Below are 72,089 nucleotides of genomic sequence, written 5' to 3' on the forward strand. Positions count from 1 at the left end.
GTGACAGAAATGTATTACAGAACCCTGTGTGGAGTAACTACAATATTGGAATGGTGCTGTTGCTCACTAGGTAGGGCCTGGAACCCTATAGTATCCTGGTTGTGTGCACAGATCTCCATGTAAATGAGGTGGGGTTACTGAATAGCACAAAGGGGTATCCGTGTCTGCATATCCCTTCCATGTATACACAGAACTGTGTTGGTGTCCACAGGACAGGTAGCTGACATCAGGAGGGTGTGTGTCTGAGGACTTGTAAACTCATTGAAGTTCAGCTGCACCTGTTTGTGTGGTGTGTAGCTGTGCTCAGCAGGGGAGTGTGTACATTGGCTGCTAAGCTTTATTTACCTTTGGGCACGTGTTTATGTCTGTTTGCTTGGTGTGCCACTGTGCTGAGTGTCCTTTCAGGGGGGTTTGTACAGTGAGTGCTAAGTATTGTTTACCTTCAAGGCACTTGTTTCAACATGTTTGTGTGGTGTGCCACATTGCTGAGTGTATCTAAAAAGCAACTATGTAGTAATTAGTTGTGACACTTGTTCAACTTGAACTAGGGCCAGTTAGCGATGTTAATGATATATTAGGCAGGTGGAATGCATCTTAGGTAACCAATCACACAGTCAACACCTACAGTAGAGCTCTATAAAGTATGCAAACACACAACAGTATGATTTTTCACCCATACTCTGCACCATTAGAGTACTGCAGTGGTGGTGCTGTGGTAGCATTGCCGCCTCACAGTAAGACATTGCCCTGTTCGATTCTCAGCTAGAGTGTCTTCTGTGTGGAGACATGCGTGAATGGGCGTACCTTCGTTGAAGGTTGTGCATCAGGACCGGCAACTCGGCATGTAAAAATCTACTGCCAATCATTAGCAGACCGGAGTTTTGCTGTGGCGACCCCTAACTGGGAAAAGCAGAAAGACACAACAACAACAACTCTGCACCATTAGAGTACAGACCTGGGAATTTTAACTGAAAAAAAATTCTAGGGACTGGTGCAGGTCTGCTACATCTGTATGTGCTAGATGCCAAAATCAATGCTGCTGCTGGTGCTGCTGACAATAGGCCTAGGCAGAGAAGGAGAAGATTGTTCAGGTCCAGGGTAACCTCCCAGGAGCTACATGATCTGCCGCCCTCACCCCAGACCCAGAGCCAACAGAGGGGAACCCATCCCAGTGGAAACAAAGGTATGTGTAGCCCTTAGGATAATAGCCATAGGTACCTTCCAAAGACCAAACTGGGGACATGATGGGGGTTTCACAAGCATCAGCATACAGGGTACGCTACCAGTTCCTGGATGCCTTGCTACCACATGCCAGAGAGCACAATTTTTTCCCCTCACCCCTGAGGTGAGGGCCAGCTATATGCAACACTTCTACCATGTAGCACACTACCCTGAGGTACTGGGCACCATAGATTGCACTCATGTACACATGAAGGCACCACCCATTGAGGAGGGTAGAATCTACTTGAACCACAAAGGGTACCACTCCATCAATTGCCAGGACATGTGCAATGCCCAAGACATTATCATGAATCTGTGTTCTGGCAGCCCTGACAGTTATCCTGACTAATATCTGACACACATCACAGCTGTGCCAGATGTTTGCTAGTGAGGACATCCCATACGGCCATTTACTGGGGGATGCTGGCTGTGCTCTGGAACCGTGGATGATGACACCCACCAGAAATGCACACACACCCTCCGAAGAAAGCAATAACGAGGTACATGCACAAACTAGGAACATCATAGATCATGTGTTTGGGCTGCTGAAATCATGGTTCTCGTGTCTCAATATATCTGGTAGAGCCCTGCAGTACTCTCCAGCCACATGTGCACATATGTTCACAGTTATGTGCTTCCTACTCAATATGATCCTGCAGAAACAGCTGCAGCAGGATCAGCAAAGGGAAGGGATACACAGCCCCCCCACCAGTGGCTAGGTCCCCACAGCCACACTCACAAGAGCACTTGGAGGAGGAGCCCCCTGATGATGTCCCTGTAGGCAGATGTAGGCATACCTGGTATACCCTGGCATTGGCTGAGAGACAATGCATAGCACATTCATTGACAACCTAAGGGCATAGGGTCTGACAACTTACTCCTTTTCACATGCCTATATTAGAATAGCTGATGCCAGACAAGCCTCACAACCTGTACCTATCCACGTATTGGTTGTGTACTGCTTGCATCACACAGAGTCAGCCTTGAACTATGTGTCTCGCAACTGCTGCATTTGCAAGGTAAGTCTCTAAGCTACACACCAATTGTAAGGATTACTATAATTTAATATATGTATGGATCTGCTGCTGTTATGCAAAGAACTATATTGGGCTAATTAGACAGATGTAACATCCACATGGGACTACAGATACCCAGTCCAATAATATGTGCACATGGGACTACAGATACCCAGTCCAATAATATGTGCTCCTTAATAGTCACTAGGCCTCATGGTTGGCATATGCACTACATCAGTCAAGAAATATATTAAACAGTGGGCTCACATGATATTTGGACTACTGTATATCCCAGCAGATCATGTGTTGTTGTCCCCCCCCACTCCCAATACAGCAGTGCACACATACAACTGCTTTAACAGAAAATCAACTATGATATATCAGTGGATCAGGCAATCTCAGGGCTGTAACACTCACAGGATAATATTGCACATATTTATGTAGTTGATTGTGTGGTGAATGACTCCTCTCTGCCTGGTTAGCTGAGTGGCTGAGTGGACTAGGGAGGGTAGCATGGGTGATGGTGTTGATGGTTGTAATCTGGACATACTCACATCTTTTGCATTTGAGATAGCACTATGTTGTTTTTTTCACAGACTGTCATACCTCTAACCAAAGAAATCTGGACAAAACCAGTAAGATTGGGGGGGGGGGGGGGGGGCAAAGGCCCAAACACAGGGTCAGATTTCAAATATCATCCCCATAAACCTAGAAACTCACTAGAAGTAATTGTGTTGCATTATTACATATTTTCTGAAGGGTATAATGTCTGAAACACAAATGTTTATCTGTAAGTAGTATAATGTAGTGATGTCAATATTCACTACCTCAAAAGAAGACCACAAATGTATGAGGAACAGACCAAATATATCAGGTAAAACTCTGGTCAATCTGTGGAAATCAGGACAGTTAAGAGGTATGCAGACTGTCAGACTGTTGTTGGTGTAACATTACCAACCACAGTCACAGATTAAGTACAGCACACAGCTGGGGAATGCTGTGGACAGTTTGAGTAAAGTGCAGTACTGCAGAAACAGGGGCGGATGTTAACATCTGTAACATACAAAATCCCAGACTGGAGTACAGGTAGGTGTGGAATGGGGTCACTTTATTAGTACTGGCAGTCCCACTGGGCATGCCCATACACTTAAAAAAATTAGCACAATCCTGTTACCCCTTCATCAAAATGGCCTGTTCTGTATAAATGTCTATACAGACAGATGTAAGTACACATATCCATCTGTCACTATCTCTCTCTCTCTCACATGCATAGTACAGCTATCACTATGTAGTGAAAAATATGTACTGATATATGTAGCTATATATATATATATATATATATATATATATATATATATATATATATATATATATATATATTAAAATGATACATACATTCCACCCATATATCTACATAGCACATATACGTATCATACACACATGCAGCTACAGTTATGTATACATCCCTGTTATATACAGAAATATGTGTTTGGATGTCTGCATTGTCCGACATAACCTAATAATGGTGATTAAATCTCCACTATCACGCAGCCATACTTTTGCTCAAAGGATCCAAGCTAAGGTTGCAACAGTACAAATTCCACTTACCTACTGACCACTGTCCCTGCTGGATGTCACCACATAGACAGACACAGGTAAGCAGGTGCTAAATGTATAATGTCATCAATGCATGTATGGAAAGGGCAATTTGTCCCTGCACACAGGTATGCCTATGTAACTGTAAGTGGCCACATATGGTCATATAGCTAGGATAATTGCAGTTATCCCACTGTTAGGATACTAGATACAGATAACGGTATGAAGTAATAATACACTGCAGGCCACAGATTAATGCACAAGTACTGTGCCTGCAATTACACATATAAAAGACAATTAGTGGTGTGTGTGATAGGTACTGCAATCTATAGTGCATAAAACTAAATAAGTAGGGGTTCTAATCTCACTCCAGCCCACTTGGTGCATGACTGTGTGTGTGTGTGTGTGTGTGTGTGTGTGTGTGTGTGTGTGTGTGTGTGTGTGTGTGTGTATCTCCCTGAAAATAAATGGGCATGCCCTCATGGGCTACCACCTGCAAAGGTTATACACTTTTTGGCCTTATAACTTGCTGCAAGCTTTCGCACTGCCCTCTTCTACAAGGCCTGATGATGTCATCCACCTTAAGACTACCAGCTGACAGTGTAAAATCAGATGGAAGCTGTGGTGCAGCAGATAAGTATTGTGATCTATCAAGTATAAGTCTAGATAGGTAGGGGTTCTAATCTCACTCTAGCCCACATGACGCATGTGTATATATCCCTATGGCATAACCTTGGTAGCTTAGACACATGTAGGGTTTTGCAGTGTTTTATTTGTAGCAGGTGATGTGGTCCCACCAAAGGACTGACTGCAACAAGGCCTGTGTATGTCATCAAGCATAATATGTCATGAAATTATAGTACTAGCAGACATCAGGTGTGTTGCATGCACCATGTACTGTGATCTGTAGTATGTATCATTACATAGGTAAATGTGCACTTCTACATGCAGTCAACCTACACTACACATGTGCCTTGGCATGTCCTGTACACACTGATTGGAAGGGGTGCTAGCCCCTCAATGTAGCCATGTACTTGTGTAAGCCTGTTAGAGCATTTTACAAAATGTATTGGAACCATGGGATGTATAGATTGAACAAATAAAGTACTGTAGCCTTCAACTGTCACTGGTTGGAAAGATATGGATGTACTCACTGTTGTATAACCAATACCTATAGGTTTGGGATGTCCATCCCAGACTGGCACTGGTATACTGAATGTGGCAGTTATCACAGCTATCATTGTGTGCAGTGGCGCCATTGCCATGTCACTAGACAGGCATATCATACAACTGTAGCAGTCAAACAGGTTCCAAGGAACACCAATCCGCATTGTAAAAAACATGTCTTATGGAGTCTATGTCAAGATCATACATGTGAAGTCTGTCTCCAAAATGCTTTGGAGGGGATGTGTATGGCCCACGCAGGGAGGTGTCAGTTGCCACTGTGTACCTCCCGTGTATCTATGACAGGACTAATACATATGTTACCTGTGCTACACACCAACCACATTAGTGTGGTAATCGTAGTCCATGCTGGTGAGACAGGTATGTAACACAGGCAGTACACTGTACATGAAACAAGCCCCACATGCATTTCACACACACACACATCTGCTGTGACACACATCATTTGCAGGTTACACATTGGGATGCAGAACACAACAATCATAACTGTTGCTGGGCAACTGTTGGTACTGGACACAGGATATATGTAGATGCATCATCTCCATCAGAACCCTGGTGGCACTTATGAAGGGTAGCAAGCCTTCTCACAGATTAGGGATGCATGAGTATGCTAAATGCCAACATTGTCCTTGTCAGCCTGATATACACATATGTGCCTATGGAGCCATGCAGTTATTGTGCTGTACCTTGCTGACAACATATGTCCACTGTGCTGACATGCCATCCTGAGCTGCTTTATTTCCACTGTGTATCACTAGGTTATCCCAACAGACTCCTGGAACAGAAATAGAAACAGTTCCATGACACACTTGTCATTGTGGAACTATACAGCCAATTCAATAACATACAACATAAGGACCACATAAGGTACACAAGTGTATGTGGCGTACATGTGACAAATGCCAGCATGCTGTTTCTCTTGTTAACCACTACAACTGGCATGGTGAACAAACATTGCATTACACAAGTACATGTTAAGTAATAGAGTCACCCTGTGTATCAGACACATAGCTGCATTTCCCTGCATCAATGTCAGTGATGACAGGGATGTGGCACAGGTATCATTACTTGCACAGGGTGTTGTGTGGGAATGCAGGAGGCCTAGGCTGGCCCAAAAAGTAGACAGCATGTGTGTGACTCAGGGGGAGGCATGCAAGATGGAGCATGGAAAGGTGCTGTGTGTGTCTGTAGGTGACTTGCATATGACAATGGTGTGTGTGTGTGCATGTACACAGTAAAGCTCAGTGAGAGCCCTACACATGTGTATGTTGGACAGCTGTGGACCATATATGGTACAGTTGACAGTTGACCATTTCTGGCACCAAACATGGCTCTGGCAGGAGTTCACTGGCACCACCATGCCCAAGGTCAGAAGCAGTGATAGTACTTGATAGTGACTGCTTTCTGCTGTGACTGTGTCCCCCACCTGACTGGCCAGGATGATGGGCCCATGGCCTGCCACATCATGGCGTGGACAGCACATTCACCTCTGTAGCACTGACTGTACTGCCATTGCAGGAACGTGAATGAGCATGACCATGTGGACACTCAGCAGATGGTGTTTCTGCCCTACGTCCATGGGTCTAACACTCATCCTCAACCATATGTTCCAGCATAATCAATGTGTGGTTCAAGACAGACACTGCCTCAGACCACAGTCTGTCCACTGCATCAGTCAACCAATCCAAGGCATCCCCAATGCACTGGAGGCTGTCACAGATGTCAGACTATGTGGCATCCATAACCCAAAGCATATGCCTGATGTTCCATTCAGAACATGCCTGTACCTACATGATGGCTTGAAACATGCCATTCTAAATCTGCCTGTGCCTCCATGATTGCCTGAAACATGTGCCATCCAGGATGTGATACCTGCAACAGGTGGTGGACAGACAGCAAGCATCCTACAAGAACCCCTGTCAATCTGCCTGTGTGGGACCTGACCAGATCTCTGGCTATCACCAGTGTCTACACTCACTGAGGCCATAGTTGGCATACTTTCCTGTTCAATGTCTTTACCTTCTGATTCTCCAATATCTGTGGCCCCTGGGGATAAGGTATGTGTGGGCATTCAGACTGTGTGCTGTGACAATGGGGACCGAAGAGTGATGTCTACCTCTGGGACAGATTCAGCTCCCAACAACCCCACTTGTGCCTCAATGTGGCCACCATCATCATCAGTGTCTGAGGAGACACTGACATTAGGTTGTGTAGGGGACATACTCCAACCCCACAGTCATCTGCAATAAGAATAAAAAAAAGCAGTACATTAATACCTGCTCTATTACGTACGAAAAGCATCCAAGACTCCTAACAATGAAGACTCACAACTGCATTAGTGGTCAAACAACTGCCTTCCCTGCCTTCATCTACAAAACACTACCTCAGAGCACAATTCAATTAAATTCAGGGCCTGTATAGCCATTACTTGAAGTAAATCAAGTCAAACATGACAAGCAGTATTTACCTTTTACTTACTCAGTATGACACTATATTTGAAAAAAACAACACATAATTCCCAGTACAACTTCTGTCACAATTATATGGAAATACACATCTCACTGCCTAATGTATTTGCATTCAACCTGCTGTATTTTAAAAGGTGTTTTAGATTCCTGGTCTCATTGAAACCAGGAGCCTTATCTGCTCTTACCTGTAACTGCAAAAGTGTATCTATTTGTTGAACTACACTCCTGAAACTATCCCCTCTCAAAACCTAAGGTACCTCTTCCAGGCTGGCAATTAAAAACATCCTACACTGTCTACACACATAATTACATGCACATAGGCATTATACTGGCCCTGACCTATAATAGACTATAATTTTTACTTACCATGGGTAGGACTATGGCCTTGGGTAGTACTTGACAAACCTGTGAAAAGTTGAGGGTGGGGTAATGTCAGTGCCACTACATTTTGCTGCACATCAAGGTAATATGTCCATATATCTCACATTTACAGTAGCTAGTCTGTCACTTGTTGTATTGGTCCCAATCTGCGCATGAGTGTATACCTGGGGTTACACCACCCCCAAAAAACAAAGACGTGACCCCCACATAAATGTATCTACAGCCTGACACACTGACTGCTACAGTTTCATAATGCTCATCAAAATAAGCTTACCTGCATGCTCCTCAGCTGTGGAAACTGTGGCACCCACCTCCATGATGTATAATGTGATGGATGCCTGGGAGCTGTTATGTGTGTCTAGGTATGTCAGGAATTCCTCAGTGTCCAAGAGTTGCTGTTCCACTGCAAGCCCTCCATTGGTGGCATCACAATTCCTGGCAATATCCACTGCTAAGAGTTGCATGGTGTGGCGGGTTAATGCAGTGTGCTACAGGTGTGATGGGCTTAGGTCCGAAACATGGCAGAAGTGTTTATTTTGTTCATGTGACTTACAATGTTAAAAACACATATACTCATTATAGGTCTATTTAGCTAAGCTAGCTCAGCTCCACAACAAAAAAAATATAAAGAAAAGAAAAAAGGGGAGATAGGGAAGTGGTAAAATGGCAGCAAGCAGGGGGGAAAAACCTATTGAAATGCAGAGAGGGATGTGCAGGAAGGGTGTAGGAAAGATCCACAGCTATCCATTTATTGTTAAGCAACAGGAGTGCAATTTGACAGATATGGAGATGAATTTGGATTCTCAAACCCCTCTAACTGCATTGTCAAGCCAATTGGACTGAATTACATGTGTACACTGGACATGTGTGCAAAATGGAAAGCTATGTATGGGACAAGAATTTTTTGTGGGACAGGTGCCTGTGTATTTATTTATTTTAAGGTGAGAGTGGAATGATGGGGAAGGGGCATAGGTACATGTGGTGGAGGTAAGTTGAGTAGGTGAGGATGTATTTGCAAACAGACAAGACAGCAGATAGGGGAGGTGTAGGACACATGAGGGGATGAACATCTTGGACAGGGAGGGTGTTGTGGAATTCAAGTCCCATATGCCTCCAGACACCATGGGATTGTTGGCACTGCTCCTTCAGTGCCCTGATGGTGGCTGTGCTGGAGGCTGGGAATCAGGGCTATGCTGCCGCACCAGGTCAGCCAGCATGACCTCAGTCTGGCACAGGCATTAGTCATAGCCACTTTGTACTATCCTGCACACCAGAAACAGTAGCACATCACAGGAGACCACACTTCCTCTGATACCTATCCCAGAGGGGGAATGGGCCCCATTCCCTAGGGTGGTGCTACCAAACGCAGCAGGTAGATCAGGGAAGCAGAGGGAGCACCACTGGACCCAGTGCCATAGCCAGATGAGGCACGGTAGGGGGATCATCTGGAACCAGCCTACCTTGATGTGTTTTGGGACATGAAGTAATGTAATATGTTATGGCTAGCAACAACCAAACCATTGTTAGTATGAACAGAATCGACCATCTTGTTTAGTAAGCCAAATACATATTAATGTATTTTATGTGCAACATAACATAATGTAACATAACAGACACTATGGTAACAGCATGCCAGTGTGAAGTTAACCATATGGCCAACAAAACAGTTAGTTTAACAAAATATGTTAATACTGAATCATAATACAACATAACAATAATCAACCACAATTTCCAAAATATAGTTTAACAACATATGTTAATATGAAATCATAATAAAACAACAATAATCAACCACATTTTCCAAAATACAGTAAGTTTAACAAAATATGTTAACATGAAATCATGATAATATGTTACAATAATGAATAAATTATGATAAAGGGTGGGGAGAGTGAGAGAAAAACATTCCATTAGTGTGATTACAGGAGTCTATATTGAATGTTCCAAGTATCATATAGTCAACACCATATGAATGGATTTTTGAATGTTCTAACGTGGTAAAAGAGATTACTGTACAGCACAGAATGGGAAGATTTCCCTTTTCTGCACTGTAGTGCGATCTCAGAATTGGTATATTTAAAGAGTGGGGGTGTGGGGTTAAGGGGGGCTTGCATCCCTGCTTAAAACTTTCAGGTAGGTGTTTTGTGTAGTTTATTTATTTTTTATTAGATATTTGAACTTTTGAAAGTTCGATCATATGGTGTCGACCATATGACAGTCGAACTTTCAAACGTTCGATTATCTAATATAGACCCTGATTGCAGATGATATCCCTGACAACACTGGTCATACATACTTCTACAGTTGTGTACTGACATTTGTGATTATAATGACTACAATTCTCCTATAGCTAATGTAGCACATACATACCTGTCAAGCTGATAGCATGAGACAATAAGGAGCAAGCACTAACAAATGCAGGTACAGAACTATTCAGAATGGTTTCACATAATGTGGACATATATAACTACTAGGGTGTTCTGTAAATGAATTTGATAATACATTGCATTCCAGGTAATAATTTATCTGGTAAACATGTGACAGATGGATTAGTCAGTTCTAATTACATTACAAGAAATTGTGACACGTTAGAGGCATGTTTCTGTAAAGTAATTACACTAGACAGTTGTCATTGCTTAGTTGGCAGGCATGGGAGTCGAACCCCCTAGCAGTGACTGCAGGGGACATCTGCAAAAACTTTAATAACTGACTGCAGCAACATAGTATGGACAAGCAAGAGATACAGCCATACAGAGATTACACAGTCTTATGTCTGAATAAACAATGTAAATGCACACATTCTTACTATTGAGTACAACAATCTGTGAGATCTAAACACAATTTATGCAAATAATATGGGTTAACTCACCCATCACAACTTTGTGTTCTTGGGGAGAGAGAAACTGTGAGCATTACATAACTGATACTGAAAATGTAGTGGTGCATAGCACTGGATTTGAATCCAGGACTGTGTGTGGCAAAATGGATAATGTACAAGGAATTTAACAGACTGAGCTACTGAGGTACTGCTGACTGCAGGGTGACTGATACTTGCCTGGAGACCACCTGATAATATACTATACATTGTGCAATACAAGTTACAGAACATTCCTCTAGCATTCTAGTACTGTTAAAGTGTTTTACTAGACTTCAGTGCCAATATAACACACACACACACACACACACACACACACACACGCAAACACACACACACACACACACACACACACACACACACACACATACACACACATGCATGGTATGCAACAACACTCCATATATTACTGCAGCTTTATATCACTTTCAACAATACAGGTGAACACATATTACTGTTATTGGTTTGCAATATCTGTGAAATCCACACATACAATATCCAGCCATGGAGTGGCCTACCTTACCCATATACCTTTATTACCTGATGTCTGCGAATGAAAAAGCATTAAGTGAATGGTACTGGCCTACAGAAAGCCTTGAATAATACTATGAGTTATGCAATACCCTTTGCAGTCATTAAATTTGCATTATACAGCTATTACAGTGTTATACTTGATTGCAGGAACATTACCTTACAGACTCAATGCATACAGCTCTACTGCAATGGTTATGACAAGAAAATTCTGATGTACACCATTTTCCTTGCTGTTATTGGTATTGTTTATTGTTTTTATTGAACTGTGGTTGTTATTAATCATGTATTGCATTACAGCTCTAATTCCAACTTTATTGCACTACAGACTTTATTGTATATACTTTATTGCAGTTAATGCTTTACTCATTCCTGATTATTAAACTACAGTTGGCAGAATACATCCATACTCACCATGCTCACGATGCAACCTGGTCAGTCACCCAGCATGAGAATCAACATTGCAAGCCCTCTCATCTGCAGCTGTTGGGAGAGAGGCACACCATTATGCATACCAGTTTTGCAGAAAATCAGATTATATATTGTTAAAACAGAGGAAAAATACTTACATACTTGTGGGGAATTCCCTGCCCTTGCCTCCTGGACCCAGGTGTCCAAGGTTCCCCTCCTTCATCTTTTCAGGTCATCATGGTGGTGACAACACTGCTCAGTTGTGTGTGGGATACCAGTAACACTTGTGAGTTCTCTGGCCAGCTGGTCCCAGGCCTTTGACTTACACTCTGAGGCCTGAAAATGACCCTGCATCAGCCTATCCTCATGATTTTTCACAAAGATCCCAACCATGACCCTAGACTCCTGCATGCCCAACCATTGCACCTGAAAGTGCAAACTTTCTCCAACACCACCAGCCATATTGACAAATGATAGACTCCATTGGTTTCTGCAGAGTTCCTGCCTAGTGCACCTTTTATACTGTGTTGTCCCACCCTTACACATCATTGAGCAACCACCCTGCATCAGCCTATCCTCATGATTTTTCACAAAGAGCCCAACCATGACCCTAGACTCCTGCATGCCCAACCATTGTGCCTGAATGTGCAAACCTTCTCCAACACCACCAGCCATATTGACAAATGATGGACCCCAATGATTTCTGCAGATTTCCTGCCTACTGCACCTTTCATATGGTGTTTCCCACCCTTACACATCATTGAGCAACATTCAAAAAAGTGTTGCATTGCTTAGCAGTGCACAAACCAGCCAAGTGGAGCTGAGAAGCCCTCAAACATGCATATTCATGGTTTAAAAGAAGCTGAGCACCGCAAAAACATTAGCAGCCATTACCATGTTTATGCGGTGCTTAACAGGTTTGAGCATTATTGCGCAGAGTGCAGAGAAGTCATATTTTAAAATATTTCTGTAATTTGTGCAACAAAACTATAGACAAGTTCTGACTGCCATCGATTTGAACCCTGGACCTACTACACATACAGCAGTAACTGTACCCGTTAAGCTATGTGGATACTAAGAAATCCGGTATCCTTGACATATACCAGTGAGCTACATGTTAGCAGTGCTGAGCACCACACCACATCATGCAAACATGCTTAAACAAAACAATAAATAAATAAATAAGTTGTTTCTATTTTAATTGTCTGGCAGGTGTCTGTCATGTAGGTATGAACTCTGCTCAGCTTAGCTGTGCTCCACGCCATGCTGCACAAATGCCAGTTAAAAAAAAAACAAATAAATAAATAAAAACATCATTATGCTTATTAATTACATCCAGTTTCTATATTTAGATGTCTGGCAGGTGTCAGCTGTCTACATCTGAGTACAGCGTGGCATTGCTGCACTCCATGTCATGGCGCACAAATGCTTTTAAAAAAAAAAAAAAAAAGAAAAGAAAAAAAGCAACACTGATTCAATATCCATGTTCCTCGGCTCTCTTGGCAGTTTGCCATCATTAATATTCATGCTGCGCTGTCAAGGGGGTCCATGGCTATGTACATAGATACATTCAATGTAGGATCTACATGGTGCTTACATGGAGTTTATTAAACCTTGGGGACAGTGTAACTTTACGCAGAAGATTGTTTTTATGTTAAAGTAAAGAGCTTTCATTGGCAGAACCATCTGTGTTATACAAACAGCCTTGCAGGCTGCTCAGATGGTGCACCTAGTGAAGTAATCTGATAAAACAGTCAAGAAGACATAATGTTTATCTAACCATTTTAAATATCCTTATATGAAATAAATACCAAGCAAGATTAATATAGTTGTGTGGCTGTGGTCAGAAAATGCAATCATTTACCAAATACGAGTGACTGATTTTGAAAACAATTTAAGAAAAACAAGATTTTCTTTCTTTAAAATGAATTGGTTTTGTTTTATAACATTTCCTTTTGTCAGAGAAGAAATTGTTTTTAATCTAGCTAGCTTACTAATATTTAGAAACAGAGAAATAGAAACAGTGAGAAATGTCACTGAAAAACAGGACATGCTTTCTGGTCTGATTTTATCATGCTCTACAAAACTACAGATTTTACTTGACCAGTCTGACTTTTTTTCATAATGTACAACTAGCTTTTATTATACATTTGTGTGCTGTAGAGCATTCCACAGTCACTTGCAATTTCCATTAATCCTATGTTCATGTACAAGCTTGAGAAACTGGCTGATAAAACTGTCAGAGCTATGTTGAATGATTACAAGCAGCCCATACACTCTCTTGGTTTCATTCTTCTGGCTGACATCCTTGAGAGACTCGGAACAATTTTTTCTTCATACTCAAAGTGTTTCATATAACATTTATGAGTTCTATGAGCTTAATCCCCCACTGCTTATTAAACTACCTAAAAGACTAACCAAAAAATCTGGTGAGTTGTGGCACACATACAATTTCATTTTATTTCTGTCTTGTACAGTACTGAACAGCCTATGTTTTTTTTCTAATATGCATGTGTGTAAATTTAATTTAGTTTAGGCACTCATTGATCACTCCATAAACAGTTAATCCAAAATGCATTTTGAGGACATATTATGTGCATTTTCTATTTATTTGTTTATTTACACAAAACTGATTTTTGCCCTTATCTTACAATCCTGATTTGACAACTGCCAGATGAGATTTCACCAATAGATTGTGTTATTTCTGTTATCTCATGCTACCTTTAAATTTTAGTTTAGAGGATGACAGTGATATTTCTATAATTGTTGCGTGTACTCTGCAGACTCAGTGGATTCCTTTTATTAAAACAGCAGCTGCTTAGCAAAAACACATTGCTTCATAATTAACTTGCTGAAAGCCGGCTCTGGTCTTGTTAATGGCTTTTATACACTGTTATCAATGAATAAGTACTGTAGATAAAGTTAGAGCATGAAATGCTACATTGCACTTCAGAGCTTTGTAATAAATCTTACAAATCCTTTTCAGCAACATATTTCATGAGAGTTAAATGACCCATGACTATAAGAGAAATAATGAGAATTAAATTTATGTTTTGCAGAAATTCATTTCACATGTATTGCAACAATTTGTCTTTGCATATGACAAACTCCCAGGCAATGACAGGATTAATAACTAAAGCATCTCTCATGCCCAAGCGTTTGTTGTACGGAAGTGACTAAGGCAAAAGGCATAACAAACACACACACACTGAGGGCAGGATTCCAAAAGGTATTTCAGTTAAGTACAGCACACCGAAAAACACTTGTGAGACTATGGTGTTGGCCAGTCCACAAAAATAGCCAATATGTTTACATGATAATTTGAAATAGTCCACAAAAATAGTGGCAAAGTACATCAATTACCAGTTCCATAACAGAATGTATCAACCTTATGGCAATAAAGGATACCAGAATCAGTCATGCTATTATTCCTAATCAGACTTACAGTGAAGGCCACAAGTCTGTGAGACATTAATATTTGGGAGTCACTGCAAACACCACCGATCAATGTAGTGAGCTGTGAAAGGGGTCCAGCAGGTAAGGATACTGCAGATCATGACTCAGAATGACCTGTGAATGTGACTAATAACCATAAGATGGCCAGGAGGGTAGCAAGCCAGGCTGCATTTCAGACAGATGCAGGCTAAATAGAGAGCTGGTGCAGAGTGTCTGTGCGATGTACACACTCCATGTCACCATACAGTCTATAACCCAATCAGATTAGAAACTAATTTGTGCCTATGTCTTGGTATGCCCATCTGGGACATTTGAGCAACACATGTGGATTCTGAAGGGATGTCCCTTACAGCTGCTAGTTTCATCCTATAAAGGCTCCTGGCAGTCACATGTCAAAATGTGGGAGAGCACCTCCACTTCCTCATTACAGAATAAGAATTAAATTTATGTTTTGCAGAAATTCATTTCACATGTATTGCAACAATTTGTCTTTGCATATGACAAACTCCCAGGCAATGACAGGATTAATAACTAAAGCATCTCTCATGCCCAAGCGTTTGTTGTACGGAAGTGACTAAGGCAAAAGTGCGATGTACACACTCCATGTCACCATACAGTCTAGAACCCAATCAGATTAGAAACTAATTTGTGCCTATGTCTTGGTATGCCCATCTGGGACATTTGAGCAACACATGTGGATTCTGAAGGGATGTCCCTTACAGCTGCTAGTTTCATCCTATAAAGGCTCCTGGCAGTCACATGTCAAAATGTGGGAGAGCACCTCCACTTCCTCATTACAGAATAAGAATGACAGACTACCATGGAATATTTCTACCATGGACAATTTCTCTATCTCCTTGGAGTGATGGATTGTACCCACATTCCAATAAAAGTCCATACTGGTGAATGGTACTACAACCAGAAGGCATGACCCTCACTCAAATGTTACCATGGCTGTTAACAAACTATATAGTGACACCAAAATCATTAAAATCTGATTGTGGATGCCCATAGACATTGACATATTAGCACACATCAGTAAAATTATTCCACAAATGCCAGTGAACTGTTCCTTGAGAGCCATATGATGACAGTGCAACATGCATTTGTGGACAGCAAATAAATCAGAAAGAGTTTGTGGATGCCCATGGATATCTGTGTATTAGCATATATATGATTCCATAAAGATACCTGTTAGCTGTTACATAAGAACCATTCAACGACAGTGCAGCATACTTTTGTGGACCTGGAGCACTCCAGAGTTTGCAGATCTAAATAGCCACCCAAGGCATTAGCACATAAATGACTCTATAAATGTCTGTCAGCTGTTACTTGAGAAATATAAAATGACAGTGTGGCATACATTTTCAGACAATGAAACATACACATATGTACCTAATCTCAGCAGCTACAGCTATGCATAAGATAAATACACATACGTAACATTCCAATACTATAACTCAGTACACAATGAAACAACTGGAGACAACCATACATCAGTAGAAATGACAAAGATGTAAAAAATGACTGAATCTGTAGTCACAGTGTCTACATGTAGTCTTGAGAAAAGATGGGCAAGGTATCATCTGCTGTATATATGCATACTTGACTAATCTGTATTAATAATATGCATACTCAACTAATCCGTATTAATGATATGCATACTCAACTAACCTGTACTAATGACCCTAACTAGCATGCAGTGCTGTAGATTCAAACTAATTCCTATTAGTGCAAATGCAGCATGCTTAGCAAATGTTGATGAATACATGCCTGCATTGCAATGTTAGATTTGTGAATGGCATAGACATAGCATATCTGTGCTGCTGTCCTGCCCTGTAAGAGCGTGTCAAATTCAGAAAGTGGTAATTTGAGTAATTTGAGTAAGCTGAGGAAATTCCATTTGGGATGACTATCTGTCAACTTGTCTGTTGTAAGTATAATGATGTCTACCTTAAAGAGACTGGTCTGAGTCCACAAGTTAAACTGGATCGCATGGGAGACCATATATATTTTTTATTTATTTATTTAACATTTGTTTATCAGAAAAGTCCAACTGGACACAGGTCCTTTTTCAGTGGAGGCCCAGGAAGCAAAGCTCCAATTATATGTAGTGACAATTCCATAATACAGTAAGTACATATAACTTTATACAACTAAAGTAAAAAAGAAAAGCACATTTTTATACAGATAATAATTGTCAATTATAATAGAGAAAGGAGATTTTTGTGAAAGGTAAGAAAAAAATACATGGTGAGATACATAGATAAAATAGTTTAGTGGCTATAGTGAATAAAAATACTTGTAGACATTCACAGTGCATATGTACAGAGCTTAATGCTGGAAACATACTATTGTCTATGCTGGAAACATACTATTGTTTAGAGATGGGTAATATGTATGTGCTTCATATCTACATTAGAAAAAGCATTTGTGTACACACACACACACACACACACACACACACACACACACACACACACACACACACACACACACACACACATTTATCTATCTATGTATATACATTTATATATTTTATAAATACCTATATCTATAAACAGACATATATTTATGCGTGCTGTGTCAGTGCTTTGGGGGACACATTTATATCCATGAAAGTGGTACGTACTGATATAAATAACATTGTATGTGTAGGTTGTTGCATTTGTCTGCACCATGCTGTCTCAGTTCTCTGTGGCACCAGAGGTATAGTCATATGTGTGATGATGTGAGGTATTGCCAGTTATGCAAGTAGGGCAGTAGAGGTGTAACATATGCCTGCATAGCTAACTGGAATTTTGTAAAGAATTACATGTCATTTGTATACCAAACTGATTTGTACTGATGCTTGTGTTGAAAATGTATTTGTAAAGTTGCTTTTGATAAAAATGTACCAAATGTGGTCCTGACTGTATTGTAGCTGAATTAAATGTATATGTTTTAACAAAGGATACTGGAAGAGAAGAGGTTAATCCCAGTCCAGCCATAGCTAACTTTGAAAAATGTTCTTTAATTAAATTACTGGGCCTAGGCAATAAAGATTATTCCCAAGATTTAATAAAATCCATGTAGGCACAGTGTAGAGCACACATGGAATGTATCTATGTACTCAGCCTTGGTTCCCCCTCGGCAGCGTGCCAAGCATATTTATGATGGCGTGCTGCCAAGGGAGGACCAAGGAACATGGATATTGAATCAGTGAAGGGAGAAATGTAGTGGCTAGATGTGGCTGCAGATGAGAGTGAGGCTCCCTGTAATGCTCCCTACCACTGTTGTAATGTTGTGAAGTGTGTCAAATGAATAATATGTCATTTTTATGATATTTTATGTGTTTTTTCTTTTTTCTTTTAACTGCATGCTTGTGCGGTGTGACACAGAGCACAGCAATGCCAAGCTGTGCTCACATATCTACAACTGACACCTGCCAGACATCTAAAAATAGAAACCAACTGTAATTAATTATCATAATTATTTTTTTTTCTTATTTTTCAATTGCCTTTTGCTTGGCACAGAGCACAACAGAGCTGAGCTGCTTATGCATACAGAGCCGACACCTGCCGGACATCTAAAAATAGAAAATGGATTTAATTAATTATTTATTTATAGGTGTGTTTAAGCATGTTTGTGGGGCACATAGCAGTGCTCAGCAATGCTAACAGGTAGCCTATTAGTATATGTTAAGGTATACTAGTTTTTATATCATTTATTTATTTATTTACATTTATTTACTACTAAAAAGAGGCCCCGGGCCTCTTTTTCAGCAGAGGCCCGGGGAGAAAAGCTCCACAGAACGACATGGTAGATGGTAAACAATAACAATCAAGGTATGTATACAGTAGAAGTGATCATGACATGGAGAAATACAGGAACAAATGAGGTACAATTGAGTAGAAGCTCTAATTACAAACATTGAGAAATACCAGGACTCTTTGTAAGCTTCTGAGCTCCCCAAGCCTTGCTGTGTTGGAGGGAAGCCTTCTAGCTATCAGTGGGAATGGTAAGCATTAGGTAGCCTATCTACCACAAGAGGAGTGGTTCCTGGCCCAGAAATTGTAGCTATTGGCCATTTGGGCAGTTTTTTTCCATCTCTTTCAGCCTTCTGGTTTAAAAGCCATACTTGAGCTTGTTTCCCACCTTTCCTGTAACTAGCCGAGTCCAGATACAGAGTTGCTGCATCCAGGACTGTTGGTAAGCTTCTGAGCCCTGCAAGCCTTTCTGTGTTGGAGGAAAGCCTTCTAGCTTATCAGTGGGAGTGGTAAGCACTAGGTAGCCTGACTATCATGAGAGGAGAGGTTCTTGGCCCAGAAATTGTAGTTTATTGACCATATGGACAGTCTGTCCATATCTTTCTACTTTCTGGTTTAAAAGACCACATCTGCACTTGTTTCCCATCTTTCCTGTAACTAACCTACTGGGTAGCACTAGAAATCCTTAAAGTGATACAAGCCTTCTAGCTTAGGAGAGAGACTTTGGAGTGATTAAGTATCAGTTTTCTGTATTTTCTTGCTGTACTTAACTGTTTTCCACCTAAATGCAGATTTTCCAGCATTTATTGTGATTTAAAAGCTTGTTTTTTTCACATATTGTGCTTATTTGACTTTTAAAAAGTTGTTTTTTGTTTAAATAATTTGTTTTAACTGTTGTAGGCTACACACTAAAGTGTGATAGCCTTTTCTGACCATTTGTAGTCATTTAAAGCTATTTTAAGCGTATTTTTTTTACTGTTTTTGCCTTATCTTTAAAAAAAATCCTTGTTTCCCACCTTTCTAAGCTAGTATAGTCCAGTTTTTAGGCTAGTGCTGAATTCAGAGCTGTGATACTAGTTTCTGAGTTTCCCATACCTTACTTGGATAGAAGGAAGTTTCTCTGTTCACCTGTGAGAAAGGGGAGCTTTGAGCAACCTATCTGTCCCTGGAGGAGTGGTTCCAGCCCAGAAGTTAGTAGTTTATTGGCCATTTTGGGCTTATTTGTATTTCTTCCATTTCCCTACTATAAAAACCATGTTTGCATGGTTTTGAGCACCGGGCAATGCCAGTAAGCTACGGTTAAATTATTCTTGGCTCCAGTATGTCTCCTCTTCAGTTTTTCCCTTGAAACTAGTCTAACTCTCAAGCTAAGCACTCAAAAAGCATTCTACAGCCCAGCACTTACTCAGACCTAAAAGCAAGCACTAATATACCCTGACACTGATTGCCCAGCAGGGCAAGGCTCTTTATTCACACCTCACCAACCAAGTCACTAAGCAGCTCACCCTACTATTCAGGCATGACCAAAGGGCAACTTTAGGTGCACTCTCCAGTCCAACTGGTGAATCTGGGTATTCTGAAGCAATGTTACAACTGTCTCATGTACACAGACAACCCTCTCCTCCTACCACAAACACTAAGATATGCTAGAGATGCAATTATACAGGCAAACTGGAAGTTAAGCTGTCTCTACCCAAGAATGGAACAGACAGTCAAGAAGCGAAGGTTAACACTTGCACCACAACTCCAGCCGCACACAGACTTACTAAAACAGCACTGGCAAAAAATACACATAAATTCACAAAATCATACTTGGAGGCTCTAAATAAAAACTTGCAAAAGCATCAGAGACCTCCAAAGCAGACACCCAAACAACCTGCACTTCCTGTCACAAAGCAGACAACACAAAATCAGTGTGCTGCACAATCACAGCCCTTAAGGTGAAATAACATACCTAACACACTAGTAATAGGTGACTCTATAGTCAGGCACACTGATGTCCCACTCACTAGGCTGGACAAGCAGAAGGTTACTGTTAGCTGCCTGTCGGGATCCAGAATCTGCCACATAACACAAGCATTCAGGTCACTCCAGAACAACTACAAATATGACTCTGTCATTGCTCATGTTGATGTGAATGACCTGAGACATACCTCCCTGGACTACATGAAAAGAGACAGGGAAGAGCTCTCTGATCATGTAGCCCAGGCTGGTATGACCCTGACCCTGAGTAGCATCCTGCCCTCACCAAGAATGATACCTCAGTATAAAGAAAAAAATATCAATTTTAACAATTGGCTAAGCTTCTAGTGTCATTTAAAGGGGATCCAGTGTCTGTCAGCCTGGGACGACATGCTCGACAAGCCGCGTTGCTTTGCAAGAGATGGCTTGCACCTGTCACCCCTAGGCTTTCGAATACTGGCCAAAGCTCTTGCTGAAAAGTCAAACCCACCTCCGTGAACAGCACAATTAACAAAAAACTGAGGGTTATGCTACTCAATGCCGGGAGTTTAAATTTCAAAATGCACGTGCTCGAAGCACTCCTCAGTATGGAGAACGTTGACATCTGTGCAGTAACTTAAACCTGGATCAAAGCTCCAGAGAGCACTCCAGCTCTACTTGGCTACAACTCATACACACGTTTCATCCACAGAACACTGACCGAAACACAAAAGGAGGGGGTGTATCTATATTCATCAAGGATACCTACACCTCCAGATTAGTGGCTCAGCATGATAACTCTGAGATCATCCATGTGCAACTAACATCGGTCAAATCTGCAATGCAAATTGTGGCCTGCTACAGATCACCCTCCATGACCCAGGACCACCACTACACCTTTCTAGAGACACTGGAAAACATGAAGGTCCTACCAAACACCCTGATATTGGGAGATTTCAATTACCCTACCATTCACTGGGAAAACTACTTGAGTACAAATTCCCAGGCCCAATGCTTCCTGGAATTCATCAACTCAAATGCCCTGGATCAGCTAGTAAACTCCCCTACCAGAGGTGAAAACATATTGGACCTGGGCATCACCAACATGGGCGACAGGTGTTCCACACTGGAGGTCAACCCGTCACTGGTTAGATCAGACCATAAACTAATCACTCTGGATGTCCACACCCCACCACCTCCTCCAACTAAGGAAACTGCAGTAAAAAACTTTTCTAAAGCAAACTTCCCCTTACTTAAGACAGAAGTGGTAAGTTTCACAGTCCCCACGCTAAAGGATAACGCTGCCCAAGATGCAGAAACCTTTACAAATGCACTCTATGAGAACCTACAAGGATGCATGGATCGTGCCATCCCTAGCAAAACCAAGACTCACTCCTCTAAGAGAAGGAAACCAGTTTGGTGGACCCCTGCAATAAACAGGCTATACAATAGAAGGAGGAAACTAGTTCAGAAAAAAAGCAAATCCCAAGAAGCAAAGACATCCCTGATCAGTATCAGTGAGAAACTGAGGTCCCTCATGAAATCATCCAAGGCTAACTTTGAAATAAAAATAGCCAAGGATTCAAAAGATAACCACAAAGCCTTCTTCAGCTATGTTAAGAATCTAAGTGGCAACTTGCAGATATGCACTGAACTAGTGCAAAATAGCACAAAATATACTTAACCTATTGATATTGCCAACATCCTGGCAGATAGATTCAGTGCAAACTTCACCCCCCTCTTGCCTCCAAAAGGGCCCACAACAATACCGGAAAAGTGTAGTGTCCCAAAAATCACAGACACACAGGTGAAAACAGCCCTTTCAAAAGCCAAAAACACAGCGACAATGGGACCAGATGGTGTCCCAGGCTGTGTCTCGCACAAACTACAGAACGAACTAAACCCCCACCTAAACATGCTGTTCAACCTCAGCCTCTCCACAGGCTATGTGCCCATAGAATGGTGCACAGCAATGGTTATTCCTCTCCACAAAAGAGGGGCCACAACTTACCCTGGTAACTATTGCCCCATAAGCCTGACTAGCCTGGTCTGCAAGGCTATGGAGCACATCATCATGGAACTCATTAACAAAGACATTGGGAACCTCCAAATACTTGACCTGACCCAGTTCGGCTTTGTTAAGGGCAGATCATGCCTACTAAACCTGGTTGACTCCTTTGAGACAGTCAGCAAGGCCATAGATGAGGAAAATGTGGTTCACACAGCCTACCTTGACCTCGCCAATGCTTTCTACACCATTCCCCACTCGGGTATTACAGAAAAACTCACCAGCCTGAACATAAACCCTTAAGTCATGAAATGGGTTGCCAACTTGCTTAGAGTCAGAACTAACACGGTGTGAATAGCAGGCTCCAGGTCCAACTCTAAACCAGTCACAAGTGGTGTTCTGCAATGCTCGGTCCTGGGACTCCTACTGTTCAGCATATACTTCTCAGAAGTACAGGCAAACACAGGAGGACTATGGCTAACCAAGTTCACTGATGACTGCGAACTGGGAGCCATAATTGACTCTCTGGCTGACACGGACATCCTCCAAAAGAGCCTTACTGAGAGGTAATAAGAGATCTGGGGACCCAGGTAGACAGTAATCTCTCCTTTGACAATCATATTTCCAAAGTAGTTAGGAAGTCCTTCTATGTGGCCCATGTAATTACTAAAGGGTTTGCATTTAGAAATAAAAAGGTTATAGTGCCCCTCTACTTGTCACTCATTAGACCCATCATAGAGTACAGTGCCCCATTTGGGATGTACCTCACAAGACACTTCCAAGAGCTGGAAAGACCACAAAAGTACCTCACCGAGAGGATTACTGGTCTCAAACATATGTCCTATGCAGCCTGACTGAAAAAACTCCGGCTGTACTCAGTGGCATATTGCTTACTCAGAGGTGATCTCTGCCTGACTTACAAAGCCATGTCCAACTCAGAAATGATGGACATGCTCCACCTAAAGAAATTCAAGTCACTGTGAGCCATGCACTCTAGTGAGCTAAACCTCACCACAACAATAAATAGAACATGCCGGAGGGATAGATTCCCGTCACAGAGACTCCCCATGCTTTGGAACAAAATTCCAAATTACATCAGGCAGAGCCCCTCACTAACACTCTTCAAGAGAAACCTTGACGAGTGGATGTGTAACAGAAAATACACCCCTGGGATCACTTCATTGGCTCTGCTTGACAAGAATCAGTTATCAATGGGGCGGTGAAAGCCGACACACTCTGGCTAGGCTTATAAATGCCCTCAGGCAGATAGCCTAGTACCTACCTATGAACCTATAAGAAGTAAAACACAGTGCTACAAATTTTCTAAACAGTAATTATTTAAATATCATGCAAGTAGTTACATGGGGTAGAGTTACAGTCTTATGTGTAGGAGGTCCTGGGTTTGAGTCCATAACAGGCAGGGTATGTTTGTAAATGAATGGACTATTTTTCTTTAATTTTATTAAACTATTGTGAATTTTGGCACTGTTGTGCTTTTCTAAGAACTGCTCATTCATGGTAAGTAGTGCATAAACATGCTAATGGCTACCAATGTTTGCACGGTGCTAAGACTCATAAAACCACACTTCTGTGAGTTTTCACTCTATTCAGCACTGCTTAGCTTGCTTGCATGGTGCTAAGCAATGCAGCACTTTTATCAATGTTGCTCAATGATGTGTAAGGGTGGGAAAACAGCCTATACTAAGCCCAATAGGCAGGAATTCTGCATCATTCATTGGAGTTCAATCAACTGTTGGTATGGCTGGCTCTGTTGGCAAATGTATGCATTTTCAGGTACAGAGGTGGGGTATTCAGGGGTCCAGTGTCATGGTTGGGCCCTGGCTTAAAAAGCATGGACCCCAGCTGATGCAGGACAGATTATAGGGCTTGGAGCGTAAGATGGAGGCCTGAGACCATTTTGCCATGGAACTCAATGGTGTTACTGGTATTCCCCCACACAGGTGAGCAGTGTCATCACCATTATGATGACCTGAAAAGGAGAAAGAAGGGAACCATGGACATCTGTGTCCAGGAGGCTAGAGCAGGAAATACCATATGTAAGTAATTCTTCCATTGTGTTACCAATATGTAACTTGAATGTCTGCAAAACTGGTATGCATAACGGTGTGTTTCTCTCCCAACAGCTGCAACTGAAAGAGCTCACAATGTTGATTCTCATGCCAGGCACATGACCAGGTTGTGCAATGAGTGTTTTAATTATGGATTTAGTATGCTAATTGTAGTGCAATAAACAAGAAAGACAATACACTGCACAAACTGGAATAAAAAGTAATGGAAAAAAATGGTGTGTACCTTGGACTCTGGAGCAATAGTCCACCACCAGACAGCCAAAGACATGACAATGGCTGTAACTGAGGCCTATACTAGCAGGAAAATGTGTCTTTTATCAGCAACATGTAGAAAGTCACCTGCTAAAGCATTAATGGCAAAATAGATGTTTAACTGGGACTCTTATGCAAAAATACATCCATATAAAGCAATGCACATACTGATGGATTTAGAAAATGTTTATATCTAGCAAATACACTTGTTGTAGCACTGACTCAGTAGCTCAGTTTGTTAAATGTCTTGCATACAGTATATTTTGCCATACACAGTCCTGGGTTCAAATCCAGTGTTGTGTTGCATTTCAATTACATTATTGTAAAGACAGAAATTAATGAATGACTCATGCACTCTTTATTAAACACAAAGCATTTCAAATTAAATAACTGCTTTTCAGTGCTGGAAGTCACAGACCTGCAGATATGGACATACTTCACTTATCTGTATAGCACTACAATATGTCGCCTAGTGCTCTGTTATTGACACAGTTGCCTAACAAACGTACCTTAAACACATGCCTTAATTGGAGTGTAAAGGGTACCTTTACCCTAGCTCTGCCTTTACAACAAGGCTGACACATATACACCTACAGCCTGCTGTCCTCCAAAGTGTTCAAACTCACTACCTATGTCTATTACCTGCACCCACAGTTGCAGACTGTGGTACACATAGCTCTCTGTAAAGGTTTCTGTTACAGACCTTCCCTATGTGATGATGTAGGCTCCTCATCCCAGTAATGTCCTTCTCAACAGCTAAGAAAGGGGACCTGTTCTACATGAAGGCCTTATATATTGCACAGTGGTTGCATTTCATTAGTGAATGATAGTGCAATTTAACTGTTTTGGCTACAATTAGCATATTAGAGCAGCATAGACTGGTTTAAAGGCAATTACCTGCTAATGAGAAGCAAGTTAAAAATGCAAGCAGATGGGTATGGGTAAACATTCTGTATGAGACTTTCCTCACACAGATCACACCTTTGCGAAACAGTACTAGCAGCAAATTTCAACAGAGGATTACTACACTCCACCAAGTATGTAACTGTTTTTTGTGTATAACAGGATGCAGATAGTGAATAGAGGTATGGGGAATAGGGAGTACAGCAGTAAGCCTGTCGTAGACCTCTGGTAATGACATGTCATTCATATCCTGCTGTCTTACACCTACAGGTGATGTACAATCCTTCAAGGTTGCATTGTCTTTTGTCATTGTGGCACATTGGTGTTGTTGGACTGTCCCTTTATAGTAGTCGTAATAGCACACTGCTATTTGCCTGGCACTGGTCTTATGACATGACTTCCCATACTCTGGAACAAGCTACCAATCTATGTCAAGCAAAGTTTCTCATTAGCACTCTTCAAGAAAAATCTTGATGAGTGGATGGGAAATAAGATATACACCCCAGTGATCACTTCAGTGGCTCTGCTCAATAGAGACACAGGAAAATAACTTTCTTGGGTGGCATAAGCCAGGGAACCTTGTTGGCTAGACTTACTTAGGCCCTTGGGCCGATAGCCTAATACCTACCTATGAACCTATGAACACACAGTATCTGCCTGAGTCCCTCTTGGACTGGTCAATATGTGCTGATCCTGTACCGAGGGATATAAAGATGTCTCTGATCATGAGGGCTTTATGACCATTATCCTAGTTACATTCACATATCTTATGGATCTGTAACATGCTGTAAATGCTGAAAAAGCCTCACACACAAACATGGCCACATTCAGGCTAGAACCACTTCCACTCACTGCATGCAGGACATGCCAATGTACACATGTAGAGCAAGTTTGCTGTATGTAGATTAGAACACTTACCAATGTACTGGTACGCACTACAGATCACAGTACCCGATGCACACAGTACACCTCATGTCTGCTAGTACTATCAGTTTAGAACATATAATGCTTGTTGATATCATCAGGCCTTGTTGTGGTCAGTCATTTTGGGGGCCACATCACCCACTACAAATAAAATAATACAAAATGCAACCTATGCTTAAGTTAAAAAGGTTATCATACATATGCCATATGGATATACACGTGCACCAAGTTAGGTGGCTTGAGATTAGAGCCTGTACCTATCTAGTTTTATACATATTAGCTCCCAGTACTTATCGCACATGCCATGGCTTTTATCTGTCATTAGACTGTCAGCTGATAGTCTTAAGTTGGATGACATCATGAGGCCTTGTAGAGGAGGGCAGTTTGGAAGCCAGCAGATAGTTACAGGACCAAAAAGTGCATAACCATTGCTGGTGGATAGCCTATGAGGGCATGTCTGTTGTGTTGCAGGGGATATATATACAGACACACACGAAGTTGGCTGGAGTGAGATTACAATCCATACCTATCTAGTTTTATAAACTATAGCTCACAGCACTTATCGCACATACTATAGCTTTTGTCTGTTATTAGATTGTAAGCTGGTGGTCTTAAGGTGGATGACATCATCAGGCCTTGTAGACAATGGCAGTTTGGAAGCCAGCAGCTAGTTACAGGGCCAAAAAGTGCATAGTAATTGCTGGTGGATAGCCCATGAGGGCATGTCAGTTGTGTTGCAGTAGGATATATAGACGCACAGTCAGACACATACCAAGTTGGCTGGAGTGAGATTAGAACTCCTGCCTATCTAGTCTTATACACTACAGCTCACAGTACTTATCACGTGTCACAAGTTACATCTTTTGTGTATGTGATTGCAGGCACACTACTTGCGGATTACGCAAACTAGGCTTGTATTGCACAGTGTGGTCTTCAGAGTGATATTGCTTCATACTGTTATCTGCATCTAGTGTCCTAGCAGTGAGGTAAATGTTATTATCCTTGCTATGTGTGTACAGTTGCCAGTATGGCCATATGTGACTGATTGCAGTTAAATAAGCAATCCTGTGGCCAGGGACATTGTACCTTCTCCATGTGTGCATTGACAACATTAAACATTACACCACCTGCGCACCTGTGTCGGTCTACATGGTGACACCCAGCTGGCACAGGGGTCTGTAGGTGAGTGGATTATGTACTGTTGTACCCTTAGTTTGTTTCCTTTGAGCAATTGTATGCATGTGTCATGCAGATTTACTCACTATTAATAGGGTATGTGGGAAAATACATTCATTCACACATATATCTATTTGTAACAGGGATGTCTCTGTAAATGTAGCTGTGTGTGCATATGTCTTATATTGATATATGTGGAGAGTCTATGTATCATTGTAATATATATAGCTGTGGAAGCACTTTACTATCTCGAAATACTGAAATCTCAAATTTCAGTATCTCAAGACAAAGTGCCGAGAGTGCAGTTGAGCGAAACTACACTTGACCAAATTTGAAATGTCGAATCTGCAGTTGCGGATGTCAAATCTGCATTTGCTTGTGCGCTATGTGTGATTTGCTGTGTTTGTTATAGGTGCAGTGTACTATGGGTATGGGTTTCCTGCCGTTGTGTGGCTATATCTGGTGATTCAGTTAAGTGCTGTTTTTTTAAGGGTTTTGGGTAGGGATTTGAGTGTATATGAGTGTGTTGGGATGTGCAATAAGTACTGTGAGCTATAGTGTGGTTAGGATAGGTAGGTAACAGTGTGAGTGTGTAAGTGTTGAGAGTGGTGGTGTTTCAATGTATGTGATGCATGTTTGTGCAACTGGAATGTAGAGTGTGTAGTGGTAGGTTTAGTGTCTTTGTCTTATTAGTGCGAACTCGGAGTTAGTATATATATAAGTAGCGGGGGTGCAGGGGGGGCTTGCCCCCATGCTTATATGTAAGGTAGGTTGCATGTATTTGTGTTGTTGTGTTTGTGTGTGTTTTGTTGTTTTTTTTGTAGTGTAGGGAGGAAGGTGTATGTATGTTTGTGTGGTGGAGGGTGTATTTAAGAGTCACGATTTTGAATTTCGTGCTTTTTGGGTTTCGGTATTTTAAATATTCGGCTTTATAGTCCCGAGATACTAAAGTTCTGGATTTCAGTATTTCGAGATTATAAACTGAATCCATAGCTGTATATATCAGTATATATCTATTTGACAGTACATAGCAATAGATATACTAATCATGTGAGAGAGAGATAGGGACAGACAAATATGTATACATATATGTGTGTATGTACAGACGTATTTGCACATTGCAGGTCATTTTGATGATGAGGCAACAGAATTGCGCTCATTTTAACTAAGTGTATGAGAATGCCCAGTGGTACTGTCAGTACTTACAAGGTGACTCAAGGACAGACCTACCTGTACTCCAGTCTGAGATTTTGTGTGCTGCAGACATTGCCAGCTGCATCTGTTTCTACAGTACTGCACTTCCCTCAAATTATCCACAGCATTCCCCAGCTGTCTGCTGTACTTAATATGTGACTGAGATTCATACTGTTAGTCCACACACAGAGAGTCTGCATACCTCTCATATGTACAGATTTTCACAGGATGTCCAGAATTTTGCCTCATATTTCTGGCTGTTCCTCATACATTTGTGGTGTTCTGGAAAATTATTGTATATTGAAGTCACTGAATAATATTAACTACAGACAAACATTTGAGTGTCGGGCTTTATATGCTTCAGATATTCTGTAATAATGCAATTCAATGTCATACTAGCAACTTTCTAGGTTGATCAGAGCAATCTGTACTGTCTGTCTCAATTTTTGGGCCTTTGTCCCCCCATTCTTTCTGGCTTGGTCCAGATTTCTTGCACTAACAGATTGAGAGGTATGACAGTTTGTGGAAACCAGCATACTAATACCTCACATGCAAAAGCTGTGCATACTTCCATATTTGAATCATCAACGCCATTACCCATACTAACATCCCTAGCCCACTAAGCCCCACAGGTTACCAGGCAGAGAGAGATGTGTCCTTCATCACACAATCAACAGCATTCATATGTACATTGTCATCTCTCTGTTATGTGAGACATAGGTTCGTAGGTTCATAGGTTCATACTAGGCTATCTGCCCAAGGGCATTTATAAGCCTAGCCCAGAGTTTTGTGGCTTTTGCCACCCCTTTAGTTTGGAGGATACTATGCCCATTATTTTGCTGTGCCTCTGTCAAGCAGTGACACTGAGATAATCCCCGGGGTATATCTGCGATCTCCCATCCATTGGTCAAGATTTCTCTTGAACAAAGCCAGCAAGGTGCTCTGCCTCACATGTACCGGGATTTTGTTCCACAGCATAGGGAGTCTCTGGGTGATGAATCTGTCCCTCCAGCACATCCTATTAATAACCGTGTCCAGGTTTAAGTCTCCCGCCCTTGTAGTTCTGAGGGATCTAGATTTTTTGAGGTGAAGCATGTTCATCAATTCTGGGTTGGACATGGCCTTGTATGTCTGGCACAGGTCACCTCTGAGCAGATGGTAAGTGACTGAATAGAGCTGGAGTTCCTTCAGTCGGGCAGCATAGGACATATTTTTGAGACCCTTTATCCTTTTGGTGAGGAACTTTTGGGGCCTTTCCAGTTGCTGCAGGTGTCGTGTCAGATACATTCTGAATGGGGCATTGTACTCAATCATTGGTCTGATGAGTGATGAGTACAGGGGGATGATGACCTCCCTTGATCTAGATGTGAATCCCTTCATGATCAGGTGGGCAACGTAGAAGGTCTTCCTAACTACTTTGGCAACGTGAGTGTCGAACGAAAGGTTACTGTCAACCTGGGTCCCCAGATCCCTGATAACCTCTTCCGTGCTTAGTGGGTTGCCACCTATATGGTAGCTAGGGGTAACCTTGTTTTTCCTGAAGGGTATGACCATGCATTTTTTGGCGTTTAACTTTAGGCCATGGCTCTGGCACCAGTTATCCGTTTCTATAAGACCCTTCTGAAGGATATCTGTGTCAGATGTGTTATCAACTATGGCGCCTAGTTTGCAGTCATCTGCAAATTTTGTCAGCCATAATCCTCCTGTGTCTACTTGTACTTCTGAAAAGTAGATGCCAAACAGGAGCGGGCCCAGGACTGAGCCCTGTGGGACACCACTTGTGACAGGCTTTGAGTCTGACATGGCGCCAGCAACTCTGACCCTATGGGTTCTGTCACTTAGCCAGTTTGCAACTCATCTTGTGTCGTATGGGTTTACATTTAAGCTGATGAGTTTTTCAATGATACCTGAGTGGGGTATTGTGTCGAAAGCCTTTGCCAGGTCAAGGTAGGCTGTGTGGACTGCCTTTCCCTCATCAATGGCCTTGGTGATTGTTTCAAAAAAGTCAACCAAGTTTAAAAGGCATGATCTGCCTTTGACAAAGCCAAACTGGGCTGGATCCAAAGTCTGCAAGTCCCCTATGTCTTTATTTATGAGTTCCATTATGATCCTCTCCATAGCTTTGCAGATCAGGCTTGTCAAGCTGATGGGATGGTAATTTCCAGGGTCGGTGGAGGCACCGCCTTTGTGAAGTGGGACCACAGTTGCCGTACGCCACTCCTTGGGCACGTATCCTGAGGTGAGGCTAAGATTAAACAGCTGCCCTAACTGCGGGTTTAATTCCTCATTGAGTTCATGGAGCACACAACCGGGGACACCATCTGGTCCCATGGATGCTGTGTTTTTGCCTTGGAGAGAGCAATTCTCACCTGAGCGTTAGAGATGTTTGGGGGGCTACAATCCTCTGGTATAGATATCTCACCTTTTGGGGGGGAGAGGGGGGGAGAAGTTTGCACTGAACCTGTCAGCCAGTATGTTGGCAATGTCTGTAGGTTCAGTAATTTTTACATCATTTTGAACTAATTCTGAGCATATCTGGGAGTTTCCTCCCAGGTTTCTAACATAGCTAAAGAAGGCCTTATGATTATCTTTTGAGTCCTTAGCGACTTTTCTCTCAAAATTTCCCTTGGATGATTTTTTGAGAGATCTTAGTTTTTTACTTATAATGATCAAAGGTGTCTTCCCTTTTAAGGATTTTGCTCTATCTTGTAGTAGCTTCCTCCTTTTTTGTATAGCTTGTTTATGGCTGGGGTCCACCAGACTGGACGCTTGCCTTTGGTACAAAGAGTCTTTGTTTTGTTTGGGATTGCCTGATCCATGCAGTCCTGTAGGTGCTGGTAGAAGGCATTTGTAAGTGATTCAGTGGCTTGAGTAATGGTTTCCGCAGGCTCGGCGGCCTTAAAAGAGACCACACCAGTCTTTAGAAGTGTGAAGTCGGCTTTTGAGAAGTTCTTCACTGTGGTCTTTTTTATCTCGGGTGGGGGCGGGATGTGGACTTCCAATGAGATTAGTTTATGGTCTGATCTCACCAGTGAGGGGTATACTTCCGGTGTTGAACATTGTGACCCCATGTTCGTGATGATGAGATCTAGTATGTTTTCTCCTCTTGTGGGGATGGTGACTAGTTGTTCCATGGCATTTGAGTTTATGAACTCTAGGAACCTTTGGGCTAGAGTGTTGGGGCTTGAGTAGTGATCCCAGTCTATATTTGGGTAGTTGAAGTCACCTAGTATGATGGTGTTTGGAGATACATTTATCCCCTCCAGTGTTTTCAGGAAAGCTATGTGAGGTGCCTGAGATTGAGAGGGTGGCCTGTAACATGCTACAAATTGCAAAGCAGTCTTGCCTATGGTTAATTGCAACTGGATGGTCTCCGATGCATCGTGCATTGCCACCAACCTTGAGGTGTGGGTGTCCTTGATGAATATAGACACCCCCCTCCTTTCTTGGTGTTGTCTGGATTTTGGGGCCGGAACACATGATATGAGGTAAAACCTGTTAGTGCCGGGGTGCTCTCGGGAGCCTTGAACCAGGTTTCAGTCACAGCACAGACATCGATGTTCTCCATACTGAGAAGGGCCTCGAGTGTGTGATCAGGTTCTATGTCACAGCCCTGGGATTGCCTGGTCTGCTGATGTACTATTGCTGACTTACTGCTACAGTGGTCGTATGGGAACACTGGTGTGTTGGGGGTGGGGGAAGAACAGCACATGATCTGCTGGCATATGCAGTAGTGCAAATAGCATGTGACCCCACTGTTTAACATCTCCATTGATTGTTGTAATGAATATTCCAACCACGAGACCTAGTGAATATTACAAAACACATGCTATTGCACTGGGTATATGTAGTCGCATGTGGATGTTACATCTCTCCAAATAGCTCACTATATTCCCTTGCATACATGCAGCAGGTCAATACATATGATAGCATATTATAATACTCCTTACAAGTGGTGTGTAGGTGAGTGACTTACCCTGCAGATGCAACAGCTGACAGAACTGTAGTTCAGAGCTGACTGTCTGATGTGCGCAGTACACAGCCAATGCATGGTTAGGAACATGTTGTGTGGGTTGCCTGGCATCATTTTTAATATATGTATGTGAGTTGGAGTGAGGTGCTAGTCCCTAGGGCCCTAAGTTGTCAGTGCATGTGCTATGCATTGTCTCTTAGCAGAAGCCAGGGTGTACTGTGCATGCCTACATCTGCAGGGACATCATTAGGGGATTCTCCCCCGAGTTCTCCTGTGACTGTGACTGTGATGACCTAGGCACTGGTGGGGGGCTGTGCATCCCTTCCCTTTGCTGATCCTGCTGCAGCTGTTTCTGCAGGATCATATTGTGTAGCATGGCACATACTGTGAATATCTGTTCACATGTGGCTGGAGAGTACTGCAAGGCTGCACCAGATATATCGAAGCACTGGAAGCTTAACTTCAGAAGCCCAAACACATGCTCTATAAATTTCTTACGTGTGGTCCTGTGTCTACCTCATTATGGCATTCTTCCTTAGGGGTGTGTGTGCATTTTTGAAGGGTGTCATCATCCACTGTTCCAGTGCGTACCAGCATCCCCAAGTAAATGGCCATGTGGGATGACTTCCCTAGCAAGACTCTTGTACAGCTGTGATGTGTGCCAGATATCGGAGTTGTGATAACTGCCAGGGCTGTCAGCACACACATTCATGATAATGCCCTCAGCATTGCACACGACCTGGCAGTTGATCGAGTGGTACCCCTTGTTCTTGATTCTACCCTCCTTGCTAGGTGATGCCTTGATGTGTACATGAGTGCAATCTACGGCACCCAGTACCTCAGCGTAGTGTGCTATACAGTAGACATGTTGCATATTGCTGGCACTCACCTCACAGGTGAGGGGAATGAAATGTGCTCACTGGCATGTGGCAGCATGGTATCCAGGAAATGGTGGAGTGCCCTGGATGCTGATGCCTGTGAGACCCCCATCATGTCCCCAGTTGGTCTCTGGAAGGTACATGTGGCTATTATCCTAAGGGCTACATGCACCTTTGTTTCCACTGGAATGGGTTTTCCTCTGTTGGCTCTGGGTCTGAGTTGAGGGCGGCAGAGGTCAGTGAGTTCTTGTAGTATGCCCCTGACTACCCTGTAGCGCTCTACAATCTCCAGCTCATGTAGCTAATGGAAGGTTACCATGGGCCCGCACACTCTTCTCCTTCTTTGTCTTGGCCTATTCTCAGCATCAGCAGCAGCACCACTGACTTTGGAATTTAGCACATACAAATGTAGCAAACCTGGTGCAGTCTGTAGCATTCTTTCAGTTAAAATTCCCAAGTCTGTACTCCAATGGTGCAGAGAATGGGGGGAAAATCAGATTATAGCATGTATGCATACTTTCTAGTGATTTTCTGTAGTTGCTGAATGTGTGATTGGCTACCTCTTATGCACTCCACCTGCCAGGTATATCATTAACATCAATTAATGGCCCTAGTTTAAGTTAAACAGAAGTCAAACTTAAAATGTCATTGCCTTTTAGATACACTCAGCACTGCAGCACGCCATGCAAACACACGATCCTTAGGTAAACAGAGATGAGCACTTAGTGTACACCCCCCCCCATACGTCCAGGCTGAGCACATTGGTACATGAAGCAAACACATGGATACATGCACCCTGTAGGTAGACAAGGCTTAGCACTTAGTGTACACCCCCAAGACTTCCACTCTCAACATGGCATTGCGCTGCTCAAAATGGCACAGATAAGCTCAAATCAGCTTAGAAGTGATTGGACACACCCTCCCTTAAGGTCAGCTACCTTTTGTATGAGCACCAACATGATTATGTGTCTATATGGAGGGGCTTTGCATACACAGATACCCATTTGTGCTATTCAGTGGCTCCACCTTATTTGCATAGGGATCCATGTTCAGACCCTGGAAACAACACAGTTCAAAGCCCTTCTTTGTTAGCAACACCACCAACACACCATTGCAGATACTCCACTCAGGTTCCTGCAATATAGTTCTGTCAAATAATATTACTTTTGTTTTTCTAATTTACTTTTTTATTTATTTATTTTTTTATGAGGCATGTCTGTGCACTGCTGCGCACCATGCAAACATGCACAGATTATTAAAATAAAAATTATTTTAACTTATTTCTATTATTTTTTCAGACATACAATGCTTAGTTTCATTCACATCTGTATGTGCTATGTCATTTCTGTCCATTTACTTACATTTTTATAGCCCATTTTGTCTGTCTACATTCCTGTACATGGAATTTTTTCATGTACACTACAGACACTGACACAGGATCTGCAGAGCTGACTATCCGCTTGCTGGATCACTCTGCCTGACTCATTTGCATGGAATTCACCTGCTTATGACATAATTTGCATGCCATGGATATTTCCATGCTGGTGCATGTGTACACACTGCTGTGTTTACTGAATCAAAAACCTGCTTACTTTCCTGTAAGGAGCATGGCACAATGCCTGCATGGGAAATAAGACTGTGTAGGCATTATTAAATTCCTATATCAAAAACACTGCAAAATCAATAAGAGCAATACACACCAAACAGCCAGTACTTCACCAGTATAATTTCCTTTATTGTTCACACGATCTGGTACCTTGGCAATTCGCCTTCAAGGATCACAACTCACTTCACCACAACAGTGAGATTATATATCATTTGATTCAAAACAATTAATCAATTAATCAATTCAACTTTCAAATTCAATAAAGGAGAAAAACTTTTTTGTTTTAAAGTGATCTCAAAAGAGACTTGAAAATTGTATAAATATAATTTAAATACATATTAATATACAATAAATAAATAAAGAAAGTAAATACATTTTATATGAATATATAAACAATTAGTATATTATTGCAAATGAATTAATATTTTACTTTAAGTGATGCATAAAATATAATATATATGATACATATATTATGACATGCAATATCATACAATATCAAATAATAACATAATCATCAGAATGCCAAATGTGTATTAAATACCCAATTCTTGATTTAAACCATTGGGTTTTAAAGTATTAAATTTTAATATCATCCTAGTCTCTAATTCTAGCAATTTGCTCAATACATTGTCTCCCCTATGAATAAAAGGTTTACCCAATATACTAAATCTTAGACTGTCAGATCGACCATCATGTACATCAATGAAATGTTTAGCAACTGGACTAAATTGATTCAAGTTCCTTATATCTTTCAAGTGTTCCAGGATTCTTATTCTAACCATCCTCTTTGTTTGTCCTATATACCAAATATTAGTACAAGAAAAACCCAATATATACACAACACCAGTAGATTTACAGTTGAAATAATGCCTAGAGATGTGATTTATTTTGTTAATTGACCTTTTTTTATTTATTGTATATTAATATGTATTTAAATTATATTTATACAATTTTGAAGTCTCTTTTGAGATCACTTTAAAACAAAAAACGTTTTTCTCCTTTATTGAATTTGAAAGTTGAATTGATTAATTGATTAATTGTTTTGAATCAAATGATATATAATCTCACTGTTGTGGTGAAGTGAGTTGTGATCCTTGAAGGTGAATTGCCGAGGTACCAGATCGTGTGAACAATAAAGGAAATTATACTGGTGAAGTACTGGCTGTTTATTAAATTCCTCCCTGTATTGCAGTTCTGATTGTAGCCAGAAAAAAAATGTCTGGAAAAACAAGTACTAGGAAGCCTTCTGTATTGTCTTTTGCAGTGAATTAATTGGTACTTCGGAAGGGCAGAAGTTTGAAATTGTTTTATGACTTCCAAAAGCTGCATCAGATCTTAGCAAGGTCTATGTCTGTGTATTATTGACACATGTGTGCTAAGTCCTGGCAGTTTCTAGCAATGGGGGGAGGGTTGCATGGGAACTAAAAGTCAGATGACCAGATGTATGTGATGCCCTTCCATAATCCATCACTAAAATAATGTTTAATACTAGATGAGACTGAAGTTCTAGGGAAGTCTACTTTTGTAATCTGATAAGGAATGACCCATCACTTACTTCATCTTGCCTTGCTCTAGTAAGTCAACCAGGGAATAGCATTTTTTTAGACTAATCAGAAAAATATAGTGAGATTACTTAAGTACTGCTTTGGTATATCTGTTAGAATCTACCCAACTGTGTTATTTTAATATTTCTTGTGTCTGAAACTCTGGTGTTTATTGTAAGTAGACATTTAATATTTTCATGTTCTTTAATTATTTATTATAAATATATTTCAACTTTCATTGTGGCTTGTCTTTTGGAGTAGAATATCATAATCTATGAGAGTACTTATATATATATATATATATATATATATATATATTCTTCTTTCGGCTTTCCCCGGTTAGGGGTCACAACAGCAGATCACCTGTCCGCTCATGATTGGCAGTGGAGATTTACAGTGTTGAGTTGCCAGCCCAGTGTCCAACCTTCCATGGAAGGCACGCACACACGCACACACTCACACCTAGGGCCAATTTAGAGTATCCAATCCACCAACAGCATGTCTTTGGGATGTGGGAGGAAACCGGAGCACCCAGAGGAAACCCACATGACCACAGGGAGAACATGCAGACTCCACATAGAAGGCACCCTAGCCGAGGATCGAATGGGAGAACCTCTTACTGTGAGGCGACAATGCTAACTGCTGCACCACCGATATATATATATATATATATATATATATATATATATATATATACACACACACACACACACACACACACACACACACACACACACACACACACACATATTTGGTGAAAGCTCTGGCCGCTCCTGAAAGTTTTACTGCACTGGTCAAACACTATCATTTGTATTAATATTAATTTCAATCAGTATAATTGGGTAGCCTTGTATGAGCCTTGGAGTAACTGGCTTTGGGGGGTTTGTTGGCGGTGTAACCTTATAGTCTGGGTAGAAGGTAGCATAGCTGGTAAATCTGTACCAGCCATTCCCAGGGGTGTGTGTGTGTGTGTGTGTGTGTGTGTGTGTGTGTGTGTGTGTGTGTGTGTGTGTGTGTGTGTGTGTGTGTGTCAGCTGCTTGGATCAGGGACATGAAGCACTGGTTTCACAGAGAGGATGCTGGAGGACTTGGCTTGGACACTCAGCTGAAGACTCAACCCTACAGTTGTGCCAGTGGAGAGACTTATTGGGGCTCTGGAGAGAGAGAGAGAGAGAGAGAGAGGGAGAGAGTCCAGCCCCTGGACTGAGTGTGTTCCCTGTGTGCTCTTAATGGAAATTGTGCTTGATGCAGAGAGCTGCCTCTGGAAATACTGGGTGTGTCCATTTTTGTTTCCCTGTGAACGTCCCTCTCCAGTGCCAGTAGTGAGGATTCAGGCTCCTTGATTACTGGCCCAGAGTAGGGACATCACAACATGCATTTTCCTAAGTCACATGTATTATCACATGCATTGCCCTAAGTCACATGCATTGTGCTATGTCACATGCATTGCCCTATTTGAAAGAACTATGCAAAGCAGCACTAGGGTTGGCTGTGCACATGTTGGTCCTAAGGTAGGTGTTAGGGCTGGGGGTGTTGACAAAAAAATGTAACATTCGGACAGTACAGTACCACTCTGGTGTACCAAGGGACCTATTCATTAATACTCTGTTGCACTTCAGGTTTCTATACACTGCATAGCTCTAAACCTCTTAGAGCAAGAAATCTGGACAAAGCCATAAATAATGGGGGGGACAATGGCCCAAAAATAGATACAATTTTTGAATATTGCTCTTACAAACTTAGAAAGTTGATAGAGTAACAGCTTTTGTGTTAGCATGCATTTTCTGAAGGGTATGCAGTCTGAATCTCAAGTGTCTGCCATTATTTTCTGACTCTAATCCTCAAATAGTTGGCAAAGATTTGCCAGAAAACCACACTTTTATGAGTAACATGCCAAAAATATGAGGCAAAAATCTGGACATTCTGTGAAAATCTGTACTGTTGAGAGGTACAGTACACTGTAGTGCAGCAACTGTAGTTGCCAAGACTGCATATACAATGATATGCTTTATTGGCTTATGTGTACATGAATATTGTCATATGTTGCTTTTGATAACTGTCGAGAAGCCATAGTATACACTAAGGTGGCAATGCAGCTTTCGCAAATAGCTTCTCAGAGCTGCTTATCATTTTGTGACTTCACTAGAGAGTGCTCAGAATCTGCTTTCACATGGAGAAATTCATTACTGAAAAGACAAAAATAAGTATTTTGTTGCACTTCCCTTTTTGTACTTTAGCAGTTTATTTGCTGATTTTCTGCACTATACTTCAAAAAGAAATTAAAAGAAAAGAAAAAAAATGCACTATATACTGTTGCTTTAAGTAGTTAATTGCACTGTATTACATTGTATCTGATAGTTCTAGGGCTGTTGCAACTAGTCTGTGTGGTCTTCTTCCATCTGGGTTTCAAACCTACCATTCTACTTTAAGAAGGCTTTTCTCTGCACAATTGTAGCAGACGTGTGCTTGTCTAACTTATATGAGTTGAGGATTGCTGGTGGAAGGCTTATTTTGTGCTTTACTGATTGGTAGTTAGCTTAAAACATTTTCCACTTTGTTCATACCTAAGTGTTGCATTTGTGCAGCACTGCTCTCTGTGCAGTGATTGTTGGCAGTACCCTGTATAGATGAAAAGCCTTAAAGATCATTTTTTCTTCTTAAACAAGTGTCATTGGAACCATTCCAATCCTTTCTGCTGCTCTAGGAGATACACAGTTGTACACTGAGCAGTAGTGCCTTACTGGTCAACTTTAGCCTACATAAGTATAGCTCCCTCTTGTAGTCTCTGAGCTAGCAGCACAGTCCTGTCAAATTAACCCATTACTTTCCCTAATGAAACATACAGTAAGAATCTGCTATCATGGACAAGCAATATCATATCATCTCTCTGACCAGCTTGATGGACTTGGGCATCCTGAGGCAATGTAGCATTGTCTCATGTATACTGACAACCACTCACTTCTGAAACAAATACTTTTTGTGAGAGACGTGGTTACACTATGAAAGTTTAGGTAAGACTCTCACATACAGACAAATCAAATTCTAAATAGGTTGTCAGCATGTGCACATCACTTCCCACACTAAATAAGGACATGACATATAAACCCACATATGTGGAGATATTCACAAGTAACTTATCAAAAGACCAGAGGCCTCCCAAACAGTGTTCAGAAATCACTTACACACACAAGAATGCAAAAAACAACCACAACACATAATATTACACACACACACCAATGTCTCAACAAATAACCCCATAAGGTATAACACCACAAAACCCAATGAACTGGTCATAGGAAATTCCATAGTGAGACACTCAGCTGTTCCCCTCACCAGGCTGGATAAGGAATGGGTTATGGTTAGCTGCCTGTCAGCTACCAGAATCCATCAAGTCACTGAAGCACTCAAGTCACTCAACGACAAGTACCAGTATGACTCTGTCATAGTCCATGTGGGGGTGAATGACTTGGGACTATATGAAGAAAGACATGACTGAGGTCTCAGATTATGTGTCACAGGCAGGTATAAACCTAGCTTTAAGCAGAATTTTACCTTTTCCAAGGAAAATGACACAATATAAACAAAAAATGATTGACTTTAACAATTGGCATAGCTTCTGGTGTCAGTCCAAGGGGATCCAATACCTGTCAACTTAGAAAGACATGGTTAACAGACCACACTGCTTTGCCAGAGATAGTCTGCACCTGTTGCCTCTAGGATTTGGATACTGGAAAAGGAATTAACCATACTTATCATGCTGTGTTTTGGCAGTGACAAAATAACCAACCTCTAAACAACAAATTCCTCTCTAGATAAACTCAAAGTACTGCTGCTTAATGTTAGGAGTCTAAACAAGAAACTGCACTCCCTGGAAACACTCCTCATTTTGGAAGATTTGTCATCTGTGCAGTCCCTGAGACATGGTTTAAGGCCATGAAAAGCACCCTGGATGTGCAGATCTACAACACCTTCCATATGTTCAGACCACAAACTGAGCATGAAAGAACCAAAGGAGGTGGTGCATCCATCTTCATAATGGATAAGTACATTTTGAGATGGGTCAAACTGTATGAATCTCTCAAATTACTCCATGTTCAACTAACCTTAGGAAAAATCCCCTAACACATCATTGCAAGCTATAGGTCCCCCACCATGAACCAGGAAAAGCATACTGTATACCTGGACTTATGGGAGCCACTTGCCATACAGCTCAACACCTTACTCTTGGGTGATTTTAATTATCCTACCATTGAATGTGAAACATACATGACCACAAACATGCTAACACAAAGATTCTTGAACTTTGTCACTGTAAATGCTCTGGAATAGCTAGTCAGCACACCCACTAGTGCCCAAATGTCCTGGACATTGTACTCACTAACTTGCGGGAGTACTGCACCCCCCCCCCCATGTGTGATGGCTGCCCTGATATAAATCAGTCTCTTTTGATGTAGTTATAAGGTCAGATACCCCCATCAAGGTCAGAAACTCTTAAGAACTTTTCCAAGACAAACTTTCAAAGCTCACTTGAACACAGAGAGCATGCAGAGGTGTACACCAACACATGGTATAATGATTTAAGCAGTTGTATTGAATCAGCTAAAGCTGACCAGATTATAACCAGGACTTGCAAAAAAACAAGCAAATGCAGTAGACCCTGTGAAGGCTGCCAGGTAACCAGATATAATTTTATAGATAATTATATCATTTGTAAATATTAATGTAAGGCACAGGTTGTTGTCTTAAATGGAAAAAAAATGCTGTTTGATGTGGAACTGAAAAAAATGTAACAACAGTAGACTCTGCTGGCAAAAAGTTGATCAAGTAAAGCATGTTGTGACCCTTTGATCTAAAGTTGGCTCCAGCCTGGCTAGATGAAGACATTCTTTCTATTGTTTTAACCAAGAGTTAAATTGCTAGATTTAAACATGCAAATGTATTTTTATTGCTCTGCTTCCTGACCAGCTGCAAGATAACAAAAGGAGATGTTAAGAATGTAACTGCAGTTTCTGTTAGCCTGGGAACTCAGGAAAGTGTGAGGAATGATGTAATGTGTAGCCTCAGAACCACAGGAAAATGTGAAGAATGATGTAATGTTAATCAGAACTGCAATTTCAATCTAAACAGAGGGAACCAGAGATTATTAAGCATTTTTGTCTGGACCATCCAACTCATCAGCACTCTGCCTTTTTTCTTATGTAAGTTATCTTAGACTTGTGTTTTCTTTTAGAAATACATAGGAACTAGAAAGATTAGACTAAGTGTTTTTCTGTGATGTCAGAACTGTTCTACTTAATTATTTTAAGTATTTCCCTGTGATCTCTGATCTCTTGACTAGCACTGTGTAGTAAGAAGTATTGTCTTGTGTTTTTATTATTTGCTATTAAATGTTTTAAAACCTTTCACCTGTGGCTGTTTTGTGTAGAGATAATTTAAGCTCTAGAGTACATTGCATATTTATAGTGAGTACTGTACCAAGTCAGTCTAATAAGCCTTGACTGTTATACTACTGTTTGGATAATAGTATTGCACAGTAATAATTGGACACCCTTTTAAGGGTCTTTGAGTAGCTGATCACTATTAGATGAGTGGTGGCAGGCGGTACTACCATATAGGTTCATAGGTTCATAGGTTGGTACTAGGCTATCGGCCCTAGGGCCTATACAAGCCTAGCCATAACAATTCCCTGGCTATTTCTTCCCATACTATTTACTTCCCTGGACCGCAGTCTAGCAGTGTGACTGACATGATCCCCGGGGTAAATTTCCTTTCTCCCATCCAATCATCAAGGTTCCTTTTGATGAGGACCAAAGAGGCACTCTGCTTGACATGTATGGGCAGTCTATTCCAGAGTCTGAGGAGTCTCTGGGTCAGGAACCTATCCCTCCAACATGTTTTGTTTATTGTGATGACAAGGTTTAGATTCTTGGAGGGTGTGGCTCTGAGGGATTGGGATTTCTTTAAGTGTAGCATGTCCAACAGCTCTGGGTTTGACATGGCCTTGTATGTTAAGCAGAGATTGCCTCGGAGTAGACGATATGTGACAGAGTATAGTGGGAGTTTTTTAAGGCGGTCAGCATAGGGCATCAGCTTTAGGCCTGTGATTTTTTTAGTGAGGTATTTCTGCAGCCTTTCCAGTTGTGTCAGATGTCTTGAAACGTACATACCAAATGGGGCGTTGTATTCTATAATGCGTCTAATGAGGGATGAGTACAGTGGGACAATGACTTCCTTTTTTCTGTATGAAAAGCCCTTAATTATGAGGTGTGCCACATAGAAGGATTTCCTGACTGTTGTGGTGATGTGGTCATTGAAGGTGAGACCACTGCCTACCTGTGTCCCTAAGTCTCTTATCGCACTTTTGGTATTTAGTGTACTGCCACCTATGTGGTAATTAATGGGTACATGTTTTTTCCCAAAAGGGATGATTATACATTTCTTGGCATTGAGCTTGAGCCCATGGCTCTAGCACCAAACATCTGTTTCTGTAAGGCCTTTTTTAGAGTATCCACATCATTTGGGGATTCAGTAATGGCTCCCAGTTTGCAGCTATCTGCGAATTTTGTTAGCCAGAGTCCTTTAGTGTTGGCCTATACTTTAGAGAAGTAGATGCCAAACAAGAGAGGTCCCAGGACTGAACCCTGAGGTACTCCACTTGTCACTTGTCTGGAGCTGGATTTGGGGTCAGCTACTTTTACAGTGTGGGTTCTGTCAGTAAGCCAGTTGGCAACCCATCGAGTGATGTAGGGATTAATGCCCAGTTTAGTAAGTTTATCTATGATCCAGAGTGGAGAATTGTGTCAAAGGCCTTGGTGAGGTCCAGATAGGCTGTGTGGACTGCCTTACCCTCGTCTACGGCTCTGGAGACTGATTCAAAGAAGTCAATCAGGTTCAGGAGACAAGATCAGCCCTTCTTGAACCCAAACTGGGTGGAGTCCAGTGTTTTAAGGTTGACAATGTCTTTGTTTATAAGTTCCATGATAATAGGTTCCATGGCCTTGCAGATCAGGCTCGTCAGACCGATGGGGTGGTAGTTCCCGGGATCCAAGGTGAATCCCCCCTTGTGGAGTGGGATAACTGTCGCTGTGCGCCACTCAGGTGCACATAGCCTGAGATGAGGGTATAATTAAACATGTCACTTAGGGGAGGTGCCAGTTCATTTTCTAGTTCATGTAGCACACAGCCCGGGATGTCATCTGGTCCCATGGATGCTGTATTCTTAGCTTTGGATAGTGCGTTTTTTACCTGTGTGGCCATTATTACTGAAATTTGGCAATCTTCCAGTATTAGGGTGAGTCATTTAGGGGTGAGAGGGGTGAAGTTGGCACTGAATCAATCTGCCAGGATATTGGCAATATCCTTGTTATCAGTATATTTAATGGCATTCTGTTGCAGCTCAGAGCAGATCTGAGCATTGATATTTAGATTCTTGACATTGTTATAGAATGCCTTGTGGTTGTCTTTGGAATCTTTGGCAATTTTATTTTCGTAACTAGCTTTGGAGGATTTTATGAGGGATCTCAGGTTCTTGATTTTATGAGGGATCTCAGCTTCTTACTGAGCCTGGTAAGGGAGTTTTTTTGCATCCTGGAATTTTCTTCTTTCTTTACAACAGTTTCTTCCTTTTGTTGTAAAGTTTGCTTATGGCAGGGGACAACCAGATTGGTTTCCTTTTTTTGGAGGAGAGCATCTTGGTTCTATTTAAGATGGCACGATTCATGCATGAGTGGATGTGCTCGTACAGTGCCTTAGTGTAGGACACAGCAGTCGAACTTTCAGTTCCCGTCTGCATGGGTGTGAAGATGTTTGTAACTTCTGACTTGAGTAGCATGAAGTTGGCTTTGGAGAAGTTTTTTTATGGAGGTTTCCTAACTGGGGGTTGGGGGTGGGATGTGGATGTTAAGGGTGATTAGCTTATGGTCTGACCTTACCAACAAGGGGGTGACCATAGGTGTGGAGCATTGATTTCCCATGTTGGTAATGACCAGGTCTAGGATATTGGAGCCCCTGGTGGGACTATGGATTAGCTGATCCAGGTCATTGTAATTTATGAATTCCAAGAACTGTTGGGCAAAGGTGTTGGTGCACGAGTAGTTTTCCCAGTTAATGGCAGGGTAGTTGAAATCACACAGTATTGGGGTGTTTGGTTGTATATTAATATTTTATAGTATGTTTAGAAATGTGTAGTAAGAATCTTGGGGCATGGTGGGGGGTCTGTAGCAAGCTATATTTGGAATGCAGTCTTTCCTAGTGTTAGTTGCACCTGGAGAATTTCAGACGCATTGTGTTAGGCAACTAACCTGGTGGTGTGAATATCCTTGTTGAATATGGGCACTCCTCCACCTTTAGTGTTTTGGTCCTGGTTTGGTGTGCTAAGAGTTTTAGTCTGGTATTGCAGGGGTGCTCTCTGGAGCTTTGAACCAGGTCTCAGTTACTGCACAGATATCGATGTTCTCCATTTTTAGGAGTGCCTCGAGAGAGTGCATTTTGATGTTTAGACTTCTGGCATTGAGTAGCATTACCTTCAGATTTTGCATGCTTGTTCCTGTTACGGTGGTGGTTTTGTCCTTTGAACTTTGCCTAAAAAAGGCACTATAGGGGTGGCAAGAGCCTTAGCCAGTAACCTGAATCCCAGGGGTGACAGGTGCAGACCATCTCTGGCAAAGCATCGTGGTCTGTCGATTATGTCGTCCCAGGTAGACAGATACTGGATCCCCTTTGAATGACACCAGAAGCTTAGCCAATTGTTGAAGTCAATCATTTTGCCCTTATATTGTGGTAGCATTCTGGGTGAAGGCAGGATGCTTCTCAGGGCTAGGGTCATACCTGCCTGGGCCACATGATCTGAGAGCTCTTCCATGTCTCTTTTCATGTAGTCCAAGGAGGTACATCTCAAGTCATTCACTCCAACATGGACAATGACAGAGTCATATTTGTACTTGTTGTGGAGTGACTTGAGTGCATGAGTTATGCAGCGGATCCTGGCACCCAACAGGCAGCTCACTGTAATTTTCTCCTTGTTCAGCCTGGTGAGTGGAACATCAGTATGCCTGACTATAGAGTCACTTATGACTAAAGTTTTAGGTACGTTGTCTTCTCTTAGGGGCTGTTGCTGGGTGGCACACTGGTGTTGTGAGCTATGTGACACTTTGGTTGTGATTGGTGTATGTTTGCATTTCAGCTTTGGAGGTCCTTGTTGCTTGGGAAAGTTACAGTTAAGGGCCTCCGCATATGTGGATTTAGTGTTGCTATGTGTGGGTGTTGGTGGTGTGAGTTCAGAAGGGGTATGTGTTGCTTGAGGGGTAGTGTGGGTGTTAACATTCTCCTCTTGACTGTCTAGCACAATCTTGGGTGAAGAGAGCTCTGCTTCCAGTTTGGCTATGTAAGTGCATCTCTCACAGGATGTAGTGTTGGGTGGTAGGAGGATAGGGTTGTCTGTGTACATAAGGCAATTGCTGCATTGCCCCAGTATGCCCAGATTCACTAGCTGGACAAGAGAACTCAACAGAAGCTGACCCTTGGACATGCTTGGTTTGGTGATTTTTTTTGAAAAGTACAGGAGCTGTTTTCCCTTACCATAGCAAGGTACTTTGCAATTATAGGATCTTTAGTGCCTATGATTAATTTCTCCTTATTAAAAAGGAGAGTTGAGTGCTTGTATCAGTTTAAGGCTTCCTAGTGCTTACCAACAGGTATTAGAGCAAGTGCTAGTCACAGGGAAGCTTAAAGGTATAGTCTGGGTGATAGAGACACAGATGGAGAACTTGTACCAGCCTTTCCTAGGAGTGTCTTTGTGGTTGTATAAACTCTTATCTCAAAGTGTGTGTGTGTCAGCTACTTGGGCAGGGACATGAAGCACTGCTTGGACAGAGAGGGTGTTGGATGTTTTAGCTTGTCCAGCTAGGCTGAAATCTGCACCCTATAGCTGTACCAGTGGGGAGTCTTATTGGGGATCTGGAGAGCAAGGAAGCGACCAGCCCAGGACTGACTGTGATCTCTGTATGCTCTTAAGGGAAATGGCACTTTACTGTATGTATTGGTTATCCTTTCCTCATATATGAGACGCCCTCTCTGGTGTTAGTGGTGAGGACTGAGGTTCCTTGATTGCTGGGCCAGGGCACGGGCATCACATATTAATTGTTTGGCAGTGGTAGGATATCCACATCACATATTAATTGGTGGCAAATACTAATTGGCTTGTAGTGGTGTGGGTGGTATGAATTCCTGTAGCTTGTGTACAGTGAGCTTGAAGGTGTTTTTTACTCTAAAACAGCCATGCAGTGAATACTCAGAGTTCAGATCACAATTGTTTTATTTTTTTTTTGCTAGCTTAGTTAGTCAGGGTGAGCAGGCAGCATGTCAGCAGAGGAGTATGGAAAGCTGACAGGGAGCCAGCTTGCTGAGATGTGCCAAGATAGGCGACTGTTGCATGGAACACTGACTAAGGCAAACTTGACTGCAGCCTTGGTTACAGCTGCATCAGAAAACAGCAGCCAGGAGGTCAATCAGACTGGCAGTGGAGATATAATACCCTCAGAGAATGGACAGCTCAAACTTTCTGCAGAGGACTTAAAAATCCATCTGGAGCTAAAGAGATGAGTTGGAGGCCAGGTGTGTGGAATTAGAAGCAGCTGAGAGACTTTAACGTCTAGAGAGTGAGAACAATGAGAGACTGTGATGATTGCAGGCTGAGGATAATGAGAAACTGCTACGCCTAGAAGCTGATGAAAAGGAGAGGCAGAGGCAGCATGAGAAGGAGATGCTTACTCTTCTCCAGAGTCACGGAGGTAATGGGGAGGGGAGTAACTGGACCCTAGAAGCAGAACAGGTCAGTAAATGTCTTCCTCAGTTTAAATAGGGGGATAATTTTGATAGTTTCATTCATATGTTTGAGGGGGTATGCAAACAGTATAGGGTTGAACAAATGCTCTGGGTACGGTTCCTGACCCCCTACTCCATGGTAAAGCTATAACTGTTTTGTCAAAAATGTCTGATGTTGCATGTTTTGATTATACTGCTGTTAAAAAGCATTTGTTAGAATTGTTTAAGCTAATACCTGAAATGTATAGGAAAAAGTTTTGTGAGCATAGACGCTAGGCAGATGAAAGTGTGTGTGAATATGTTGCTGAACTGAGCACTGATTTCCACAGGTGTGTGAGTGGATGTCAGGTCACCACCTTTGAAGGGTTGGCAGCCTTCTGGTGAGGGAACATGCCCTTAGCAATTTGCCTAAGGACATGAGGATCTGGTTAGCTGATAGACAATGTGCTACTTCAGATGAGTTGGGGAAGAAGGGAGACCTATACCTGGAAAGCAGGGCAGCCCTGCATAGGAAAGGGACCCCCAGTACTGCTCATGAATCTAAAGGAACCCATGGTGGGAAGCACAGACTGCCCCAACAGAATCTGCCAGTAGCAGGGGTAGTCACTAGTCCAGGTACACATCCAGGAGCTAGGGTTAAATGTTTTGAATGCAACCAGTGGGGCCATGTGGCATACCAGTGCCCATGGAGGCAAGGTGGGGAACAAAAGGAGCCAGTAAGTGGTAAAGACAAAATGCCAATAGTAGGTTGTCTTGAGATAACAGGGGTACCAAACTACCATCCTGCATATGTCCTTATAGGGAAGGATTTGGATGAGGCAGTACCATGTGCTTATGCAGTTACACCCAGTCAGTCTAGGAGACAAGCATGTGTATCTGGTAGCCTGGGGGAGACCCAGACAGACTGCATACCTGCAGCCAGGACTGGTGAGGTGGTTACTTCAGGGAGGGAGCTACTCAGTAGCAGTGAGAGTGAATGTGAGCCACAGCTGCTTGGTGGTACTGACGGTCCCTTGGACAGAGTGATTGCAAAGGTAGAGGTAGTACCCAGGCTGACAGTGAAGCACCACTGTCAGAGGATGTCAGACTTCCTGTGGAAAGGGAGCTGGGAAGGGTTACAAGGAGAGGGTTGAGACAGGCTCAGCTCTCAAACCCTACATTACAAGGCCTGAGGCAGGTAGCTAGGGAGGCACCTGATTCTCAAGGAAAGGAGGAATCTGTATACTGGTATAAAGGGTTACTATACAGAGAGTGGACCCCTGAGGGAGGGCTAGAAGGTGAGAGTGTACAGCAGTTGGTAGTGCCTAGAGCCTACCATCTGCCCCTTCTAGCCATAGCCCATGATATTCCCTTTACAGGATATATGAGCATAAAACATACAAAGAGGCATATAATGCAGAACATCTATTGGCCTGGAATTCCCAGAGATGTAACATGGTACTGTAGGACCTGTGATCAGTGCCAAAATGTAGGCAAGGCAGGAGACAAGGTGAGAGCTCCTTTGATGCCTTTGCCTGTGATTGAGGAGCCATTTCAGAGGGTAGCTATGGATATTGTGGGTCCTCTGAGTACCCCAAGTTCCACAGGGAAAAAGTATATCCTAGTGGTAGTGGATTATGCTACACAATACCCTGAGGCAGTGGCTTTGCCCCCATTGAGGCAGAGAAGGTGGCAAATGCTCTGTTAGAGATTTTCAGCAGGGTAGGTTCCCAAAAGAAATACTGACTGACAGAGGTGCCAATTTTATGTCAGACCTGCTGGCCTGTCTGTGGCAGTCCTGTGGGGTGAAGCACATGAACACCACACCCTACCACCCCCAGACTAATGCTCTTGTTGAAAGGTTAAACTCTACAATCAAGTCCATGCTATGGGCATTTGCAGATCAGTTTAAGAGGCAGTGGGACAAATATTTGCCCCATCTGTTGTTTGCTTACAGAGAGGTTCCCCAGGAATACGCAAGTCTTTCACCCTTTGAGTTGCTGTATGGGCATAGGGTGAGGGGACCTCTAGATGTAATTTGAGATGAGTGGAAAGGTGAGTGCTAGTCTCAAAAGAAGTCTGCTGTGGCATATGTCCTAAACCTCAGGACAAGGCTCAGGGAACTCATGGGCTTGGCCCAGGGGAACCTGGCAGAAGCCCAACAGCAGAAAAAGGTGTGGTATGACAGGAATGCTCGAGCTAGAGAGTATGCTGTGGGGCAGCAGGTAATGGTTCTCATTCCTGTCAGAGTCAACAAGCTTCAAGCAGCTTGGGAAGGACCCTACAAGGTGGTAAGAAAGGTAAGTGATGTTAACTACATGGTGGAACTGCTAGGCAGACAGCAGTGGCACAAATTGTACCATGTTAACTTACCATGATAGGGAGGCCCTTGTGCTGAGCATTTGCAGTGGATTGCAGGAGGAGTCTGAGGGAGATTTGGGGACTGATCTCCTCAGTGAGGTTTGGGCTGACACCTCAGTGGAAGGGGTAGCAATATTCCAGCAGCTATCTCCTACCAAGGTTCGAGAAATCCAAGCAGTGTTGCAGGAATTTGGGGACATGTTCACTGAGAAATCAGGGTGCACCCACCTGGGGCAGCATCAGGTGGACACAGGACCCCAAAGGCCTATTAGGCAGGTCCCTTATACAGTGCCTGAGAAAGTCAGACTCTGAGGGAGGAGGTACAGGATATGTTGGAATTAGGGGTTATTCAAGAGTCCAACAGCCCCTGAGCCTCCCCAGTGGTGCTGGTGCCTAAGAAGGATGGCAGCACCAGTTTCTGTGTGAACTACAGGAAATTAAATAGTCACACAGAGTCAGATGCTTACCGCATGCCTAGGACAGATGAGGCCCTAGAACAGCTAGGTGGGGCTAAGTATCTTACAACCATTGATTTTACCAAGGGTTACTGGCAGGTGCCCTTGACTCCCAGTGCTAGAGAGAAGTCAGCATTTGTAACTCCTTTTGGCTTGTATGAGTTCACAAAGATGCTCTTCGAGATGAAGAATGCCCCTGCGACTTTCCAGAGGCTGGTAGATCATATCCTAGCAGGAGCAGGATGGTTTATCCTTGCTTTCCTAGATGATATTGCCATCTACAGCCATTCCTGGCCAGAGCACCTTCAGCATGTCAGGGAGGTGCTGGGCAGACTACAGAGGGTAGGGTTGACCATTAAGTTGAGCAAATGTAAGGTGGGTATGGCAGAGGTCTCCTACCTAGGACATAGGGTTTGGAGTGGTAAGATAAGACCAGAACCTGCCAAAGTGGAAGCCATTCAGGCATGGCCTGCACCTGTTACTAAAAAGCAGGTGAGGACATTTTTAGGGGCAGCAGGTTACTACATTAAGTTTGTCCCCAGTTATAGTATCATAGATGATCCCCTCACAGACCTGACAAGGACAAACAGGTCAGATAAGGTAGTGCAGACCCCAGCATGTGAGCAAGCATTCCAGAAGCTTAAAGAAGATTTATTTGAGAGGACCCCCTGAGTTAGCCAGTCCATATTACAGCAAAGAATTTGTTGTGCAGGTGGATGCTTTGAACCATGGGATGGGGGTTGTACTTAGTCAGATTTCTTCAGAGGGAGAAGAGCTCCCAGTGGTTTATCTCAGTCGTAGCTTTCAACCCAGGGAGGAATGCTATGCAGCTATAGAAAAGGAATGTCTAGCCATAGTGTGGGCACTACAGAAACATCAGCTTTTTCTTTATGGAAGGAAATTCACTGTTATGACAGATCACAAGCCCCTAACATGGTTTAACAGAGGCAGCCAGCAAAATGCCAAGTTGCTAAGATGGAGCCTGGGGTTGCAAGCATATGATATGTCTGTGCAGCACCGGAGTGGGATTAGCAATACCAATGCAGATGGGCTCTCAAGACAGGGAATGAGGTAAGGTACACTCAAATAGACCTAACTCTATCAAGCAACATTTCTCAAGGGTCACTTGAAAAACTAGCTTGAGTTATCTGGGGTTGTGAAGGCTACCAGCCTAGCCAGATAGAATTTTATAGATAATTCTATCATTTGTAAATATTAACGTAAGGCATGGGTTGTTGCCTAAAATGGAAAAAAATGCTGTTAGACGTGGAACTGAAAAAAATGTAACATCAGTACACTCTGCTGGCAGAAAGCTAACCAAGTAAAGCATGTTGTGACCCTTTGATCTAAAGTTGGTTCCAGCCTGGCTAGATGAATACATTATTGCTATTGTTTTAACCATGAGTTAAATTGCTAGATTTAAACATTCTTTCTATTGTTTTAACCAAGAGTTAAATTGCTAGATTTAAACATGCAAATGCATTTTTATTGCTCTGCTTCTTGACCAGTTGTAAGATAACAAAAGGAGATGTTAAGAATGTAAATGCAGTTTCTGTTAGCCTGGGAACCCAGAGAAGTGTGAAGAATGATGTAATGTGTAGCCTGGTAACCACAGGAAAATGTGAAGAATGATGTAATGTGAATCAGAACTGCAATTTCAATTTAAACAGAGAGAACCAGAGATTATTAGGCATTTTTGTCTTGACCATCCAACTCATCAGCACTCTGCCTGTTTTCTTATGTAAGTTATTTTAGACTTGTGTTTTCTTTTAGAAATAACTAGGAACTAGAAAGATTAGATTAAGTGTTTTTCTGTGATGTCAGAACTGTACTACTGAATTATTTTAAGTATGTCTCTGTGATCTCTGAACTCTTGACTAGCACTGTGTAGTAAGACGTATCGTTGTGTGTTTTTTTATTTATTATTAAATGTTTTAAAACCTTTCAACTGTGGCTGTTTTGTGTAGAGATAATTTAAGCTCTAGACTACATTGTATATTTATAGTGAGTACTGTACCAAGTCACTCTAATAAGCCTTGACTGTTTAGTTATACTACCAACTGGATAATACTATTGCACAGTAATAATTCAACACCCTTTTAATGGTCTTTGGGCAGCTAAGCATTAGTTGGGTGGTGGCAGGCGTTACTACTGTATAGTCTGGGTGATTGTGGCACAGCTGGAGAACCTGTGCCAGCCTTTCCCAGCAGTGTCTGTGTGGTTGTATAAACTCTTATCTCAAAGTGTGTGTGTGTGTGTGTATCAGCTACTTGGGCAGGGACACAAAGCACTGCTTGGACAGAGAGTGTACTGGAGCTTTTAGCTTGCCCGGTTAGGCTGAGATCTGGACCCTATAGCTGTGCCAGTGGGGAGTCTTATTGGGGACCTGTAGAGCAAGGGACCAACCAGCCCCAGACTGACTTTGATCTCTGTGTGCTCTTAAGGGAAATTGCACTTTACTGTGTGTACTTGTCATCCTTTCTTCATATATGAGACGCCCTCTCTGGTGTTAGTGGTAATGATTGAGGCTCCTTGATTGCTGGGCCAGGGCATAGGTGTCACAGACCCTTTGTATAAATAGTTTATACATCAAAAGAAAGAACCTGTTTAAAACCAAGAGGGAACTGTCTCAGCAGGGTGGATAATTCCCTCTCTGCCCTAAATAGACACATTAAAGATTTTGTCAAGTCCTCCAAAGCTAATTACAAAGCAAAAATAGCCTCCCTAAATAAGAATAATCACAAGGCATTATTTCATTATTATTTTATTTTGACATTTGTTGACCAGGTTAGTCTGATTGGGACAATGCCCCTTTTCAGCAGAGACCAGAGGAGAAAAGCTCCAGAATCATACGTCCATGATATAGACAGAGGAATATCATAGGTTATAATTCAATTTCTACCTATACACAGCATGATACAAATATTTACATATTTGTTGCAAAAAGTAGGGATCATGAAACATTTTGAAGATTCAGATAAAACATAAGAATAAATAATTACATTCCATAAAGTTACATCACATGATTGCAAACAGTGAGAAGTAATGACAACAAGATCAACATAGAATATGATAAAATATTGGAAATGAAGAAAGTCATATGACCTATTTTGAGTAAATAGTTGGGTGATCTAAAAAGAAAATCAGGTACTGAGTAGAGAGGAGACAAGGAGAGGTAGATTAGGGTGGGTCAGTAAATGAGCATGCTCAGGAGATTAATATGATGTCTTTTAGTGTTTTTTTTTTTGAAACTATAAGTGTCAGGAATCAGTCTAACATAGAGAGGCAATTTATTCCAGGCTTGGGCTACCGAATGATTATACAGAAGTTTGCCAGTGTTGTTATTGGGTTTATATATCCCAAGGAGGTGTTTATCAGAGTTGTGAAGTGTCCATGTAGAAGTATAGAAGGAGAGAAGTATATTCAGAGCAGGACAAGAAAAGGGTCGGTTAAGGATACTGCAAGCTAACTGTAGTTGAGTCAGAAGGAGTTGTTGCAGTTCAGGCCACTGAAGTTTTTTTAGGGATAGGCAGTGGTGTGAGCAAAAGGATTTACTTGATGCAAATCAAGCAATTTTTATTATAGGTGAGTTCCATCCTATTCAAGAGATCAGCTTGCAAGTTAGTGGGGACTGGGACGTTGTATAAAAGGTTGGTTAGGAGATAGATATGTATAAAAAGAGAAATGGCTTCAGGTAAAACCCAGGTGCACAAAACCAGAACTATATATAACCAAAAATACACCGAGATACCACACAATAGCGTCTTTATTACACAAAAAAATAAGAACAGTGGTGAGCGCTTTCGCAAAACTAATTGCTTCATCAGACAAGAAAATAAAACACTCCATTGCTTATATACAGATGGAACCATTGACTCAATCACTGATGTCATAGGTCAATTAAGGCATTAAAGCTATATAAAGCTTATAAATGTCTAAAAGTAGAAAAGGCTACATATAGAGAAAACTGCATATAAAAGACACATAAAAACCGCATATAAAAAAACTGCATACAAAAACTATATACAAAAACTATATACAAAACTGTTGGTAAAAGACCTAAGTAATGTGCATAGATTTAAACTCCATAAATACTGTAGCTATGAAAAAATAAAAGAATAAAAATCTAGATCTAGTTATAAAATCTATCATTTTGATAGTTAGCGCCCTTATTATCAAAAGAAAACAGTAGTCAAGGGACAACTAGTTAGGGCTGCCAGAATGGTGAGTGATGTAGAAAGATTTAAGGAAGAAGTATTGTACATCAGTAAGATGTTTGAGTGTAGAGGTTATCCCTCACAATTGGTTAAAGAGATAGTAGAAGAAATTATAAGGAAACGTAACGATGGAATTTTCAAACCAACTTTGAGGGGTGAAAACTCGGGTGAGACACTGGCAGCCACTACATTGATGAGGGCTACAAGTACTCAAAGAAATATGAAAATGAGTTTTATTACAACTTTTAACTTAGATGCACTTAAAGTTGTTGGAATTATACAAAGGAATTGGGAGATTCTACAGTTAGACCAACGTGTATCCGAAAAGTTAGGGAAGATGCCTATAATAGTCCATAGGAAAGATAGGACCTTTAAACAAATATTGGAGGCAAGTACATTTGACAATAAAACAGTCCAGTATAGGGTCAAAGGGAATTTTAAATGTGGTATGGGGAGTTATTGTAAAAATTTGCTGGAAACTGGGCACCGTTGGAGGGTGAATGGCACAACTATTGACATATTTGGTCATTTTAACTGTAACAGTAAAAATGTATACATAGCAAAGTGCCAAGATTGTCCCACATTTTATGTGGGTAAAACATGCAGGCGGTTGAAGGATAGATTTAATGAACATCTATTAGATATAAGACACAATAGGATGACAAATGCTTTATATAGATATATCCATCAAAACCCCAAGCATGTGTTTAAATTTATGGTTGTACAACAACTGACCAAAGATACACAAGGAAAAAACATAGATATTCATCTTATTCATTTAGATATGTGTGAGTTACAGTGGCCGCTTAAGCTGGATGCCACACAGTACCCTGATATAAATGAAAACATTAATATAGCATGTCTTTTAAAGTTGAAGCACATTCAAGGGTGAGTTATTTATTTATTTATCGGATTACAAAATTATACAATAACAAACTTTAAGGTAAACTATGATTGTACTTAACATTTTAATAGTAATAGTTTTTTTATTAATGTTAATTCATGGACCTGCACATCTATAAGTTCTTTTAGGAAGTATTTTCTAATATTTGTTTGCTAGTAAACATATATACTTTTTAAACAACAATTTTAGATAGTATTTTTAGATGTTTTATATATAGCAACATATTACTAAGCATTTACTGTTTTTTTAGCTTAAGTTCATGTTTTAGTAGTGAAATGAGAATTGAATTGTTTAACTGTATTTTAATTAAATAATTGTTCCAGGGGGGTGAGGGTATTTATGGGCTGGGTTGGTGTTTTATCATTATTCTGAGGAAGTCTCTAAGGATAGGGAAGAAAGCGCTCAACTTCACGCATTCTCAATAAACCTGTGTTTGCTACCTGGATTTCTTGTCGTTATTAGTTATAAGGGATGGGCAGTGTACTAACAGATCAGAATAATGGTTGTAGAATTGCTGGCATTCCAGAGGGCATGTTGACCACTGTATATAGAACACATACATAGACACTACATAAATGTTCCGTACCTTAAAAACATACTTTGAGAATTTAGCATTTTTTGTGTCTTGCACTAATTTGAGGATTCCCAGTCACTATGCTGATCCCAGGGATGGCTGGCTCAGTCAAAAGTTTGTAGAGTGAGGCAATTTAGGTGTGAAACTAAAAAGAAGAATGGGAGAAGTAAGAGAAATAAGATGAGGGCTGCTACAAACTATAAGAAAAAAGACATTGCAGGCATTCTTAAACTACATACAAAATCTAAGGGAGAATACCCAGCTAAGCACCAAACTGGTTGTGGATGGCACTACCCATACTCAACCAGTGGTAATAGCCAACCTGCTATCTGACAGATTCAAAAACGTCACCCCCTCAACCTCACCAGTCATTCCCCAAAGTATTCCTGCCACCCACCATTTCTCAGCCTACTCTCTCAAGAGAGCAGGTCATCTCTGCACTCTCCAAGGCCAAAAACATAGAATCAATGGGACCAGACAACATCCCATTTTGCCTTTTAAATAATTAAAACATGACCTAGCAGACTTCCTTGGATCCCTGTTCAACCACAGCCTGTGGACTGGCTATGCTCTAGTGAAATGGAGGACAGCAACAACAATCCTCCTAAGCAAAGGAGGGCCATCAACCAATTCTGGGAATTATAGACAAATAAGCTTGACTAGCCTCATCTGCAAGACCATGGAAAGAATCATTATGGACCTTACAGAATGGAGACATGATAAGTCAGCAAGCAAAGGAGAGTAGTATTACTGGAAATGAATTCACCCTCAGGTCTTGTGTACTTTCATGAGGTAGACCTTGTTTTTCACAAAATCTCACCAGGATGACACTGATATATAGACTGTATTTTATATAACATGCATCATGGACAAAGGTAAGTTAAAAAATAAAAAAGATAGCTAAGTGCACAAGATCCAGGATAAAAAAGTGCCCAGTCCTGGTAAGCACACTGGTGACAGGAATGAAAATAAATGACTGTGTAGGGTCCCTGACACATGGAAACATTCCTACAATGGGGCTAACCCAGGCCCAGAGGGAAGATGGCCCCACTGTTGTAGAAGAAAGAAACAGTCCACAAAGTTCACAAAAACTGATAGGCCAAAAAAAGAGTCATAAAGATGATAGAGTGGGACATTGAGAATAAGACTGATGATAAACTACTTACTTTCTTTACTAGTCTCTCCACCCTTACTGTCTTACTTTTGTAACACTACTGAATAGTATCGACCTCCAAATTTCTCTTCCACCATATTAGCCACCTCCACAAGCCTTTTCCCTCCTCCTTTGAATCTCTCACTCCCCCACTCCTCATCTCATCCCTAATCATGCTACTGTTTTTGTCATTACTCCTTTCCTTCTACTCCTTTCTATATCCACCTCTTACCACAATAACATCTACTTCACCAACCTTCCTACTCTATCCAACTCATTAAAAATGTCACTATTGTTCTTACATTCTCTATCTCTCCCTCATTATTCTACCACCCAATCACTCTCCTCTACAAAATACAAATGTCTCAATTACTCTTTCTCTGTCCCAAAACTAAACCCAAACTCCACTGTTATAGCCCCAGCAGCTTCCCACTCTACCTGCACACCATAAACTTACTACTGTATGGAGATACTCACCCCAACCCTGGACCATTCTCCAATTCACCTCCCTACACTTACCCCTCTCCCCCTCAGCCTCCCTACCCAACTCATCTTCATCTTCCTCCAACCCCTCCTCATTCTCTTCTTCCACCTACCCCCCTCATCTACCAAAAACCTAACCATATTTTCTTTAAACATCTAAAGGATTACAAACAAAATCACCAAACTTCATTCCTGGATTGCTTTTTACTCTCCTGACATACTTACTCTCCCAGAAACCTGGCTAAAACATCACATCTCTAACCTTGAAATCCTGCCCCTAGCTATAACATATACCGATTAGATAGAATCTCAAAAAGAGGAAGGTGTAGCTATTATGTACTCTGAACAACTCCTATTCTCCCCTCTATCAATCTCATTGCCCAATTTTCATCCTGCTGAAATCCTCACTGTAAAGTGAAAAATTAACAATCATAAAAAGATAGCCATAGCATCTACTTGTTTCCTCCTGGCAACAACATCCCTACCCTTGAACACTTTCTTGCCAAGATCTCACATTCCATTTCCTATAAAACTATAATATTGGGTGATGTTATCATTGATTGGAGCATAACGTCTACAGACCCTCTCAACTACAGCATAAACCTTTATGGCTTCACCCAATTAATCAGTACTCAAACTTGTCTGAACAAACACACTAATATCAGTTCCACTCTAGACTGGATACTTACATCCAATCCCAGTGTATTTCATAACCCATGTACCCTACCTGACACTGTAAGTAATTATCTTCCCACCTGTATTCAATGTCACACTCTCCAATCATGTAAATCACGTCGTTTTATAGAATTCCGTAACCTTACTAATTTCAGTCCTGACTACTTTAATCAAACTCTCTCGTCTATCAACTGGTCTTTTCCCCACCACCTCTCTTTGGAAGAAGCTACTTAAAAATTTAATAGCATCTTTCTTGACACCTTAAACTCCCTGGCTCCCATCAGGAAAATAAGAATGAAATAAAACTATGGTCCATGGCTTACAGAATCTACTCCCTCTCTTATGTACAAGAGAAACAACTCATGAAAAAAACTGGCTAAAAACCAAGTCCACCACCCACCTGCAAAGACACCAGAAACTCGGCAACCTAACTAAAAAACAGGTAATCTATGACAAGAAACAGTTCTACCAGAAGCCACTAACCAATACACACTCTAACCCAAAAAAATTCTGGAACACTGTCAACAAATTATTTTACCCAGGCAAACCCTCGTTACCTAACCCTTGCCTCAATAGCTCTGACATTGATATGGCCACATTCATTAACTCCTTCATCAACACCATCAAAATCCTTTCTCTAAATAATAAATCTAACTTTAACACAACCCTTCTCTCTCCATCTACTCTCCCATCCTCATTTTCATTTAAACTGTTCCCCTACTGAATATGTAAAATCACTCCTCAGCAAACTCAAAACTTTTTCTCCTTCTGCAGGTAATCTACACATCATCTTCTTAAAACTGGCTGCTTACTCTATTTTTTACACAATCTCCATACAAATCAACAGGTCTCTAGAAGAATCCATAGTCCCTGACATTTGTAAGAAATTTTACACCACACCTATACACAAAGGAGGACCTTCTACTGACCCCTACAACTTTGGACCTATAGCTATTCTGTCTCCTCTATCAAAAATACTTGAGAAGTGTATACATAAACAACTACTAGAATATCTCCAACAAGAAAATCTACTAACACCCACACAATGTGTTTTTCACCCCAAGTATAGCACAGCTACTGCACTACTATCTTTCACTCAGACAATTGCCAGAACTCGAGACAACAACTGACTAGCATCGTCCCTATTTCTTGACCTCTCAAAGGCTTTTGGCACTGTCTCTCAAACAAAATGTTAGTTAAACTTTCTGACTTCAACCTCTCCAACTCAAGTTTTCCCTGGTTCTCTAGCTATCTCTTCAACAGGCTTCAGTCAGTCAGTCAGATGGCATACTGCTCTCTCCCCCTTCCTCCCAGTCTTCACAGGATTCCCACAAGGCTCCATCCTTGGACCTTTACTATTTAACATTTTCATTAATAACCTCTATACATCTATTCCCTATTCCACACCAATACAATATGCTGATGACTCAACTATCATCTCCTCCTCTGACATCTCTCAACTTCTCACCCTCACTCAAGAATCTTTCCACTCTGTTGAAAGATAGCTAATTAGCAATCAACTTCTACTAAATACAAATAAAACCAAGCTACTCTTATTTCTGCCTAAATATTTATCTCATACTGTCTACCTTCACCATGTCTCGCAAAAACATTGCCATCAAAGTAAAATCTTGCACAAAACTACTAGGAGTTATTATCGATGACCAACTAAAATTTGATGTCCATATACAAGCCATCCATAAAACCCACCAAAAATTAGGATTGTTTTTATAGAAACAAAAAATGTCTCTCTAATGAATCTAAAATCTCTTTAGCTCAAGACTGCTTTCTACCTAGCCTACTTTATGCTGCCTCTATCCTTACAAACATACAAACCAATCTTATTTATAAACTTGAACTCACAATAAAATTTCAAGCTTTTCAGCAAACTTGCTCTATCGCTGCCATACTGCCTAGCTTAGAAAAATCTTCAGTGGCTAGAATTCCACCAACAACTCCTCCTTCCCCAACTGTACCTCACCCTCACCTACCTCTACAAACCTACCTCTTGCTTAGCTCTCTCTTCTCTTGTTACTCCCTACACTCCCAAAACACTGTTCAAGGCTCATATCAATTTCTCTTAGAAATCCACAAACCCCAAAAAAGTATAGGCAAACAACTCTGTAGCTACTCCATTGCTAATTCATGGAACAAATTGCCTTTCTGCCTAAGAAATATACCTAATGCTAACTTTTTCAAAACAGTCTTTAAAACTCTTCTTGCTAAACATTAGGACTTGTACTTGTCATGACCCAACATCAAACACTCATTCCTCCATCCTTACCTCTCACACCTGCTACTAACTAGCTTCTCCATCTTGTCACACAAGTTATGCGTAAAACTTCTACTATTATTTGTTCATTTCTTTTCATATTCGCCTATTGTCCATATCCAACTCTCTGTCACTAAAACCCATTGCAATAGATGTACTGGGATACTAAAACTCATTAAAAAATATGTACTAAGAACAAATAGTTTAACGTTTTTGCCTCAAGTTCATGTCATATTTGTAATGTAGTTCATGTTTTCTTTTCTACTTTCTCTCAAAACAGATTGTAATTATCTTTATCATTTCTGCTTATCTCACTGCAGTGGTGGTGCTGCGGTAGCATTGTCGCCTCACAGTTAGACGTTGCCCATTCGATTCTCAGTTAGAGTGTCTTCTGTGTGGCGACATGCATGAACGGGCGTTCCTTCATTGAAGGTTGTGCGTTAGGCCCGGCAAGCCAGCATGTAAAACTCTACTGCCAATCATTAGCGGACGGGAGTTCTGCTGTGGCAACCCCTAACCAGGAAAAGCCGAAAGACACAAACAAATTTCTGCTTATCTCAATTCACATAATTGTTGTTACAATTCTAATTAATATGGCTGGAGCTCTTCTCCCCGGGTCTCTGCAGAAAAGAGGCTTTTGCTCAGTCAGACTAACCTGGTCAACAACTGTCAAAATAAATAAATAAATACATAAATGAACAAACAAATAAATAAATAAAAAAACAAACAAATAAATAAATAAGAAAGAAACTGTGTATTGTTATTATTATGAAAGAATTTCCAGATACAAGATATGCATAAAGATTAAGAGAGAAATTATAGGAAACAAAAATAGTTCCACAGCAAAAGCTGTCAGAAGCTTAAAAAAATAGTTTTCATTAATACAACAGATTTATGAAAAACATTATAGAGACCAAGAAGCCTTGAGCCCTTTGAAAAAAGAAGCCACTGAGGAAGTGCAAAAATAGAAAGAACAAAATCTAGAGACTCACCAAAAAATATGTAGACAGGCACAGGATATGGCATGGTATCAAAAAACAAGTACAACTAAAAACAAATAAGGTACCGAGCCTGCAAGGCTAGAAAGCAAAGTATAATTTATTAAACAGAACTGCTTAATTGGTTACAGGCATGGTTTGGTTGCTGCAGTGTATAAATGTTGGTTGTCTTTTAGTAAGTTTGTCTGATGAAGCGATTAGCAAATCGCGAAAGTGCTTACCTGTACTTTTGTTTTGTTTAATAAATTATACTTTGCTTTCTAGCCTTGCAAAATCTAGAGACTTATGAAAAGCATAAAAAAAATAAGGACATGAGAAAGAAAGAGATATCTGATATGGTGCAATATTTATTCAAAGAATAAAGCAAAACTGATATTTAACAAGAAATCCGGGCAAAGACATCTGGACATTGAAAATTTTACCATACAAAAAATAAGACAAAAAGAGGAAAAGCAGAAAGGAAGATTAGTAATGGAGAAGTTAAAGAATTAGAAACTGAAGTTGTGGATTACCTGCAAAGTGAAGGATTTCATGTATTAACTCAGATAACAGCACAGCAGGATAGAGCAGTGGATACCCAAATTAAGGACAAACCAGTGGAGCAGGAAACATCTGATCAGTTGCCATATGAAAATACTTTGGAGCCTAACACAGGAAACCAGTACAACTGTTCAGTTGGAGTTGCACAGCATGGGAAGGAACAGGAAACTGTCATAACTCTGATGCAAAGCACAACGAAAAAGTTGAGGTAAAAAACACACACCTTTATCAAACACAAAGCTTTCAGGTACAAGACCCTTTCTCAATGATAGACACAGGTACATTAAAATCAGACATTAAATACACGCCCAACACATCACGTGACCCGCAGCCATGGTCATGTGACTAATGCATTAATATAATTACATTACTTATAATTTTAAAACATAAACAAGTAAAATTAGATAAAATTCATACATACATATATTTGCCTACTTTTGTGTACTTATATTTACATGCACACATATATACGCAAATACATTACCTATGTTACTTTAACTTAGTGTGTTGTATTTTTATTAGAACAGGTTTTAAGGAAACATCAAAATTTAATCCAGGGGATGTATTAGCTGCTAGCCTTACTATCCACTCATATTCTTTATTATCTAAATGATTACATAAGTCCCGAGGCCTGATAGAGCTAACAACACATTCTATTACTCTAAACTTGAAACTGTGTGTAGAGCCACAATTTAAAATATGCTTAGATAGAGCATTAGTCTCAACTCCCCTCCTTATACTTGATTTATGCTCTATGATGCGTTCCTTAAGTTTTCTAGTCGTCTTGCCGACATAGAAACAAGCGCATGCCTCACACGTTGCCAAATAGACAATGTTACTTGTCATACAAGTTGCATGGCACTGAAAAGTAAATATCTTCTTAGTGACAGGATGAACAAAACTACTACCACATTCTGAAGAATCAGCTTTCTGTTTGTATATATCACTGCAGCAACTACAATTATAACAACTAAAGGTACCATTACCTAGTCCATTAAGGGAAGTAGCATTCACATATTCAAAATCTTTGTAAGCTAGAACATTCTTAATAGTCCTCATATTTCTGTATGTGAACAAAGGAATTTCACCTACAACTAATCTAATATCTTCCTGAGCTAATAGCACCTTCCAGTATTTCCTTATTATAGTTCTGACCGCATATGAAAGAGAATTGTAAGACATAATAAATCTTACATTAACCTTTTTATTTAATTTATCCATTGGGGCAACAACATCTGTACTTGTATTCAAAAATACAGATGAATACATGGAATACCTATTAGATACTACATGTTCTCTAGCTACTGCCAGCATACCTTCTGGATAGCCACTTCTTCTAAAGTCTCCACATGCCTCATCAATTTGTTGTAAACACTTGACATTATCAGTGTTTAACCTACTAACTCTTGCCAGTTGCCCCCTTACTATAGCCCTAAAAATATGGGGTGCATGCATGCTAGACGCATGCAAGTATCTTCCTGATGAAACTTCCTTCTTAAAAACAGAAGTGTTAATAACATTGTTCTCCTTAGTTAAAGAAATATCCTGAAAATTAACGAATGTCTTAGAATAATCAGCCTTAAAGTGTAGAAAGGAAGTAGTATTATTCAAATATATAATATAGTCTTGTAACTCACTGGATGTTCCTTTCCATAAAAGAAAGCAATCATCTACGAATTTCTGATATAAAACTATATTTTCATTCAAAAAGGTAGTTCCATTACCAACATAAGACTTCTCCCATTCATAGAGAACAATATTTGCATATGTATTTGCTACCGGGGTTCCCATAGCCACCCCCGTTTGCTGCAAATAATATTCCTTATTGAATATAAAGATATTATTTTTTAAAACTATATCCAACAACATGCAAATGTTCTCTGTGTGCCTAACAGTAAAAGTGGAAGAGTGACTTAAAAATTCCCTTATTGAATTGATGCCATATTCATTTGGTATGACAGTAAATAATGAAGTAATATCTAACACAACCATGTATATATTCTGACAATCCATGTTAGATTGCTTAACATTTAAATACCATGTTTTAAGTTTAATAAGAAAATCAGTGCTGTCTTTAAGGACAGTTTCACATTTACCCAAAAGTGGTTGTAACTGCCTCTGTAAGTACAAAGAGATAGGTTCTGTTATCCAACCATTTCCTGAGACAATGGGTCTCATAGGGGGATTTTCACATGATTTATGCACTTTCGGAATGTCATATAGTTGGGGAATGATAGGACTAGAAACAGTGAAAAAATGAAAAAGATCCAAAGAGATGTCACCTGACAACTGTAAGTCATATATACACATGTTAACATAACAAATACACTTTTTTACATAAGCATATTGTATCAGTTTGTATGCAGTAGCATCCCCAATCAAAGATAATACTGAACTTATATACTTGTTCCTATCCATTAGAACTATGGAGCCCCCTTTATCAGCCTGCTTTATTACCACATTAGGTTCACTTTTTAATTCAGACAATGCTTTGTATTCATCATAAGAGAGATTGTAACGCCCATTAGCTTTTCTATTACTATATACATGTCTTATTTCAGTTTCACATAGGTCATTAAATGCCAGTAAAACTGGAGCATATACTGGTACAAACGTACTACGTCTTTTACAAGCAGTGGAGTCATAAGTATCACTTTTGAACATCACTTTTAGTGCTACAGATCTAATAAACAATTTTAAATCAGTTATAACTTTTACCATGTCTTCCACACTTGTAGGTATAAAATTCATACCTTTGCTCAAAAGAGAATAATGATGATCATTCACAACAAAGGAAGATAGATTTACTATGCCTGCTACTGCCTTCTGGCTAATTTCAGTTGCTTTGGGGGGCTCTCATTCTTCCGTTTATTGTCCTGCACTACCATATTGTTCCTATGTTTACTTCTTCCCCTCGACGTTGACCTCGAGCTGATTGAGCGTTCTTTAATACGTTCCGCTTGCTGCAGTTGAAAAGGTTTAAAGAAATTATTTAAAGTTTGTTGTGAAGATCGTAAAGACAACTCAGGCCCACCTTCATTAGTAGCTGTTGAAGCAGTGGATGTAGATGCAGATTCAGTAACTGCACAAGCCACAGTGCTACTTAGAGCTGCCGCGCCCTCAGTGATGTCATCGCTATGTGAAGTGGATAGCAGTTCTGGCTCCAAGTTCAAAGCATTAGTTGTTAACAGGGGAAACTCATCTAGGGAATTTAAAGGTGTAGTACATGCTTTCTGCTTCATTGTTGTAGATACACATTCACTGTTAAAGTTGTTAGGTTTATTCACTTGTGGAACAATTCTTTCAGCTTTAGGCCATGAGAAAATATTACCTGATTGGTAATCTCCCATGTCACGTACAAGTTTTCTTTTTTTCACAGTTTCTAGTCGATCATCCATGGTGGCTAGCCTATCCAACATGGACTGATAAACAGTTTGCATGGATGAAAAACATGACAAAGATAAAAGTTCATCTTCCAGTGTGAGAATTTCTTTTTTCATTTCATTCTCAATGTCACTAAAGAACTTATTCATAAGTACCATGTAGTCATGGCTTAACTTCAAATTTAAGCACTGCCACTGCTTTAACAGTTCAGGATATGTATTTCCATATGAGGGCATTTTTAATACCCTCAAACCACGTGGTGCAATACCTTTTTCCAGATAAGCATCAAAGCTAAAACGTTGCCATTGCAAACGCTTATAAGTACCAACCTTCCTTTCCAATATTTGTACTTTATGTTCAAAGTCCAACGCATTAGTAGATGAAATAGTGGTAGTTTTGTGTTGAAGTACAGGAATCTCTGTTGTAACAAGTAACAAAGGATTAATCTCTTTTTCAAAGAGATGCTTTAAACGATTTCTACACTCCATCTTTGGCTGCTACAGGCTGAAAAACCCAACTTGCAGTATAAAGCACCAAAGGAACACCAAGTATATACTGCTGCAGAGTCAAAGGTACAAAGCACAACGAAAAAGTTGAGGTAAAAAACACACACCTTTATCAAACACAAAGCTTTCAGGTACAAGACCTTTCTCAATGATAGACACAGGTACATTAAAATCAGACATTAAATACACGCCCAACACATCACGTGACCCGCAGCCATGGTCATGTGACTAATGCATTAATATAATTACATTACTTATAATTTTAAAACATAAACAAGTAAAATTAGATAAAATTCATACATACATATATTTGCTTACTTTTGTGTACTTATATTTACATGCACACATATATACGCAAATACATTACCTATGTTACTTTAACTTAGTGTGTTGTATTTTTATTAGAACAGGTTTTAAGGAAACATCAAAATTTAATCCAGGGGATGTATTAGCTGCTAGTCTTACTATCCACTCATATTCTTTATTATCTAAATGATTACATAAGTCCCCTCCCCTGATAGAGCTAACAACACATTCTATTACCCTAAACTTGAAACTGTGTGTAGAGCCACAATTTAAAATATGCTTAGATAGAGCATTAGTCTCCACTCCCCTCCTTATACTTGATTTATGCTCTATGATGTGTTCCTTAAGTTTTCTAGTCGTCTTGCCGACATAGAAACAAGCGCATGCCTCACACGTTGCCAAATAGACAATGTTACTTGTCATACAAGTTGCATGGCACCGAAAAGTAAATATCTTCTTAGTGACAGGATGAACAAAACTACTACCACATTCTGAAGAATCAGCTTTCTGTTTGTATATATCACTACAGCAACTACAATTATAACAACTAAAGGTACCATTACCTAGTCCATTAAGGGAAGTAGCATTCACATATTCAAAATCTTTGTAAGCTAGAACATTCTTAATAGTCCTCATATTTCTGTATGTGAACAAAGGAATTTCACCTACAACTAATCTAATATCTTCCTGAGCTAATAGCACCTTCCAGTATTTCCTTATTATAGTTCTGACCGCATATGAAAGAGAATTGTAAGACATAATAAATCTTACATTAACCTTTTTATTTAATTTATCCATTGGGGCAACAACATCTGTACTTGTATTCAAAAATACAGATGAATACATGGAATACCTATTAGATACTACATGTTCTCTAGCTTCTGCCAGCATACCTTCTGGATAGCCACTTCTTCTAAAGTCTCCACATGCCTCATCAATTTGTTGTAAACACTTGACATTATCAGTGTTTAACCTACTAACTCTTGCCAGTTGCCCCCTTACTATAGCCCTAAAAATATGGGGTGCATGCATGCTAGACGATGCAAGTATCTTCCTGATGAAACTTCCTTCTTAAAAACAGAAGTGTTAATAACATTGTTCTCCTTAGTTAAAGAAATATCCAGAAAATTAACGAATGTCTTAGAATAATCAGCCTTAAAGTGTAGAAAGGAAGTAGTATTATTCAAATATATAATATAGTCTTGTAACTCACTGGATGTTCCTTTCCATAAAAGAAAGCAATCTACGAATCTCTGATATAAAACTATATTTTCATTCAAAAGGTAGTTCCATTACCAACATAAGACTTCTCCCATTCATAGAGAACAATATTTGCATATGTATTTGCTACCGGGGTTCCCATAGCCACCCCCGTTTGCTGCAAATAATATTCCTTATTGAATATAAAGATATTAGTTTTTAAAACTATATCCAACAACATGCAAATGTTCTCTGTGTGCCTAACAGTAAAAGTGGAAGAGTGACTTAAAAATTCCCTTATTGAATTGATGCCATATTCATTTGGTATGACAGTAAATAATGAAGTAATATCTAACACAACCATGTATATATTCTGACAATCCATGTTAGATTGCTTAACATTTAAATACCATGTTCTAAGTTTAATAAGAAAATCAGTGCTGTCTTTAAGGACAGTTTCGCATTTACCCAAAAGTGGTTGTAACTGCCTCTGTAAGTAGAAAGAGATAGGTTCTGTTATCCAACCTATTCCTGAGACAATGGGTCTCATAGGGGGATTTTCACATGATTTATGCACTTTCGGAATGCCATATAGTTGGGGAATGATAGGACTAGAAACAGTGAAAAAATGAAAAAGATCCAAAGAGATGTCACCTGACAACTGTAAGTCATATATACACATGTTAACATAAGTATCACTTTTGAACATCACTTTTAGTGCTACAGATCTAATAAACAATTTTAAATCAGTTATAACTTTTACCATGTCTTCCACACTTGTAGGTATAAAATTCATACCTTTGCTCAAAAGAGAATAATGATGGTCATTCACAACAAAGGAAGATAGATTTACTATGCCTGCTACTGCCTTCTGGCTAATTTCAGTTGCTTTGGGGGGGCTCTCATTCTTCCGTTTATTGTCCTGCACTACCATATTGTTCCTATGTTTACTTCTTCCCCTCGACGTTGACCTCGAGCTGATTGAGCGTTCTTTAATACGTTCCTAATACGATACTAATATACAGTAATGCATAAAGGATTAATGAGGACAAATGATTGATGCCAAAGTCATGTATTGAAGCTAAATGCAAAAGACGCATCATTATTCCATCATTCCCTTTGCAAAAGCTAACATCCCTGATAATTACATTATAGACAGCACCACCCTAAGTGTAGATACACTGGTATGTGATCTATGTACTCAGGTTGATAGCAATTTGAACTTCGACCACCACATATCCACAGTGGTAAGGAAATCATTCTATGTGTCACATCTCACAAGTAAAAGCATCTCATCTAGCTCTAAGAAAGTTATAATTCCACTATACTCAGCCACCAACAGACCAATAACTGAGTACAATACTCCCTTTTGCATGTATCTCACCAGACACTTGCAACAGCTCGAGAGACCACAAAGGTTTCCTCACCAAGAAAATACAGGGTAGACAAAACAAGTCCTACATAGAAAGACTGAAAGCCCTGTCACTGTATTCTCTCTCTTACAGGCTGCTAAGGAAGAATTGTGCCTGTCTTACAGGGCAGTCTCTGACCCAGCCCTGATGGAAATGCTTATATTCATAAATCAAACTACTGCACGATGGATACTCACTCCAGGGATCCTAACATAACTTCTAACATAAACAAATCATGCTGGAGAGATAGATACATCTTCCCTTCTCTTGAACAAGCTTACCATTCACATGAAGCAGAACCCCTCCCTGACCCTTTTCAAATGTAACCTAGATGAATGGATGGGTGACCAAAAATTCACTCCTGGGGTAGTGCTCATGTCCCTAATTGACAGAGGAAGTTGGCATTAATTACTATAGACTAATACATCTGCAAACTTTGCTCACCAAACTATTGACAACTGGGTCAACTCAGGATAAATATGGCTAGACTTTTAAGGGTTCTAGCGCCGTTAGCCTAATAACCTACTATGAACCTATTAACCTAAGAGCCTGTCTTTCTTTATACTCTCAGGTATAGAGCAGATCTCTAACAGATGAGCAGGCCCTGTAACACAGAAGGATAAAGCTCTTAATGCACCCAGATTACAATGGTTCAAATAGCGGATTGGGACAGAGGATGGTATTGAGTTTCTGTCATCAGCTAGCCCATCCTGGGGAAAAGAAGCTGCCTAGACTTGCTGCAATAGCAGCATTAAGAACCCACTGAACTCCATGCTACAAAGAGTAGGTTGCTCATGAAAAGAAGTGTGCATTTACCTCCTGATGGCAGCACTTGCAAAGCATGAAAGGCTGAACAAGATGTTACAGGATTAGGGCCCACTTGTTGGGATGGGAGAGGGTTAGGGCACAATCTCTGGGATGGTAGGGGGGTAGGGCCCACTCCCTGGGATGGGAGGGGGTTAGGACCCAGTCCCTGGGATGGGAGGGGATTAGGGCCCACTCCCTGGAATGGGAGGGGGGTAGGGCACACTCGGAAATAATCTGTTACAGGATGCTTAGGCCATAATCCTCTGCTATGCCTCAGTTCTGTTAGTGTACTCCAGAAGTTAGTCCCTAAGGGACTTAGAGTCTATAAATACCCAAACAATGTGGAGAAAGGGTCTATTTTCCATGAGAGCTTAGTGAAAGCTTTTAACAAATGTGGATTAGAAATAGTAAAGCTGATTATAGAAGAAAATGATAGAAAACAGCTTGTGTTGAAAAAAGAAATTGATGAATTAGATGCATGTATTAAGAAAGACATGATTTTTGGGATTAAAGAAGAAAAAGAAAAATATTTTAAGGTGAGGAAGGACATTGATGGTAAATGTGAAGACATTATTGAAAGGAAAATGGGCAAATTAAAGAGGGACATCAGTGAGTATGATTCCAATACTAGTTACCCTGGGCCGCCACCAGTTAGATCAGATATAAGTAATTATAAAGGAAACTGGAATAAATATAGGGATGACAGTAAATGGTACAATGAAAATTACGATGAAGAATTTCCCCCATTAGAACGTGATAGAAGAAGACAAGATTCTGTATATTTTGAGCCAAGAAATTTTCACATGGGTAGGGGGGGATGGGAAGGGGAGACAGTATCAAAATGTACCCCAGCCCAAGCAGAATTAGACCAAATGCAAGAAATTATAGTGACAGACACTATTAGGAATACATTACAGGATTTTACTATCTACAATTTTAGTAGTTTAGTTTTAACAAAAGGTTATTTTAATTTATTTAGTAAAGGGTTAAAATACATACCCCTTAATAGAGGTGATGTCACAAACACCTTACTAGACTTGAAACTTTTTACAAGAAAATTAAATTTAGAAGTCTTAGCTTCAAGAGCAGGTTTCAACAGGAACAATATTAATGAAGGAAACCTCACTAGAAAATCTACTTTTAACCCACCACTAATTCCCTAGATCAAAAACTTTGAAATGGTAATGGAAAGGGAGATAAGGAAGACCCAGAATCTTAACAATAACAAAAGATACATAACATATGAGAATTTAGGTTTTGAAGAAAAAGAAGTATTAAAATACTTGAAAAGTAACACCTCTATAAGAATAATGAAACCGGATAAGGGAGGGGGGATAGTAGTAATGGATAAAATAATATATGAAGGGAAAATGAATGGCATATTGAGAGATGAAACAAAGTACAAAACAGTATCTAAAAATAAAGTAAATAGAGCTTACAGTAGAATTGATTTGATTATACAGGATTTACTACTTGAGAAAGTTATTAACGAAAAAACATTTAGATACTTAGAAGTTAAAAAAACAAGAATTGCGACGATTTTTGGAATACCAAAAATTCATAAAAACTTGGAGAACCCCCCACTAAGACCCATAGTATCGGCTGAAGGGTCGAAAACAACACCACTTGCCAAGTTTGTGGATTTAAAAACAAAACATATCTGG

The sequence above is a fragment of the Protopterus annectens genome, chromosome 1.part0 (genome assembly GCF_019279795.1).
Source record: "Protopterus annectens isolate FY-2018-M chromosome 1.part0, PAN1.0, whole genome shotgun sequence".
In the NCBI taxonomy this organism is placed as follows: Eukaryota; Metazoa; Chordata; order Ceratodontiformes; family Protopteridae; genus Protopterus; species Protopterus annectens.